Source organism: Aquila chrysaetos, chromosome 5 (genome assembly GCF_900496995.4).
Source record: "Aquila chrysaetos chrysaetos chromosome 5, bAquChr1.4, whole genome shotgun sequence".
Classification (NCBI taxonomy): Eukaryota; Metazoa; Chordata; class Aves; order Accipitriformes; family Accipitridae; genus Aquila; species Aquila chrysaetos.
Window position 1 is genome coordinate 74,264,474 of NC_044008.1, and position 72,089 is coordinate 74,336,562.

Here is a 72,089-nt window from a genome sequence, read left to right on the forward strand (position 1 = left end):
TTATTTGGAATTTTTTGTAAATTTTAAAGTAGAGAAGAAAAAGTACCCACAAAATACAGGCAAAGGAGTGGTTGATTTAGTAAATTCACCTCCTGCAAGCTAGCTGATCTCTCCATATTTTACATGATTGCTGTAGCGTATAGAAGGACTGCATCGCTCATCGTTTTGGCCACAGACAGGGAGAGGGAGGACCTTGCAGCCCCTCAATCCTATGCATGGTTGGTTCAAGCGGTCTTGCCTGAATGCAGCAGCCAGGCTAGGAAGGGCTGACAGCACGGCCAAGCCTTGTGCTTGGTGTGACACCATTGCTATGAGATCCAGGAGGTTACCAGGAGCTGGCGAAGAGGTGCATGAGAGAAGTGATGGCCAAGTGCCATCCCAACAAGCCAGGAGGGTGTATCGTAACAGCTGGTAATGCAGAACGCCCAAAGTAGAACCGTAAAAGAGAGAACAAGGATAGCAGAGATGAGACAAACTTAAAAAATTTTTTTTTTTTAAAAAAAAGGAGGAATATTTGTATGTGCAGCCCAGCTTCTGGGGCTTGTTCAGGCAGAACCTCCCAGCGCTCAGGTGGGCACCTTCTCCCCAGTGCCATGGCCATGTCTGGCAGCGTGCCGGAGAGCTGCCAGGAGGCATGGCAGAAAGAGCCCGAAGGAAATCTGAAATACTTTTAGCTGGAATAAGCTCAGTTGTAGGATTAATTTCATTTCCATGGTGTGTTTGCTGTAAAAACTAGAGCCATTTGAGCAAAAAGCGATTCCGCTGACAAAAATGGTTATAATTTCATGTGTTTTTATGAGTGTAGTGGTTGTCATCCTAAAACACAGGGCATGGTAAGAAAGGTTGACTTTGGGCAAAAGTGAATAGCAGAAAATTTGTTAAGAAAAATATTGGCATTTTTATAGTATGTTTGAAATAATAATATAAATGAATGTTCTTCAGGAGGTCTCTTTTCACTCACAAATTGAATGTGAGACCAAAATAATCATGAAGGCGAATTCAGACACTTCCCTGTCTTTTTCCAAAGTGTTAATATTTTTTTTCATGAGCATTTAATTAGATACTGAAAAAAAAAAAGGCAAACAAACGAGACCCCAGCAACTCAATACTGAGCTTTGTGTATAAAGGAAACTTCATGAAATGCGAATCAGGTTAAATAGTTCAATTATTGTCCATTGCTTACATGTTTGAGAAGGAGTGCAACTGTTTGAAATTGTTTAAGTAGTTAGTAAGGTGATCGTAACATTTACCAGCAAATGACATAAATCCAAAATTAATTATAATGGCTTAAACGGTTAAAAAGAAAGGGGATCATTGGTCCCATGGTTTATTGTGAATTGTCAGGATAATGGAATTTTAATCAGTCCGTTTATTTTAGGAAGGATTAATTGCATAGCGTGATGCAGAAAATACAGTGACTAACTTTGGAAACTGAGCCGGCTGCATAATTTTATTAAAGCAGATCAGTTGTAGCATCTTAATTTCCTTAGACATGTTTATGGGGAGCCATTTGTTTTCTCAGGATTCTTTCCTGACTGTTAGAGTTGCTGAAAATGAATGTGTTTTCTGAGACCATCGCCTGGGCGTCAGTCCCCATCCCACCTGCCCTGGCCCTGGACGTGGGATTCAGGGGATTCATACGGAAAAATACATCAGGGAGCTCCTCAGGGCTGGGGTATGGACACGGATAAAGATTATCTGGAAGCTTTCACTGGAAGAAAGGGGCATACCCCAAAAGTCCCCTGATTTCCCAGGATTTTCCAGAGATTTCAGATGGTCTCTTCCTATCAGCACGTTGTGATTTGGCCTGAAGTTGCACAAGTTGCAACCTCCCTGACTGACTCATATGTAGATAAATAGTTCAAATATTGTCGAAGGAAAAGAAACAATTTGGGAGTAGGAAAACAACTTTTTTTTCTCTGTAAAAGATGGAGATTAAGACACCCAAGCAGATCCTTGAAACATCTTGTAGCTCCACTTTGGGTTTTGGCAAAATATTTTGGTCAGGGGAAAAAAAGCCAAAAAGAAAATTATTTCCCTCAAAAGTGAAAACATTTCATGTTGACATTTCAAGATGAAACCCTAACAATTTGTGCTATGGGAGAAGCTTCACTGGAAATTTCCTGCATTTTTAATGCAAATACCTTTGAACACTAAAAAGTTCCAAACCAAAGAAGAAGTTGCATTTCACCTGAACGTATTTTTCGCTGAGTAATTATTTGCCAGTCAGGTCCACTCTCTCTCTCCATCTTAATGCTGGGTTTGCAAGAGAATTGGAAAATCAAGTTCTAGCTACAGCATGTATAATTTCTGATATTTCACTGCGAGAAGGTACAATACCAGTTGTGCCCATTGGCCCCATTTAACACCCAGGTACCCTTATATTCCATAAAGACAGGGAAAATGAGCTCCAGAAGTGACCCAGCCCACCCTTTATCCATCAGCCTTTCTTCAGCACCAACTTAGAATAAATGCATATTTTTTTAGCTGTTTTTTAGGTGGCTGCAGGTGACCTTCCCCATGTATGTCCAGGCCTCCTCTTTGGCATTCAAACTCAGAAGAGCTGTGCGATGGTTTTGGTTTCATAAAATGTTGGTTAGCTTATTTGCCTTATAAAACAAAAGCTCGGGCACTTTGTATTTTACTTGTACTCTAGCCGAATCCTGGGAGGCTGCATGTGGAAATTTCGGCTAGTTGCTAATGGCTGTGCCACACCTTCACTTTGTTTTCAGTTGCTTTTCTTTTTATAATTAGAGGGAAATGAGATATTTTAAATTGTTTAATATCGAGACAGGCTGTCCTTTCTGAAGTTGTTTGTTGTGAAGCTATTATTAGGCTGTACTCGGCAGCTGGTCTAAATGAAAAGTTGGTTATGTGGTGGAGTTTTACTGGTGTGCTAAAATGAAGTGACACAAAACAAGAAAGATGGAAACAAGGTTTACAAGTAGCATCGCTTCTCCTTCCTTCTTCCTTTGAAGAGAACGGAAAGTGTGATGGTGTACCTGGCAAGTGTGACTACACGAGTATCATAAAACAAAAAATAGAGAAAAGGAAATGTTGCTGTAGTGTCCGAGCTACAGAGGAAAAATATTTCTCCTAAGAGTGCAGCAGCAGTGAGCTCAGACGAGGAGAGAGCCCTCGGCGGGCGCCCGTACAGCCCCCAGCCTCCTGCGCGGTGCTCGGGGATGGTCCTCGCGCAGCCTCAGCCTGTACGGGTGGGATTTCATCCCTTACAAACCTGTCTGGATGGATGGGGCAGTTGCTTTAGATCCTGCCCTAGACCTGCACAGCCTTCCAAATTACTAGGAATACTTCCTAATTCTACTTACAGAAGTTGAAAGGAAGTTTTGCTTGATTCTACTATTAAGAATGTATTTATTTATTTTTCGTTTGGTGCCCGTGCCACTTCATTTACAGCTTAAATTACTCACAGCAGGCACATTGTCAAATCAAAGACTTTTACTGGAAAGATTTATATTCTCTGAAATGCATTTATAGAGAGTCAAAACCCCTATGCATTTCCATCTATAAATACTATATTCAGATATGCGGTGAAAAGTAATGCAGTTCCTGATCATTTACTGGAGCTTCAGAACTTGGAACTGCTCTGTTTGAAATGAGGACAATTATTTTTCTAGAAATTGTATGTCATTTTCTGGTATCAATTATAGAAATAATCTGATTAGTTAAAACATTCACTGTGCGAACAAGAACACGCAACTGAAAATTTCTGGACAATCTGAAAAAGCGCAACTCTGTTTTTAAGAATGTTTTTAAGAATGTCAGTTGTATTATCCATGCTTTATAGTGGGATAAACTGAGAAACAGAGGGGATGAGATTTGGCTAAAGAAGCAAAGAAGGATGCAGGATTAAAACTCCACAACTTGTAGTTCTTCAATAAATCCCCCAGTCCCTGCTGCATCGCGTTGTACAGTGGTCTGTGACAGTGCTGCCTGCTATTAATATGAATAGAGCTTTGTCCCATACATTTGGAGTTTCCTTCTCACCACAAATGTTTTGAAAAGCAATTAAGTTATTTAAAAAGCAGCCAACATGCCTACCAGTTAACAGTAGTTAACATTTAAAGTGAATAACTATAACGTGTTATTTTTTGAAAGATCAGACCTTAATCAATGGATACTGATACTTGCATAACATGAAACTATGTTTTTATTTTAATATTGCTTTGGCATTCAAAAGATCTCTATCCTGGCTCAAATTAGTTATTTGCAGTTTTTAAAAGTGAGAGAGAAAGAGTCAAAATTGAAATCCGATCTGAAATTGAAGATTAGCTTTATATACTTGGAATTTCACTGCAAACAAGTATGAAGTGGTAAAACCAGAATCAATAATCAACTACCAGTATCATTTTTGTTTTTGTGAGCAATGATTTCTTTACACATTCACATATATTCTCATATGCATATGCATATACACATATATTTGCATTTGAGGACTTAAACTCTCATAATCTGCAGTATCTGTTTCTGACTTAGAAGGATCTGGATGATCTTGCCGTGGTCTCCATACTTGCTTTCTCTCTGGCATCCTGTGCTTTCTCACGGACTGCTGGCCTCTGCCGAGACGTGACCCTGGGAAGGTGGACATTGTTCTGATCCAGTCTGGGAATTTCTGTCATCTTCGTCTTCATCAGAATTACTTCCAATTAAGTCACCTTTGCAATATATTTAGTAGAAGCCTGTTTATCGTGGTTCCGCAGAAATAAGGCAGATTGAAATTAATATTCATGAGTTGGTATTTAAAAAAAATCACTTTATTTTTCAAAAATGTAGCTTTTTAGCAAGACATCATCCATTGTTTTTGCCAGAGAACAAACTCAGGCAGTTGCTTGTACAGAACACGTAACCGCTGCCACGTTTGTCACAAAAGCCAGAGAAAACAGAGCTACGGGGAGTTAGGGCAGTGGGCTGACATTTTCTTCTTCTCTCTCTCTCTCTTTTTAAAATAAAATTATTTGTTCAGTTTGAAAGACAATACCCGGCCGGGCTACAGGGAGTGCGCTCAGTGAGCTAATGCAGGCAGCTGGCATAACCACAATGAGTGGAGCTGCACCCTTCCAAGAGGAAAAAAGGCTCAGATGACAATATAAGTTACTCAAAACAAATAGCGATGAAATGGAGTGGAAGAGAGTTCTCCACTTGAATTACTATAATGTTCCATTTATAGTTTCAGGCTTCTCATAGACTGAGATTACAAAATGTTGGCTGGCATCTACAAAAAGGAAAGAAAATATTCTCCTGGAGGTAAAGAAATAGATTATCAAGTGGATTTTTATTTGTTATCAATAATAAATCACTACTGGGCTAATTTTATTGCAGCCAGAATGTAAAATACACCCATTAGCGGGGTTGTAGGATTTGCTAAACTTAGACTGCAAACTCAGTTTTCTGTACAGCACCTTACAGCACCAGGTCCATGCTTGTCACGATCTTTTGGGGGCCCTTCAATGATAGTGTTTAACATTGGTTCAGATTCAACTCAAAATGCTCCTTTAGACCAGAAAATAGGACCATTTTTTTATAGTAAGATGATGAAATGGGGCATTTTGACACTTCTGAAATACTGCTTCACCTCAGATGTATTTTGAATGAGGAACCTCACCGCAAACAAAACTCCTGCAAATAGGTTGGACTTCAGTAAAATGGTATTTTCCCATTGAGAAACACTTTCTTCTGACTCTCCTCATTAGTTTTGATCTATTCTGCCTTGGAAGGAGCCTCAGCGAGCCCCCCGCGCTGCCAAGCCCTGTCCTCTGGGCCACTGTACGGGACGGTGCAAGGAGGCACAGAGCTCCTGGAGTGATTATTTTTTCAACAAAAGAAAACACTTGTAAGGTAAATGTTTGAAAGCAGTAGTCGTCTGAAGAGAAATGACAAAGTGGTTGCTTTGGTTAAAAACAAAACAAAACACAACTGCCACATTTTTTATTTTTGTCAGAAAAGCTGTCCAAGGGGGAGAAGTGAATTGTGTGGAAGCAAAAGAAAATAGAAATCAAAGACAAGGAGAAAAAGAAGGATAAGCAATCATCTGAGGATAGATGATAATAAATGAGTAGGAAGGCTACTCTGTCATGAAGAGCTGCTTTAATGTGCTCTCTTCCTGCCTCTGTAGATAAAAGCTTTTTTGTCAGACATGCTTGACTAAAATCACATGGAAATATCCTTAGCAGCAATTCACGGGACTAGCACTGATTTCCATCATGCAAGAGCCCAACCCAAACGCCGTGTGCCGGCTTATGGCACGACAGCCCCATCCCCACGTGCCTGGGTGCATCGGTGCAGCTCTGGCTCCTCTGCTCCACCTGCAGCTCCCAGTCCCTAACTGGGCTCCTGTGGGCCCTGGAAATGTTCGATGAAGCCTCTAAAACTCCACGATTGTGTCTCAGGAACTGGAAAAAAGGAAAAAAAAAAGGGCGGCAGGGGGTGATGGAGGATGGAGGTGTGCAGAGAGTCCAGCATGAGCCCTGCTGGGCTCCCAGTTCTCTGGGACAGTGGATCCAGGCTGTGCTGGGAACAGGGGTGAGGAATTGGGAGCTGGTGCATCTGCTGCTGAATGCCATATTTTATTCTTCCCCATGTCCATAGAGGGCCACCTCAGACCATAAACTGGACCACCTCAGCCTGCATCCTGGCTGCTGAGGGCCACATTATTCTCCCTCACCATGGCCCAAGAGGTGGTGAAAGCAGCCTTCCCTTCGCCTTTCACCCTACGGGAAGGGCTGACAGTTTGTTATTGCCCATATCTACCATGTGTTTTACTATTCCTTCCCCAAAGAAGTTCCAGCTCACCAGCATACATTCATCCATATGAATGTACACGAGCCTGGTGCGATGTTCACTGAGACTCAACAAAAATCTCTCCGTTCATCTTGACACATTTCAGATCTGACCCTTTGGGTGGGGAACAGGGAGCGCAGGGGCGCACACGGTGCAGCTTCTCCCTTCCCTTGGATGGAGTGGGGAGCAAGACAGGAGAGAAGAGAGAAAAAAGCAACTTTGCCACCAGCTTTTTTATAATGTTTCCTCAAAGTCCTCAAACCAGTCAGATGGAGAGGACAACTTAAAGTGACAGACATATCCCTAACTGCTTGCTTGGGATGCTCTGAGGGTTGTCCCCCAGGCTCAGTAGCACTTGGAAATGATGCATCCCCTTCCTGCAACATGACCAGCAGTTAATCTCTGCCGGATAAATAGCATGGCTTCTCAGCTGGAAAATCCAAAATTAAAGGAAGAGAAATACACAGATTATATATATGAAAGCTACGTTCAGTGGCCGATGGCTGATGGGAGCCGTCCCTTTCCCCACTCCGAGGACGGGGTCGTTGGCAGCGCTGCCAGCCCCAAGGACCCCAGCAGTGCCCGGGAGGGGCTGAGTTTTCCTCCCCATGTGCAATCTGTGGTTTTTCTCTCCTTGGCCGTGTTCCCCACAGCGCTTGCAGTTACCTGCGGAAACCGAAAAGCACCGGTCTACGCAGGCGGCTGTCTCCATAGTCCCTGTGTAGACAAGTGGAGCCAGAGGGCTGATCCCCCGGCCCCAGCACACAGCCTTCCTTTCAGCACCTTCCCCTTACACAAAGACTAACTTATCCCACCTTTTTTTTCCCCTCTCTCTCCCTCTGTCTCTGCTCCCCATAGCCCTTGCAATGAAAAGCCCTCCACGCGCAGGCTAATAAAAAGTCCTGTGCCACCTCCTCTCCCCCCTCCCTTCCCATCCAGAACAGTGCTGCCAAAAAGGAAAAAAAAAAAAAAAAAAAAGAAAGAAAGAAAAAAGGAGAGTGAAGGCTGGGGCTGGGGGGGAGTTAAACCTGGAACTCATTTAGCAAAAGGGACTTTAGTTAACAAGAAAGTTACCCATCATGAACTGCCGGTAACACCTCGAGTGATCCTAAATCCATTACCCAGAGACTTAGCCCTGGCTGAGTTTGATTTTATGAACTGTGAGGCTGCTATGTTGAAAGTCTGCAAATTGGACATAAATTGGGCTGCAGAAGGCTGGGGAACTGAAAGGGTTGGGTTTTTTCTTGTTCTGGTGACGTAACAGGCTTTGGCCACAGACTCACACGCTCCGGCGAAGAAGCTGTCGATGAGACTCTCTCAAAGACAGCGGCTGGACCATGAGGGAAAATTCGGGAGACCGTGAGCCGGTCATTTTTGGCTCTGCTGCTGCATCACCTGTATGGGGATGGGCAAGTTGCTGCACTTGTTGTGTCTCAAATCCTCCCCTTGTATATCTTGTGAGCTTTCACTCTCCTTATTTGTGTGCTGTCTTCATCACCTGGCTTAGTTCTGTTTTCGTTGTAGTTTAGGCTCCAAAATACCGTGATACAGATTAAACTCTAATAAAAGAAACTAGATCTGGTGAAATACTGAAAGCTGCTCCGTGTGTTCCCAGAACTGAGTATAAAGATGCCGTTCCATTGGAACAACAGAATGGCAGGGTCGGTGCCTCGACGGGATGCTGCAGGTTTTGCTGCTCTATTCAAAATTAAGGGCTGCTTTGCACAAGACGTTGCTGCAAATGCAGGCTCAGCGTATCGTATTTTCTCATGTATCATCTGAGTCTCAGATAACTCATGCAACTTTCAAAATACAGAAGCTTCAAACTAAGTCTCAGGTAATCTTACATCCTCGGATAATTTACGCAAAACCAGCAGATGAGGTGGGGTGTAACAAGGCACATCAGAGGCAGGTGAATTTTGCTGGGACAGAGAGCAGGCTTCGGGCGATTGGAGGCACAGGCAAGAGACGGGGCTCTCCTGATGTTACCACACTTTGCATCACCTGTGTTATTCCTGAAATTTAGAGTTTTGATACTTTTTCAGTTTGTTATTCTGGATTTGTTATTGCAAAAAACTTCTCGGGTTATATGCCTGAATTGTATTTGCTGGTGATGGTGCTTTGTAATTTTGGTAGCCTAAGGAAAATGAAGATGTCATGGCCTTAGAAGCAAAATTTGGGTTTGACTTTGAGAGGCCTGTTCCCAAGCTGAATTTCTGTTGCCATCACATTCCAAAGGATGATGCAGCAGGAGGCAAATTGGGTTTGGTGCTTGCCCTGATAACTCAGGAAGCCCGTGGACAGCAAACATCCTCCTCTACCATTGCCACCAGCCAGACTGCTGCTGGCTTCTCATTTGCCTTCCACTGGTTTTAGGTTGAAAAGAATTCACCCCTCGGTAATAGATGCAACAATCATCAGCTTTCATTAACTGTGGCAGAAGAAATATTTTTTACACATAAAGTTGTATGAAAATTTGAATTTTCAGCTCAATGGTTGAACTAATTTTTTTGTTGTTATTATTATGACTTGGATCGAACTGAGTGCCTTTGGATTCCTTAGTGAGATAGAAAATAGAAGCAGGAGTCAGAAAAAAAATCCTTTCTTTTTCTCTGATTTAACCTTTCTTTTTACTGTTGGTGTTTTAAAATGTAAGAAAATTTGGAACAGAGCTTTTTAACAATGAAAAATCAAGATGCTTTCTTTTAAAACCCCATTCTATTAAAGAAAGATCTCTGCAAAACTGCATTTTTCAATCAAGTCAACTATTTCTTGAACCTGTTTCAGCATTAAAGCTTCAGGACAATTGAGTAAAGACCTGAGTTTGCAAAGCCATAAAATCATTGGGCTTCTTTCTAACTTAGAACTACTTTTTATCTTTAAATTAAGCACATATTCAGATGCCTTTCTGTATGGGGAAAGCATACCCACCACATCTCAGCACAGACCTCTGAAAATTTGATTTAAAAGATTAGTTAATAAAATTCTGCAAGATACCTTTCCCTCTCTTAAGTCATCAAGTGCTGGTCGGTACCAATTTTGGGTAGTCTTTTGACCTGACATAGCATAGCACAGCACCTTCTCTGTTATTTGATAAGTAAAGGTAACGCTGTGAAACATGTGGCTAATTTTACCAGCAAGGTGGCAACAATTCAGTATGTGATATGTGAGGGCAAAGCACAGGCAGTTCATTTGGGTAATTTCTTAGCCTTCTGGCTTCTGCAATGTTTCTTTAGGGGGCACTGAATATGAGTGATTGAGTGAGAGAGAGTACGACAGAATTAGCACACACTGGATCTTTTGACCAAGGGGAAAAAAAAAACCCAAAACAAAACAGTCTAATGTTGGTCTAGGGGCACATTCCCTTAGGATTTGGGAAAGAAAAACACCAAACCACGTTAGTTTGGTGCACCTCGAGCAGAGCAGCGCATTCAATTAAAATCCATTTCAACAAAATAAAGAGACACTTAATCTTGGATCAAAAATAACTACAAAATAGCAGGCAGCACCACCCAGCCCGAGCTGCGGTGGCATTTCCAAGGCAAATTCAACTTGCTGATACTGTACTGCAAAATGCGCTTCTAAGAAATTGCTGGCAATTCCTTCTTTGAGTTTCCAGTGCTGCCTGCGAAAGGCATTTCTCAATGAAAGCACACAGGTACCTCCTCAGAGTCACCCCATGTGCCACGGAGACCTTTCCAGTCAGTTTGGGCAAAGGGCATGTTCATCTTTGCCATATAACCTAAATACAGGTAAAATTGCTTTGCTTTTTTGCTATTTTTCCCTTTTCTTTCATTTTCCTTTTTCTCTTCTTTTTCATTAATTCTTGTTTATGAATCAACGTGTTCTGCTGTCTCTATGGAAAAGTCCTCTTTTTTTCTCTTACTTACAATAAGCGTAAGAAGAAATGCTACCTAATTTTAGCACCAATGTCTTGCAGAATGTCCATCTTACAAACCTTCATGTGCCTTAACACGATCTGGTTGCTGTGCTGGGAAAGCCCTGATTTTCAGCTCGTCAATTCCCTTTGCACCTGCCCTTCTGTGAGCTCATGGAGCATTGTCCAAGATATCCAGTGATATCTAATTACTAAGCTGTCCTTCAAGGAGTCACATTTCCAAGGCTATGGTTTCTCTGCAGCAATAGTGGGCACATTCTCATCACCCTTGGAGTGGCTGGCTTGGGTCTCAGCAGTGGGAAGAGAAGTAGTGCACGGAGTGCAGCCTCCCTTCTTCACCACCTTGCTGGACAACACGCTCTCCGTACCCTTGACTTGAGGTTTTCACGTTGCCCTGGTGTCCTTCATCCCCAGCAGGCCTGCGTGGACCCCTGAGGTACCTGGCGGTTGGAGGAGCCTCTGGGATTGTCAGATGTTAGGGTTAGTCGGACCCAAACACAGTGCTACTTGGGTTGCAGCTCTGGAAGGAGTCCACAGAGGTCCTCCCTGAGCTGCTAAACTCTTCACTGAAGCCATCCCCAAATGTTTTCATTATTATGTGCAATACAGCCTGTGGGCTTTTAGGGTTTAACTTCCAGAAAGGTTGAGCATCCATGGTTCCTACTTACCTTAGATTGAAGCCACACAAATCATCTGTAAATATGGTCCTAGCACCAGCCCCGCTGATCTCTGGAGCATGCAATGGAGCTCAGAGGAGCAGAGTCACCGCCATTCAGCTTCACTGCTCAAAGCTGTGTACTCTATTTTATCAAGGGTGAACCGTGCTTCTCTCCAGCTCCACAGCCAGGGTCCTCCTCACATGCAAGCTCGAGTTCCTGACTCACTACCAGGAGGGCATAAAAAAGTATTTAAAGATAATTTATTCTTGCCGAGGAACAATAGCAATAGTTAATCTCTTATATTAAAACCTTTAATGACTTAGGGGACTTATGAAACCATCGGAGCCTGTTTAATGAGTGCCTGCTCTGGCCCACACTTTTCAAAGTTTAAATCTTTAATAGAGCAGAAAAGAAATTCACAACAATTTGGGGGGGGACTGTACTAAAATTTATGGAGCTGTTTGGTTTCCAGGACTCCTGTTCCTGCTGGGCAATGCTCTGATGATGTATTACGGTAACATGTCATCAGGGCAATGGAGCTTCATGATGCATTACATCAATAAGTCATTTGTAATACATCATTGGAGCAGCTGCTGCCCCAGATTGGGAGTCTCAAACAAAAATCAGGCAAGCAATTCAATGTTCACCAAAGACGCTTTCTTCCTTTCTCTCTTTCATTGCCTTTCTCCAGGTCCTTCCCTCCTTCTTGCTCCTGATCTCGCCCTGCCAATAGCAATTTGCTGGTAATTTATTCATTCTGGCTCTCCCATGAAAATTCCTTTCTGGTGGAACCAATCGAGCACAATGCTCTGCGCCCCAGGAACGCACCATGAGGAAGATGAGGATGACTGTAATGAATTAGATTTGTAATCCCTTCAGACTGGTAGCCCATGTCTGACAGTGACCGGCACCAGATGTTTAAGGGGAGGCGGTTCACAACGGTGAGTTGCAGGATGTAGGGCAATGAAGGTCCTATTTCACTGTTACTGATTAAGAGTTAATAGTTAAGCCTCCCTTTAGTTGCACCCTGGTTTTAGTTCTCATATTTTTCTTCTGTTAATGATATTAACAATTCTCACTAATCCATGGAAATATCCAAAATAACTTAATAAACTGGGGTAAGCTCTCAGCTAATGTAATGACTGATCTCAGGATTCTTTAGCAAAAGGCTCCATTAACTTTGTCACCTTTACTCAAAAGCCGAATAGGTTCTGGTGCCAGAGCACAGGTTAGGAAATGAGTTACTGGAAGCTTCCAGGTAGCAGTGGGAGCCTGGTGGCATCCCGAGCCCCATAGTCTTGCAGTTGCCTTTCCAAGCTTTTCCCGTCTATTGTGCTTGACTTGGCCTTTTACACATGTGGCAAACAGACCTCTGGAAACTCATCAAATACACTGAACTCCCTTTTTTTTCAGCCTTGAAAACTCATTTTGCTCTGTTCCTCTTCTGCTGTTTTCTTTAGAGAGGGGGCCCAGGTGAAATGTTTCAGACCGACTCTCACGGTTTCCCAAGCTTGAAGGTACTCCGGCTTGGCAGCGCAGCCAGGGCGATGTTTCAGTACATGACAGAGAGAAAGAACAATTGGGACCAGATGTAGCCCCTGGTAGGGTGCCTGGGTATTGGAGCTAGGATTAGGACTTCGCTCTAGAGCTATCTGCTGTTCTCTTCAGTGGAGGTTGGCGCAGGAGATAATATAATGTTCAGTGGGGAACCACTGGATATACTGCCCATATGCACACACTGCAGTTTGTTGCGTTTCAAGGGATTGTTTTGATTTTTTTTTTTTTTTTTTTTTTTTTTTTTAGTACTACTGTAGCGTCTAATGCCCTGCACTTATTAAATCACGCAGCACAGCGGAAAGAAAGAGAGGAAAATTACATCCATGGGTTGTTACAATGCATGAGGCATAACCAAGTGCTTCAAATCCCTGAGAGGATTACTTCGAAATCACCAGGCCACCTGGAGTTTCATTATGGCTCTTACAAACAGGCTTTTAGCAAGAAGGATGAGGTGGGGGGAGAAGGGGTCTTCTATTTAAGCACTGAAAAGAGATAAAGTTCAGAGAGCCGAACAATGGCTTCCAATGGGCTCAGCAGAGTCAGCTGAGACCAGGGACTGGAAAGGATTAATCAGAGCGAAAAATGTCAGCTTACAACAAAATCTTTAGCAAAGTGTCCAAGCCACAGATCTCAGCGGAGACCAGAGTTAGTCATTCTCTAATCACGTACTACTTTTTCCCTTGCTCAGTCTGTGAGTCAAGAGTTTGTGTTTGAGTCCAAGTCGTCTTTGCTATATCTGTGTCACAAGCTGTTCCTCAGCCCTTAAGTCCCATCTGTAGGAGAGCCCCTCTTTTGCTCCCATGTATTTCCTGGCCCATTGGTTACCCCACGCATCCTCCTCTACCACATCTCGTGCTTTTGGTTAATTACATAGTACATACGTCTACAGAAGCATATTGCATCTTTGGAGCAGTCTTAACTAGGATGGAGGAGTATGTTGCTTTAGTCTTTATGAATAAATTCAAAAGCTCCACTGCAAGCTCTAGGCGGTAAATTATAACCAAGGTGCAGCGTTGGGAAGCTTATCCTGTTCACTTGAAGGAAAGCTACCGTTCAGCACAGAGCGTTGAGGGACACGAGCGCTCCAGATTTTTTGGAGTGATGCAAAGCAAAGGTTCCATCACTCGAGTCGATCATGAACAGAATTTGCTTTAACATACTGTCCTGCTGCAATTTATTCTGTTCCAGAAAAGACTACAATCCATGGGATGAACAAGAACCTGGTTCTGCTTTACGCTCTAAAAATAGAGAAAGAAAACACAACAGTCTTTGTTCCCCCCCACATTTCATTCTGAATGCAAGACACAAGTTGAGGACAGTGTAGCGAGATGCAGACAGAAGCGAGGCAAATTGCCAGCCGTGGTCATGCAGGTAACAGCAGGTTCACTGCTTCTTTCCCTGTGGTCTTAATACTTCATATTTGTGTTATGGTTTATACCATTTGTAAGATATCACTGCAGTAATGCTCACAATATCCTTAATTCCAAGCCTATACTTTATGTCCTGAAATTTGCTGTGAGTCTTCTCCAAGTTTGATAAAATACTTTTGTTTGAAAGCAGCTTTTTGCGCAGATCAAAATCCATCCTCGTTCTAGGTCAAATATTTCTTTTCATTAACAATGGAATGATCCTACCGATATCCAAGTGCTTTGTTCTGCTTTTATCTAGAGAAGAACTAAATACCCCGCTTTTTCCTTAAAAGCTCAGTTACAAATGGGGCACAAAAAGCCTGCAAAACAAACAGCAACGTGGCCCTTTCACTGGAGGCCGTCGCAGCAAGGAGCTGAAGAACTTTCTGCCCACAGCTCCTGGGGACCTGTTTTCAAAATAGTGTACGTAACGTCTGTTCACAAGGACCTTTTATAGCTCTGCTGTCCTGGGCAGTAGGGAGCCAAGGTCCCTGTAGCTGGTTAACGAGAAGCTTAGTCACTATAGAATGCTTTCTGCAAGATTGGTTTCTGTGATATACTGAGCTATGAAAGGGGACGTTTGGAGTCCTTAATTCATTTTTACTCCATTAAATGTGTAGAGGATTCCATAAAATGTGTAGGGGACTCCATTAAATATGTAGGAGTTTGGATGATCAAATATTGTCAGGTTTTGATTTTATACCTCAAGGCAACTATCACTGTGATTGCAGTCTGGTAGATTTGTGCAACATCTACAATTAGGTATGAAAACGTAGCTGGTCACCCGCACACAATTGCCATGATTGCACGTGAAATTCTGGTCATTAAGGAAGATATCTTAGCTTCTCTGAAGCTGCCACGATGTCTGTGCCCCACTTACAGGGACCCAGGATTTCAAGAATGCCATGGTGAAAGTTGTACTTTTTGTCTGTAGGAGGACTTCCCAAAATCAAATTCCCTGAATTCACAACAGGATATCAGTTCTTTTAGTCTGAGACTACAAAAGTGCATCAGTTGCTCAAGTGATGTAAATCTATGCAAAATACATTTTTTAAGACACATCCTCTGTATTTCTCCAGATAGATGCATGTGGAGGGTTTTTTTATTTTTTAAAGTGTGTGGAGGTATTTCTTAGAGTGAGGGTAGTGAGTAAAGCTGAGGCTGTTAAGAGTACTGAGGGTGAACAGAGCTGTTAGAAGTACTGGCACCCAAGTGCAGAGATGACAAAAGCTGAGGGTTGATTAGATCTGAATAACAACCAGCAGTTCTGACTGGATCTTCTTCCCCTTCGAAATAGTTTTGCCACCCTTCTAGATTTATTTTATTTGTGCTCCACAAATTTCTAACATAGATCTTTAGAGGAAAAATTGAATATATCAAACCTCTTCACCCTTGAACTCCTCCAATACCTCTCCACTCATTACTCTTTCACATAAACACAAAATGCTAGGACTCTTGGAAGAACATAAGGTACTTTTTTGTAATATTTTGCAAAATTGCAATAAGGAATCAGCAGGTAAAATCTTCTGGCCTATATTAAGAAAACAAATAACTGGCTACGAGGATTGTCTTGAACGTCACTTTCGATTAGAGTTAATCCTAGGTGGTGAAAGAATGGATGACGCATCTGCAAGATATGCTGGCACTCTCAGGCTTTGCAAGAATAATTCAGGGTTTCCAGCTTAGGAGTTTCACTGTAGGAATCTATTACATATTAGACTACTTATAAATACATCCAGTACCTCTTATGTACTCTTTTAAATAACCTGTCACTTTTACAAAATGTTTGCTTGCAGAGCTAGACGAGAAATCCTAAAAGGATACAAGGGATTGCCTGTGACATCTTCAGCTAGCATATGACAGCAAGATTATGCGGGTGAAAAAATGTACAGAAGCTGAGGATCTAGAGCTGGAGAGTGCATTTCTTTTCTCTCTGGATTGTTCCTTCATAACCATTGAGGATTTTTATTCCCCTGTACTTTTAGTAGCTTTGGTTGAAGTGGGGATTCCTGAACACCGCTCTGGGAATGCTGGAGTCCTGTTATGCCTCTAATCTGCAACATTTCACCTCCTTGGAAATGAGTGTCAGAAGTGTGAAACAGCACATACTAGTCCGTGCTGACTAATTCCTATTCCACAGATGGAGGACTGAGGCCAGGCAGGGGTTTAGGAATTCAAATTCAGGGAACCTTAAGGTGACTAGAGTATCCTTTTTTCTCCATCTCAACCTTTTTCATGTTATTGAGGATAAAAAGTATGCCACCAAATGCCTTTACTATGGGTACTGGAATTAAAATCCCTCATCACAAGCTTTCAACTGGATGCCAATTTGAAACTGTTAGAAAAAACCCAGCCTAAAAATCTACTTACGCATTTGTTCTGTGACTGTTAAAAAAGAACAGCTGAACAAATTATCAACGTTTTGTGAGGATTAGGAAAATTGATACAGGCTGACTCACTGCATGCCTATATAACCCGAAGTAATGTTAAAACCCAGGAAATGAGACCGGGACTGGAAAGGCTGAGAGAATTATTGTATTATTGTAGCATCCTATAATGCCAGGTTATTGGACTCGGTTTTCCACTGCCCATTTACACCCTTGTAAATGTTGGAACGTTCTTGCTCCAACTTGATCACCATTTATTCTTGTGATGCATTGATGTTTCCCTCCAAGAGGTTCGTTACTCTACGAAAGCACAACTTTCATGAAATAATTAATTCAATTTAACCTGCATATGCTAAATACCAGAAATGGATTAAAATTAAGCCATCATTACAGACTGAGTGTTATTAAACTATATTTAATACAAAGCAACAGATAATAAGATCTTTAAGCCCTGTCAGGAAATGTAGGAGCTAGTAAACGTGACCTTTACACTGAACAACTTCAAGGACAGAGAAAAAAATTCCAAAATATGTGCAAAAAAATTTATTTAATGCTAAGGAGGGAGCAGGTATTTTCTGTATATTTAGATCTGAAGGAAAGAAAAGGCGTGCATTCCTAATTCTCAGTGTTAACTTGCAGTGTTTGAAGGGATGGTATTTGTATTTGTGTCTTGTTCAAAGTAGGGAATTCTGGCCCAGAATTTTCTTCTGTCTTTTTTTCTACGACTCTGTATACATGCCTATACTAGAAGAGATACAGCAGCCTTCAGCAAGCTTCTTCCTGGTAATAGGGTTATATTCAGTACAACCCTAGCTGCTGGAAAAGTCTCGCCTCAATGCCAGTTTTCAATATTAGAGACATTATTATAATTACAGAGGAATCTGACCTGCAGAGGTCACTTTGGAGGCTGTGAATTCTGCCAGCTGTTTTTACATCTGGGATTTTTGACCCAGCTCGCTAAAATCTCAGCCTGCCTTTGCCTCATCAGTGGAAGGACCAGACTCCGCATCCCTCCTGCCCTATTCCCTGAGGCCAGGACTTTCATTTTAGCCCCAGTGCTGGGTGAATAATCGATAAAACCGTGCTACATCTTGCTGGGACAGAGGAAGTCTGCAATCAGCTGTTTCCCTGGCTTTGATCCTCGGCTGGGAGCCCCCGGGTCCACCAGCCCTTTGTGGGCATTGTGCATGGCGAAGGGATCACCTGTCAAAGTGAATGGCTGCAACCTTTCCCTGACCATGGGAGGCCTTTTGATGCATCGGGTGTTGATAATTAGGGCCTAATTGAGTGATTAACAGCCCCAGCAGCTCAAGTCTTTAAGGGTATGTGAGGAGCATGGGCAGAGTTTCCCCTGCAGATCCCAGCCTCTGAAGATGCATTTTTCCAGCTCCATCAGCCCCAGCAGGATCATCGGCCGTGGCTCCAGGTTGGGCTCTTTCTCAGATCAGGCTGTACGTGATGCTCATCAGAAATGTGCAGAGCCAGCAAAATCATAGAAGGTGATTACATTTTCTCACGAGTGCTATAATCGCTTTCTCTAAACCTCTATTGATAATAACTGTTGTAGGAATAGGCTCCCATTTGCCAAGACACATGGTCTCTGCAGGCAATGAAAATCTGTCTAGATATACTGAACTTAATTAACTGAGTTTGAAGAGCCTATTAAGGCAATATTAAAAGAAGCCTATCTCAGCAGGCCCTCACAGTGGGGAGACGCAGCAGAGCTTTCAATTTAAGACTTATTGCAAAGATACCCTGCTGCCCAGCTCCGTGGTCTGCCTGGGAGCCGTTTAATAGACGGCTTGGGAGCAGGGTAAAAGGGCTGACAAAGAGAGCTGGGTAAGTGGTGGGTATATCAAAGGAAATCAACCTGTAACACATTATATGCTCACTTCGTGAAAAGGGGAAAAAGGTATATAAATGGGGGAGGTTATTCAGCACTGAATGAAACAAATGACAGCGTGGACGTGTTTAAAAATTTTCAATTAGGACTTGGGGAATCCAAAGATAAGCTTTTCCTGAATAATTTTGGCATACTGCAGTGCTGTAGTAGTAAGTAGCGTCTTGCTAAAAAGTGCAAGCTTCTCACATAAAAGCGAAGAAATGCTTCCTGCACCTTCTCCTTTCCTCTCCTCTTCCTCCCTCATACAGAAGTTAATGACTAGTTTGGGATCCCTCTTTACTTCTCAAGAACAGTAAGTGTTGTCACCAGTTTGAACATCATTAGTGGATTATGTTCCTGGCTATAGGAGAATAAAACAAAGGTAAAAAGTTGTCTATTGCCTGACTGATGAATAAGGAACTCTGTCCTGCAAACAGAGGTTCCCTCAAGCCACTATTTATTATAAGCTGCTGAATTGCGAAACTACAGTAAAAATAACAAAAAAAATAACAAAATGTGTTGATTTTGCCTTACTCGGTACAACCTGCAAATGGCATGGTATGAAAGTTTAAATGTAATAACATCGCTAACAATAATCCCTATTTTTTATAGAGCATTTTCTCTAATTTAGAGGGCTGCCTAATGAGTACGTGCAACTTTGTGAAACCAGTATTTGCATTAAATTGAATGGTATGGAGTTGAAGTCAATGGGAGTTAAAACCTTTAGACCCAGGGGAATGCTGCTGGCCAGCCCAAGGCCCAGCTCTTGACATCAATGGACTATATTCAAGTGTTTATTGAGATGGGAAGCTCAGTTTTCTTTCTGATGGTAGAAAGAAGCTTGAAAATATGACCTGAGTTGACTCAATTAAAAGGGGGTGGGGGAGAGGGGAAACTTTATATTGTTATGATATAAACCCCCAGGTGTTTTAACTGAAACAAATGGCCTGGTCAGGGGGGTTGGTGTGGTAATGGAAGATTTCTATCCCCACCTGGGGCTGAATAGTCCTACCCATCCACTGGTAGGTAGGTGGATGCTTAAGGTTTGAACTGATATTCACTAGAGCATCTGCATTGAGACTGCTCAGGACGTGTACTGAGCCCAAAAGATGTGGCTCATCTCATGCTTGCATGACTGTGGGGACCCTGTAAGAAAAGTCTAAGTGCTATTCTCTTTAGAAACTTGTAAAACTAGTTCTTCTGATTTGTTGAAGCCATCTTTGGGTGGGGGTGATATTTGGTAACTTCTCCTTCAGCCCCATCGGCCACTACAGCTCCTCAGTTTTTTTGTGGGAGCAGCAGCTGCCTGGGCAGAAGGGAATAACTGCCCCCATTTGCCCTGCAAATAAGAGGGAAGAAATTCAGCTTCCCAGATGAGATTTCTTAGGCTGACAAATTATTTTTTTACTCTGCATGAGAGGGAAATAAAAAGGCAGTCTTCTCCATGTGCCAAACTCTACCACCTTTGCTTACGATGCATTTAAGAACCCCAAGTGAACGGGGCTTCCTCGGGGGAAGCTGTGGTGTGAGCAACACCAGCAAAAGCTGCACAGGCTGGATCAATGGAGAGCAAACACTTCCTAACTCTTATATTCCCAATAGAACAAAACCAAAATTATTATTTGCATGAATAATGTACCATGCATGTGTTTACACTGCAGTTGTTACTAATGTTTTATTTTTATACAAAATAACAAGGGGCTGTAAAGCCCAGAATCCTTAGCCAGTTTACTGCAGTAGCTGAATTAAAAATAGAAGATCCTACTGAAGAATGTCTATTCAGTGCAGCTGAAGTATAATTGTGTGTGGCTTCAGTTTGTTTGGCATAGGAAAACCCAATGTAACTTGAGAATTCATTACGAGAAAAGTACAGGACTCCTGCCATCTTCTAATGGCCGTCTTACAGCTTTAAATGCAGAATTTACAAGGAAAGCCTTAAACAAATGACAGGAAAATCTGAGAAGATAACAAAAGTGGACAGGGAAATTAATAGAAGCCTTGGGTTCTCTAATCCATAGTGATTAATATCTTTTAGTTCCATGATCCTTGGTTTCCACTGGAATTGATAAACTACCGAATGTGGCTTCTCTGCTTTAAATCAATACAAAAAAATCTTAGTTGGCCTTGCTGGCCTATCTGTCATCTCGTTTCTAGCTGAACGTTAGACATGATACTTCTTAGCTGCAACAGTAAGATAGACTATTTTTTCCAGTTGCATTTGAATTTCTTTTTTATTTTAATTCTGTTATGCCCTGAAGAAGATGGTGTGACCAGCATTTGAGATGCTAATCATTTTCAGCACGTTGTCAAAGCCAAGAGGTTTAATGATGTCTTGCCAAATTTTTAAGAATATCCACCCCTTAAGTATCCGTTGTCTTTAAGGTATCTTGGGTCTGGCTCCAAAGACTAGTTACTGCTTTAGAAACTTGGCTGTCTGCTGGAGTTCATGCAGTTTGTATAAACCACGCAGGCGTATGGAGAGGGATGCACGTTGCCAGGTTCATTTCTTGCAGATGTGGAAACTGAGCCACGGAGAAGGGGAGTCCTCTTCGGCTGGGGACTGACCCCTTCCAGGCACAAGTGTGCTGACAAAGACGCTCCTGGGCACTGCCTCCGGGCTGGCCCTCATCATCCCCAGCACAACTGCTTGTGTGAGCATTCCCCAGCCTCTTCCAGCAAAAATGCCCCTGCAAATATCAGTGGAAGAAGGGGGTATTTCTATGAGCAGCTCTTGTGATGGAAAATGCTAACTGTTGGCAGGGGAAGGAGGCGGCAGCTGGGAAAAGTAATCTGTTCCCCTGGCACATGGGGATGCAGAAGAGGATGTCTGTCTGCAGCCGTCGTCTGCTGGGGCCGACCACAGGACCACAAGGCAAACCTTCCCCCTCGTTCGTCATCTGCAGCACACGCTGCGGGGAAGAGGTTCAGAAATGAAATTATTATTTGCATAAAATATTTCTGCATGTTGCCGAAATGAAATGGTTTTTGCATAGAGGCAAGGCTTGCTCTCTTAGTCCCAATGGATCCCAACCCTGTGTATTTAAAATGAAGTGCATAAAAAAAAATTTCTCACATTTTTGATATTCAATGCCAACTCTGGCATTTAGGGCTAGAGGATGCGTAAGGAGATGTGGTAGGAAGCCTAAGGGTGGGTGGCCCCTGGAAGGGAAGGGGTTAAGGGCTGTAGGGAGCCAAAGTCAAAATCACTTCCAGGTGTAAACAACTGACTCCTGAACTGGGATGCATACATAGAAACAGGGCAGGTAGATCAAGGTGGAATGGTGATGCTGTGCATGGGCGAGGCCGAGATGATCCCTCTCTAGCAGGGTGATGGATTTTGTTTCTGCCAGACAATATTACCAGGGCTTCTGCTAATTCTGAGCTAGGAATGTTAAATTAAAATGAGAGCAAGCATATAAAGCGGTAAAACTTCTGTTGTCTGTAGCCATGGACATCTCTTGGTAAAAGAAAGGGAGAGGTTTAGAGGAAGCAGGAGCTAGAGGGTGTTTGATTGCAATACCATGCTGCATTTTGGCAGGGTCTAAATTGTACTTTATCAGCACGGCCTTCTCTAGGAAGAAAAATAACTGTTCTGCTGGCTGATTTAGAAGTTGAGGCAGGGCTTACTCGAGCTGTGTAGCCATTTAGAATAGAATAGAATCCTTTAGGTTAGAAAAGACCTTTAAGATCATCAAGTCCAACCGCTAACTTACCGCTGCCAAGTCCACCACTAAACTGTGTCCCTAAACACGTAAAAGGGGGCACCTGGCAGGGACCTGATAAAGCTGGAAAATGTTGGGAAGAGGACAGCCCTACCCCTTCGGTGGGTGTATTGAGTCAGGACGCAGCTCCATCCCGAAATCGGGTCGGGGTGTCTGCTGCACAGTCCTTGGGGCAAAGCCTTTCACTGCTTACGTTCATACAAAACCCCAGGGCTGACCCTTTTAGTACGTATGGGTTCTTGGTGTCTTATTTTTTGGTTTCTTTGCAGTGACCAGATGACCTAGTCTGAGACTAGCAGGGCCCATAAGGTTCCCAGGATTAGATTATTTGGGAAGCCCTCCCCTTTTAGAGGTGATGGTTTGTTTATATTCTCAGAGCACAGAATCAGTTGGGGTTTTTTTCCAGTGTTAACCTTTTCGTTTGATTCTGACATCTGCAGCGCTGGATTATAAACATTATTGCTTCACTAATGCTAAATAGCAATGTATATGCTCTGAACTTTCCTAGAAGTCCATCCCTTTTGCAGTTTTAAAAAATAAAAATTAGAAAACTTGAGGGAAAATCAAATAGGGAAAATGGAAATGATGTCACATTGCTGTTTAATTGTAAAATAATAAAAAAAATACAGGCATGAAACAATTTAAATGTGTGCTGCATTGCAAGCATAATTCTCTGATCTTTCAGACTTCTAATTTGCTACAGAATTATTATTGATAAGTTGTCTTTAAATACAGCTTGTAGGATGGAGGTATTTCCAGACCTGAAATACAAATACCCTGACATTTCTTTTGCTGTGAATATTATTTACCATAAATGCACCCTTACCTTGCTTTAACCTTCAGTGCTGGATTCATGCAATTATAACATAGTCTAAAATGTGGTGGGCTTGCAGAGCTGCCCTTAAGTAGAATCTCTGAACAGTCGTCATTGCGAGTTGTTTCTGTTTCAATTCTTACTTTTAAATGTGCCGCCTCCTTCTTTGGAGGGGGAAAAAAAAAAACCCAAACCTGACTGCCTTCCTGTATTTTTGCTCCATGCTCCCATCTTCCATTTAGCTGTAGTCTATTTTCCTTCACACTTACTTGACATCATGGAAATGCAATTGATGCCAATAATTTATTATGGTATATGTGGGAGACGTAGGTGTTTCTGTCATTAGAGCATTAGATCGCTTTCCCAGTTCAGCTCTCAGAAGCAGCACTGCAGCAAACGCGGCATGTCTGCCAGCTCCTTTGCCTTCCAAGCTCACTGCAGAGCAAGAGTTACAAAGCCATCCTCAAACTCTCATCTCACATAGCTGGCATGGCTTAACACTGTTCTTGCTTCTTGAAGGGCTGTCACTCATTAATATTTAGATCTCTGTTCCGTAGTAATAATTCCTCTCGGATCCCCTCACAGGAGGAGAACTTGCTAGTTTGGAAAACGAACATGTCATGATGAGCTACCCTTGTGTAAATATATCTTTTTTTTTTTTTTGTAATGAAATAAGCCCATAATTCAGACATATGTTGTGTTTATTTTTGAACATGGGTTTTTGTCAGGGAATGTGCAGCTCGACCTTACACTCAACAGGAAAATGTTTATCCAAAGAGTTAATGCAGATGAGTAATCCGGGACGCTCCTGCCAGTTCTCGGGTGGTGGGATTCCCGTAAACAGCTAGACACTTTGAACTTACGGGTTTTACTTTATGTCATGCTCCAACCACTAAAACAACATGCCACCATGGAGTTCTTCCCTGTTAAACCAAAACACAGATTAAGCCATGGAAACTTAGGCTGAGAGTATCATTTTGGGGGCCCTTCTGTTCATCATCACGTCCTCTTTAATTCACTCTCTTGAGATAAGCGGTGAAGTGTCATTTGCGTAGCATGGTGCTTTATAACAACACTAGTAAAGCTGTCCTGGGTCTATGTAATACCTACAGACACGGAGATGTAGAAGGCATAATTGAAGATGTGAAAAATGAGGGAGAATTGATCTTGGGGCTAACATTGTTGTGCGTAAATTTCCTCCTCGTTCCTTTTGCTGGAAACTTAATCTTGGACTGGTTATTCCTTATCTCCCTGCTTCCAGTTTCCCCCCCCTCCCTCTGAAATGCCTGCTCTGAGGGACCAGGTACTGGGCTGGTGGGATCACTGCTCTGACCCTGCGCAGTAATTTCAATGTCCGTACAGATCAGCATTCACCCTCTTTTATCTGTTCGTATCAATACTGCCAGAAAATCACTTTTAAAGCTTGATTTAATGAAACCATGTGCATCTGTTGCAGGATATACTTATATGTGCAATAAATACTTTCTTATATCTAATTTTCAAGTTGGTCCTAAAAGCTCAGTTCTGCCCAGTTGTTAGTGCTAATCATGGACAGGGACTTCATATGGGAACTGTATCCATAAGACTCTTGCAGATTTTCTGTGGATGTTATGCAGCTCAAATATTCTTGGATAATTGCTCAATATTAATACCATGCGGAGTTATTAGACTGAAGTATCCAAGAAATAATAAGAATAATATGCATCACATGTTAAGGGCATTACATAATCATTCTATTACTCTGGCATGAGTCACTGTTAAAGTGCCCTGTATATCTTTCAGGGTGGATTAAGGATACAAGCCACTGGGTATCATGAAGGCTGCTACAATGCTCCATAATGTCTCTAAAATGCGCAATGACTCTTGAAAACAGCTATGAAAAATAGCCATTTGTCATATGCAGTAAATAACTTGGTCACTGGGGAGGTCACCAGCTAAAGGCTCACATCCAGGTTGTGGATTAATGACCTGCAAAATACCAGTTTAAAAATAGGCTCTTCTTCCACTTAAGACATGCAATAATGAAGCATCTCCTACCATTCCTTAGCCAAGTTTCGGACAGAAAAATGGGGTTTACACTGGATGCACAGAGCTGACTAAAGCAGTGATATAACGAACACTATGTAAATCAAGGGCTAGTGGCACTACACCCCATTTCTTATGTTGTCAGGATGTGGCACGCAGGACCAGAAACATCCAGGAGTCATTATTTATGTCAGAAACAATTGTGAGTGAAAAGGTTGAGATGCGTGTGCTTGCTCGTGATGTGTTTACGTTGGTCCAACATCCGATGACAAGTCATAAATGTCCCTACAGTGGACAAATTTCCATTGCAGAAGGGGAATATTTATTATGAGAATAAATGGTATAGAATGGTGAAAGGGAAGGCAGAAAACCAACCTGTCCTGCACTGGGAGGATCGATGAGGTGACTTAGTCCTTCATGCTTTGTGTTGTAATGTCCTTGTATGTATGCCCACGACTAATGGACTGGGCTGGGCTGCTTAGAGTTTGCCAAGATGGTTTTGCAATATGTTAGGAGGCTCTGAATTAAAAAAAAAAAAATAAAAATCCTGTTCTAGCTCTGCTTCTTTTGCATGTCTTTTTAATGAGTCTAGAAACCATGATTAAAGGGACTATTTCATGCCTCATAGGAAAAAGTGGAGGCAAACTGAGCAGAGCTCTGAAGAGATATCCTTTAATATAAAGTGACTAAAGGACAAAGCATATTCTGCCTTACACAGCCTTGCAGATAAGTCTCTATAACCTAACTGGGCTGATAGCTCTGGGAATCTTAATATAATGAAAAATGGCTCAAGACCATTAAGGAGCTGTGAGCTGGTACCAGATAATTTGAACTCGTGATCATCTGTAGAAATAAGAGTTCCTGTATGTTGACTGTCCAGAATCACAGCATTTTCTTCAAATGGAGCAACTGAGCCTGTCCTTCTACAACTTAGGTTTTTTCTGTCTTTTTGTCTTACGTTCCTGTTTCCTTCAAACCAACCAAAAAAAAAAAAATTAAGGTGTGGAACTGTCTAGCAGACCAAGCTCTGCTACTTTCTTATCCTGCATAGTACAGGACAGATGCTCTGTTTTTCAGTCTGCAAAGAACAAAGCTTCCTCCTGGCTTCTTTATTTTAAACAGGAGAGGCCACCCACAGCTCCAAACATGCCTACCGAGAGGAAAAATAAATGGCTAAGCTCCTCGCCAGACACATATGCACAGAGCATATCTGTGAGGAGGAACTGTTTGGAAAGAAACATTCCCATCCCACCCAGGTGCTGCCATCGGATGGGTCTGGGGGCATCAGCACCTACTTGCAGCGGGGAATGGCATGGAGAGTGCGCTGGGATGGCAGGTAACCATAAATCACCCCTGCATAAGCAGGAGCAAGGGAGCATTCAGCAAGCCAGAGCTATACAGATGTCGAAGAAGGTAATTTGGGAAGCTTTCAACACGGGGATGCCAGCTCTCTTGCTTCACAGGGAGGCAAAAGTAAGCAGCGCTTTACTGGCTTGTGGCCATAATATCCAGTAAAGATCCCACCACCGTCCTGAACCAGCAGGAGATTTTTCTTCTAAAGAGCAGCAGAAAAGGGTAGTTGGACCTTCCGCAGGGATCAGAGAGTCTGGCTTGTAGTGGTTACCTTCTTCAGGGTGCGTTTGGGTGGTTATGGGGTTGGCACAGGCGCCACGGAGAGGTGTAAGCAAGTGCTGCCCCAGCACCGCTCGGTGACGCTGCCGGCATGGGATGTGTCTCCTCTCCCAGGCCCGTGGAAACCACTCGTCCATGAAACAGAAGAAGGAATGAAAATGAAGTGAGGAGCCAAATGTTTATTATTTCCACCCAGTTAGCTCTTTTTTGAATGTCCCCTTCTCAGCGAGAGCAGAGGTAATCGGCGAGCTCTGCGTGCCTGTAATGCAGCTTGTCATTTTGAGGCTAATTGCCACTATGAGCAGTTTGGGTGTTTTATTTTACATAATCGTTTTAAAACATGTAGAATACATGAGGTGGATGTTGGATTTGGAGGTTTCCCATGCCTGTTCGCGGAAAGTGCCTTCCTAATACAGCAAGGAACAAGAATCGGAGCAGGCTCCCTCAGAGGATGGCGTTGGCTTCCCAAGTCAGCTGAAATTTGAGAATCGTGTTCAAAATTGTGAAACGCTCGCATTTTTTTTAAGACTGTTTTCATGCCTTGCTTCTCTATACAAACTAAAAAATTGCTTTTCCTTTTAATGGAAATTTGAGACCCACCTACAAAATGTCATTAAACTTGGGATGAAGTCAATAGAACTGGCAGCACAGACATCCCATTGCTGCCTCTACCATCACATTTTTTTCTTTCAGTAAATGTTCAACCATGGGTAGAGTTTGTATCTGAGATTTGAGAGCAAAATTGCAACACGTATATTAGCCTAACTGCAGGAAGGTATTACTCAAAAACCTCAGTGTTTTTATTTATTAGATGTGTGTATCGCTCTGTGGGATATTTGTAGCGATTTTAATCTACTTGTTGTTTAAGGCTTCCTTTAAACGTAGGCCAGATCCTGCGCTAGGTTAAACCAGTGTAGATCTGAAGAGGGCAGTGGAGCAATGTCAAAGCAGGTCAGCTGCAGATAGACCTAGAAACACTGAAGATGTGCACTTTTTACATTGAACCAGGGTACATTTTGCATTGAAACCGGTTAATAGCAATGCGCAAAGGAAGAAAATGAGCGTGTGTTCTGCTTAATTAATCTGGCAAATAATGTGCATGAAACTAAGCCTTGGAGTAGGGGTTGAGCAAGTTCCCAGAGGAGCGAGCAGGTCTGGGGAGCGGGTGCATGGGCTGAGACAACCGGCAGCTCATCGCGTTCAGCTCTGCCGCTGCTGCCAACACCCCCGTTCCCAGACTGTTTGTTTTTCCTTTCCTTCCTCTCTCTCTATATCCCGGGAGAAGCAAGTGCTGTATTTCAGCGTTTCATCCCTATCGTGAGCTACCGTGTAGTTAACTGGCAGCCTGATAGCAGCGTGATGCCAGAGATCCATAGGTTGTTTCCTGTTTTCAAAAAGCTCCTTTTATTTTCCCCTTACTGGTAATAACTCATATGAACACAGCTAATGTTGTGCATTATAGTTTAGAAAAAAAAAAAAAAAAGCTTGATTAAGGATCATGTCTTGATTGGTTTAGTAAGTTACAATTAAAGGCATGTGAAAGTGTGGGAGAGTGAAGCTAAATGACATGTGGCACTCGGAGGTCTGTGAACGAGGTCTGTATTATTCATACTCACGTAAGGCTGTAAGCCAGTGTTCAACTTTGCATTTCAGGTTCGAACTAATGAAAACCTTAATGCAAACCTTGAGCTGAAGTGGCTTAGTTTCATCAAAACCATATTTTGTGTGCACGTTTTCCACCGTAAGTTAGACAATATTCACATGAAGCCTTGTCCAGCCTGGTTTGAATGTGAACCCCAGCGAGTCTTTCTAAGTCAAGCTAGGGATGTTGCGTCTTAGGGGGGAAAAAACAACTCATAGTTGCAATACAAATAGGAAAAAAAAAAAAGTTAATGTGCATGGTAGCTGTTAGATGCATTTCTGTATCAGCATTTCACCGAGCCCGTAGTGGAGAAGAAAAAAATCCATTTGGATTTTGGGTATGTTTCTGCAGGTTCCTGTTTACAGAATGTTTTCTAAAATCCCGCTCCCTTTAGCATGGAAAGTATTCATATAAGAACTAATTTTATTTGTTTTCACTTTATTTATTTGTTTATGTTCCACTAACCACATATGTTTAAACTCTTTGAGATACTTGAAAAAACAGGATGTTTCGTTCTCCAGAGTTGCTCCTATTAATACATTTTCTTTCTCAGATGATGTCGGAATCATCTGTTTATGGCGTAATGGAGATTGCTACAGCCAACTGGTAAACATTAAAATGTAGGTCTAAATCATGTCCAAATTTTTCTCAGCTAATATTACTTCAAAGGAATTGGATGTGAGTCTTCTCAGAAATACTTTTTTCTTTCTTTTTTTTTTTTTTTGTCTTGGAGGAGGTAGTGATAGCCCTGTTTGAGGCTATCCCAGGGAGAGACTCCCTCATGGAGTTATGCTTAAATCTTTCTTTTTTTTTAATGGAAAGTGAATACGTGAGAAGGTTTGCAGAACCAGGCTACTGGGTTTCCGGAGGTAAAAGGACTAAGGAAAAAAGTTTATTTTTTAAAAAATGTTGCAAGATATATAGGTTACAAAGAAAAAACAAGAAAGAGATTGATAAACTTAGCAAAAATCAGCATATGGAAATGCCGTTTTATTTTTGGAACCTACATACAGCTTCACTTCATTTGAGAGTTATTCGCAGCTCCTGTTCCTGAAACCACTCTGGCTTTGAAAAATGCAAAGCCGAGGCGGCATTGGAGTGACCTCTCTTTCGGGGCACGTTGGACACATCTCGCTCTGTTGGTGAGCGTGCCAGGGCAGGCACGGGCCCTGCGCTGCAGAAAGGCTGTGCCTCTCTCTGTCTGCGCCGGGAGAGGAGCAAAGGGAGACCACCGGCCTCGCGTAAACCCCAGATAAAAATACGTCCATTTACACTTCAATGCGCTTATTACGGCTTTTCAAGTAATGTAATTTTAGAAGCGCCTTGGGTCCAAAAATATGACAATGCATTAAGCGCAAAATCAAACTGTGGAGGTTCATTTTATTTCCATAAATTCCACCGTGAATATTGCAGAAGCTTTGGTTTTATTATTGCTAATTCCAAGCATAATAAATACGCTTCAGGATCTAGGCTGATTTATTATCATTTTAAACAGTATGATATTTTCAGCTTTTCATAAATTTACGAAACAAAGTCTATTTCCAATTTCAGCCTTTCTTTTCACTTAACTTGAGAGACACCATCAATATTAAAATCAGGTACTTAAAATACAATAATTACTTTCCCTGCATCGTTAGATATAACTTAACTTACTCAGACTGGGGGAATATGGGAAAGATTTGTTTTTTCTTGTCATCTTGTCAATCTGAAGATTTTTTTCAAAGGCAGTTAAAAAAATCATTGAGCTGAACCACTGAGTTTTATTCAGGTTTCAGAACTCTTCCCTTCTTATTGTCTGTACTTTTTTGTAAGTTCAGATAATGAAACTAGGTGGTCTTTTCGTAATCACTTGTACATTCTGTTTGTAGTTTGTACAAATCTAATACCTTTTGTTCCTGTTAATAATAATCAATACATTACCAAATTAGAAATGGTATCAACATCTAACCAAACCAAACGCAAACTTTTTTTAATCTGTCTTTATGTTATCAATCATACCAAAAGTAAATGGCCATTTTAGATTTTATACCAACTTTTGACTGATGTGAGGCCATTTTCTATGAAAAATAACAAATCCCTGTCGTAAACGCTGCATAAAGGACGACTCCTTTTTTGTTCTGGGGTTAGAAAACCATACATAGATATTTACCAATGGCATGTTCACCCAAAGGCTACTAAAGAAGAGAAATTCCCACAAGTCCATTTAGAAAATGTGTTGGCTTTTCTTTTAATCAGGCTACTCATAATGAAGTGAAACCTGAACTTAATGGCTTGGCCCAGAAAATCCCCAACATGGCCCACAAAATTCAAGCTAACACCCAGACAAGTTTTGCTAGCAGATTGCGGAAAGACTGTTTGCTATTTTACACTAATCGGTTCAGTCTGAAAATAAACAAAGGGCTGATCAGTCAGAGCGGTCCCCAAACCTCTGACCTTCGGGTCCGGAGAAACGCACCAATAAAGTGATGCTCAAACGCTTTGCCCAGCTCCCTTGAGGTTGATGTTGCTGCACTTGCAGAAGGGGATCAGCTACACGAGCTCTCGCGTGCTGACCTGAGCATCTGCGGCACTCATTTTTGTTGTTGTTGTTGTTAGTATGAATATTTTAGTCACGTAGCTTGTATATGACCTGATCCTGACACCGTTCATCTGTTCTGAAATGCGGTGAGGACAGCTAACTTACCCGAGTCTCAGCATTTCAGGAGGAGCCTGACAGTCCGAAGAATTAATGGGGCAAAACGAGATAATACAGTAACCTGCGGCTTTTAGTCCCTAAGTAATACAAGGGGCCAGTCGGAGTTTAAGTAAAGGATAAAACATTAAATCTTTGGGAGCTATTAACTATGTCATTTACTGAGAGACTCCTCTGATTGCAGCTTGCACTGGTTTCTATTCCTGCGTATTTGTCTTCGACTTGATTTCATGGGGTTTGGGATGTGCCTGTTGCGTGGAAGTTGTTTATGGAGATACAGAGGGGGGCATTGCTGCATCAGGCTGGGACGGGCTCATGGAGAGTGACGTGGCTGGATTTCTCCAGAATTATGGGACTGTCTCCTATATACTCCAAACTTTCAGCATACACTGAATTTTATCAGTCATAGAGGGCTGGGATGAGCTGGGGCAGGAGTTAAATCTTCCTCTCAGTAACAACTATTAAAAACTGAGTATAAATCCCTCAGAGGCCAGCGACAGGAGAGCGATTTGGGCATTTCCCTTCAGCGTTAAAAGCACTTAGCACTAGATTAGAGTCTTGCCCTAAATAATTTCTGCCCCTGATTTATTCCTGGTAGTGATTATGGGCTATGGGAAAACAATCCTCCTGCAAATTCCCATGTCCATCTCTCTTCAGCTTACTTTGGAAATGCAGATCTGGATAGGTTTCTCTCTTCCAGTTCAACAACTCATGGAGATTTTACTTAACTCTGTGTATTGACTTCAAACCCTTTCTTTATCACAGCTTATTTGTCCAGAATGGTTGTATAGATGATTTACTTTGGTGCTAGGCCAACAGGAATTTTTGAATGTTGCTATGTCAATATATAAAATGAAATTATTCTTCTGTTACTGAGAGTACAGACGTAGGTTTCTCTTCCTCATTGTCTCACTGGAGGACATCATGCCTTTTATATTTTATTTTCTTTGGAGAGCTGCAGCAGTTCATAAGATGAGTCTTTATGATGTTGGCTGCTTAGCTTTTTTTTTTTTATGAGAGTCTTTCAAGATTTTACTATTAGCAGTTAAAGCTTCCTAGAGAGCCATTTGCCTCTTGAAAATTTAGCAACATACCACACTGGGATAAGTGGCAGTGCCTCAGTCAAAGGAGGTATCAGATCTTTGCAGAAACACGAGGAGAGTCACGCACCTACAGTTAAACGCACAGGAATGTGTATAGGGATGTCAGTTTTTCACACCAGATGTAAGGGTAAGGTATTCTTCAAGACATAAATGTGACTGATTACGTATGCACGAGACTGGTTTGTCTCCTATGCGCTTGTTTGCAGAAAACCTTCCTGCTCGCATGTACAACATTACCCGGTGGTTTGAAATCCTTCTTTGCAACATGTTTTGTTGAACATCCTTTCTGTTGAGAATGCTGGTATAATACTTTTAGATAGTAATTTTACTCTTTATTTGCTAACTTTTATTCTGACCCTTTAATTTCTTTTATTTTAGTGTTTAAATTAAATTGTCTCCTACTGGATTGAATACTGGTGCTGTGCTTTGCATCCCAAGGACTACCTGAAGGCACGCAGTACAAACCGGTGTACAGACACTTCAGAAGTTTGTCCTACATCTCTTTGGCCAAGAAGTCATTGATCACGATGTCTATTTGAATCGGAGCAAGGAGGGATGATCAAACTTAAGGGTAATGCTCCAACTTGGCACCAAAATCTGACCGAACTAACAAAGAGTAAAACAGGAGAAGGTGAAGTAAATAGCTTTTCAGAAATCTGTCCTCTATACTGGCATCATAATACTGGTTATTGATTAGCATCTCTGGAGGGCTGAGAGTTTTAAACTTCTATTTCTGTCTCTTAATGTATTTTGAATCTTTGCAGACTTGCTTGGGTTCTGAGTTCCCTCTCTGTGTGTGATGTTTTTACCGTTCAGTTACCAGTATGGGTTCTCCCGTTTATCGCAGTGTTCCGTGGGGAGCCCTGTGGACGTGCTCAGCTGCCGTGCCTGCCCATCAGCACCAACACCACCCAGGCTTCCCCTTCCCAGCGCCCTGTACGCCCGTGCCTGCACAGATGCCCGTGTGTTCATGCACACGCGCGCGGAGGTGGGAGGTAAGGTAGGATTTGGCTTTTAGAGGGTCTGAGCTGTCGTTTGCATTTGTGAAACACAATTTCTGCAGGACTCCACCCCTTCTCCCTCCAAACCAGATGAAATATTTATTGGGTTGGAGTGTAAGGGCTCAGTGTTTCGTCTGCAGAGGAACAGGGGAGTCCTGGTTCTGACCAGAAATTTCTAAGACTTCTTTGTGGCTACTAAACGTTGGAGGAAAAACCACAAATTACCATTGCAGTGGGGCTGGGCCCTGTGTCCTGGCTCCAGTGCTTCCCCATTCCCTTCCCCCTCCCCTCCCGTTTTAAAGTGCACTGCATCTGTGTCAATAAGTACCCCATGTATATGGCAAGGTAATATTTAATGTGCACACAGTGTGTGCAAAATTAACCACTGACAGGGTGGGGGACCGAGGGAAGAGCACAGTTGTAATTACACACAAAATTAAGCTATTACTGTGATTAAGATATTTCTTTAATACGTAGCTGAGGAACCTTCTTTCCCCCTAAACTAGTCACAATTCATCCCCTGTATGTCATTTTCTGGCTACTCCTAATTTTTTTTTTTTTTTTTTTTTTTTTCCCTTGCCACACCTAATCCCTGTAGTACCTGGGGTAGTCCCACCTCGCTCTGCCCATGGGAGAGGTGCTTCTGCCCCAGGATGGCTGTGGCCCAGCTGGAGAGCCACCTCCCTGCATCGCCTTGGGGGACACCCGTTCGTTCCTCATCACTTGGACCAGGTTTCTGGGGTCTTGAAGGCACTGAGCTCTTCCCAGTCTATCCATCGCCATGTGTCTCAGTGTCAGTATGTCTCATGTTATCTTCTTAACCTTGCCAGGAGATTAATTTGGAGATAGTTTTATGGATTTAATTAGTCCATAGGTGGAGTTGAGCATCCATAATATAATAGCACGATAGAAAAAGTATGAAAACAGGGAACTTTTGGCATAGTTGATGCCAATCTTTGTTGGAAAGGGGAAAGTGAGGAAAACAGATGCGATTCGTCATTTTGGTGGTATGGGAAAGAAGAGTCCATCCACCCAATGTCTCCAAGAAGGAAGGTAGCACAGATGGCAGAACAGGAGCTCAAAGATGCCCATTCGAAATAAAGGTCTGCTGAGCAACCTTCCCCTCCTTGTCAGCACGTACTTGAGTTGCAGTACTGTAACTAGCGTGAATTTTGGGGATGATTATTAGAACCACGCAAAACTTTAAAACATGAACTATTGTGCTCCCGCAAGCAACATTGCTTGCATTTCATCGTATTACAGATGGCCCTATTTTACACTTCCTTCCAACATATTTTGTAAAGTAAAAATGCTACATACGTGATTAATTGACAAAGATTTGGTAATATTTCCAGTAAAATTTTCAACAAACATTGCTTAAAAAAAAGTCAATTGTTTATAGAAAAAGGAGTATTTCAACAATATATCATCACATTCAGAAGAATTATTTTCAGGAAAATGTCTTTTTTTAATGAAAATATTTTTCTTAGAAATAACATTGGTCAGCTGTATTAATGATATTGGGAGAGTTCGAAGTGACAATGAGCAAACCATGAAAAATGGACAGAAAACAAACACAGAATCACTCCAGTCCTGGACTGCTTTTTAGTTATATTGGAGACTTTCCAGGGCTTCCATTTTTCCACCAGTGTTTAATGGGCTCTCTGTTTGCATTTATGTTTTCCTGATCTTTCAATCTGCAGAAATGGCTGCTTCTGGCAGGATTCTGTTAGCATCACTCCCTTCATCCCCTGTTTTGAGCATGTGTGTACCTCTTTTTCCTGAGGTGGTAGGAAGGAAATACCCTGATATGAATGCGTAAAGGGTAAATATGAAAAAAGTTTGGAAATCGGGGGTTTCAGAGACTGTGTGACTCCATCAGCGGATTTAGCTTGTACACGCACTCCCTGGAAAAAGTCCCTGCCCCAGAGGGTTTATGCCAATTAAAATTTTAAAATGACATCAGTGAAATTAACCTAAATTTTGCTTGACCTGGAATTTAGGTCAGTTTAGATCATCGTCTTACCAAGGCTGTCTAAGATTCAAAACCACGCGGAGAGCTATAGAAACAGAAATGTACTTCAGAACAGAGGTAGTTTCTGCAAAGCCAGCATAGAGGCAGCTGTAGAACTGTACGTGAGATGATCGCCAGGACTCCTCTTGCTACCCATGCACACGGTGACATGAGAAACTGCCCAAAGCTGGGCTAAAAAGAACACAGTCAGTACCTGAGGGCACCAGCAGCTGAATGGTGGCTCAGCAGATGGACGTGGTGCACAAGGCAGTGCTATCTTCTTTTGGGAAAGCTGGATCCCAGACTGTCAGTGTTGGTCTGAGTGTGCCTGGGGGGAAGGCAAAGCCCCATGGGGTCTGTTAGCACAAACACGACTCCTTGGCGTGGTTACCCCAGTGCTTGGCTGGGACTTTAGGTGGCTCCTAAGCCTGCTGAAGTTTGCTGTCTGTGACCTATAACGCTGCAGTATCTGAAAAGGTACAGGGTGATACGCATGTTCGCTGCGTGCCAATCTGATTTGAATTCAGCGACAAAGTTCCCACAGCTTCACGCTCTTGGTACTCTTGTACCACTTTTTACAGGCTCTAAGTGCCAAAAGGGCTTTTTCAAACTCCCAGATATGTATGCACGTGTGTGCCTACCTCTAGGCACACATTACTGGAAATGCAATGACCTCCTCTTGCTCAGTTGCACTGCTTTATTTCCCGAGATGATGATATTTCCATAGCTTGCTTATTGGATGGTTCCAGCGTTGAAAACACTAAAAAGATAAAAGAAAAGAAACCATCAGTTGTCCACTCCTTCCAATGCTTTCCACCTCATAGTACAGTCTCTGTGGTATTCTGTTTGCAATATTTCTTGTAGCAATTTGTACTATAGTCGTCCTTGTGCATAACTCTTGGCAATCATCGGAATAGGAAAAAAGCTCATTAAAATAATGGAGACGGCTGGTCAGCATGTGCATGTTAGGTGTCGTGTACCTGGGATATTTTAGGGACCGCATTTACAGTCTGGCTGTATTTGCTTATTCTTCCTTCCTTAAGCCCCCAGGATGGACACAGCTCCAAATTTATATTCACAGTGCATTTAACCAGTAGCATAATGCTTCTTTCTTTGCAGAGTACTGCAGGCTTGCATACAATTAAGTATTTTCCACTTCTCCGATTAAGACAAATGGCCCTTGCAAGCAAGCGCAGTACTTTGTCCTGCAAAGCTTGTTCTGATCAAATGGTGGCAGTAGGTTGCTTTGTTAGAATAATTCCTCCATGGATTTACATGCCCCACCCTCATGTAAATAGAGTTGGGATTTAGAAGGTGTGAGCTGGCATGGCAATGAAGTCTGCAAAATGTAAGCTGCAGTAGCCCTTTTTCCGAAGTCTTGACAGTAAGCAGAGTTAAATAAGAGACTGGGATCTCATTCAGTATCTGTGAGTGGGAGAAGTGTTGGGGAAAATAGAGTCATGCGTTGCTCTAATCCATTCCTCCCTTAAAGCTCGCTGTGGTTTTTGTTGTTTTTGTTTGTTTTAATGTGAGGGGTTTTTTTGTGCCGTTGGATGCGTTCCACAGGAGTAGCTGTGAATTATCACGATATCAGCGTAGGGGTGTGGGTGGCAGAGACTGAAAGCTATCTCGGCGTGCATTTCCTAAAGTTGGAGCGACGTGAGGTAACCTTTTCAGAGCATCTGTGTGCTGTCCGGGGAGATGAGGGCTTCCAAGGACTTCAGTCATTAATGGTCCAGAGCGCGTAGCACCAACACTTGGAAATGTTACAGACTAATTTAGCTCTATGTTCTTGTTCTTCAGGACTCAGTCCAAATTCCGACTCGCCGACTATAGAAAGAAATCTCTCTTAGTGTTATGTTATCCCATATCTGGCTGCTGTAAGGTGTCTGCTAGAGCAGCTGGTACCAGTCGTTGCTGGGGTACCTGGAGCACTGCAGGCAATTTTGTAGTTCCTGCTGTCTGCTGAAAGCACTCAGCCCTGCAGCCCTCACGGTGAGCTCTGCGAGCATGTAGCTTGGCAAAGAAGCAAGGAGAGGTCTGATTGCCTATTTGTATAATAGAGTGGGTGATGGAGCTTTTTGTCTCTCAATGTCTGTCTTCCCTTTGTGAAGCAGAAATCTTGGGTGCTCCTTTCCCCCAGGAAATGCCTAGCACAAGATACCTGCCATTGGCACCTTACAGACAGCTATAACACCATGAATAATACAAATTAAATTTGTTCAGTAACTTTAGATGGTGATAAGGACGCTGCCCCACCCTTCTGTTTTAATAGTGGGACAAATCTGCCTGGATTATGCCACTCCTTGGCAGGCACTGGAGATCTGTATGTGCAGCTGCCTGGTATTAAGAAATTAATTATCAATTTCTATAGACCCTCACATTGGGTGATTTTTCTTACTGTGTTTGACAGCTAGCCCTGTCAAATTCTCTTTCCCAAGCAGCATCTTTTTTTGTGGCACTTTAAAGTGATGTCCTGACATCTTTCCAAGAGATAAAAGCCCATGTGACTTGTTCTCGGACTTTCCATATTTCCTGAGCTTGGTTCAAAGCATTGATTGCCCCAGGGCAAAGAGAGGAAAAGGAGCATGAGCACTGCAACATTGGCACTGCGTTCAAAAGGGGACTTCTTTGCATCTGAGTGGGGTTTGGAGCAAACTCTTGCAAAAGAAAAACGACAGCACAAATGCAGTCAGTCTGGGCTGGTTTCCTACCTGCACTGCAGGATATTACACAACGGTGGGCAAATGGGTGAGATGGGATTCGTCTAACCTAACCCTAGTCATCCAAGTTATGTAGACTCCCTCGATAATCAACGGGCGGATGAATCATCCCTCTGTTAGATAGCTGTCCAAGACGAGTGGGCTGAATTGTTTTCTGGATATGTCTGTCTCCTCCATTAATTACAGAGAGTTTAGGTAACTGGTTTGGACTAGATGCCTAATTTTTAGATGGCCAAAGTGCAGGAAAAACAAATCCACCCTAAATCTCTCTCTGCCTCAGCTGTCTACCTGTAAAATGCAGACCATTTGTGTGCTTGAGTTTTGATAGTAAACTCTTTATGGTATGGTCTGCCTGGAGCTAATGCTAGGTGCACTGTTCACTAAAAAAGGGGATTTTGGTTGGTTCCTATATGCATCCCAGTGATGGATATGAGTAAAAAGCTTGGGAGCTGGAGGTGATAGTTCTACTGAACCTCAGGTTGTGCATGTGTGGTGGTTTATTGTTTTCATGGGGAATAAGGAGAGAAGCAGTATTTTTGTGAGGAAATAACATTACAGCTGAGATCATTGTATGTCACATACTATGTTGTCCTTGAAAGATTGTTCCTCAGCCTGTGGTAGTTCTGGAGGGCAGGGGCTGTAGTTGCCATGATATATTGTGTTAAAGTATCAGCAAAATTTATCTAAAGTGGTTCTAGCTTTCTGATCAAAAATCATGACTGGAGAAGCAGGCTTCCAAATTCATTATTTGGTTTAGGTCAAAAACTTGTTTTCAAGTACTAAGGCAACATGGAAACCCACAGTCGTTTAAGACTTTGCCCATTTTTTTTTTTTCTTTCAAATGTGAGCAATAATTATCAAGAGTTACAAGAAAAAAACTTATTTACTTGCTTTGGTTTCCACATGCGGTCATCTTAAATTTGTTACACAAACCAGTAGTTTATTTTTATTGTGAGTAATCTCTCAAAAAATTTACAAATATGCACAATGTTATTCAGACATCAGTAGAAGGCGTGGGGAAGTCACCAATCCAGTTTGGCTTCCAAACACAAAGACAACTAACATGGAAACCCTCTTGCCCCACAGCTTTTTAGCAAGAAGAGCAAAGCTTTGGTTCAGGACAGTCGAAGTCTTCCTTTGGAAAGAGATGCTGTCTAGGTGTTGTCACCTAGATCTGAACCCTGTACCATTCACGCTAGGAATTTCCATTTCCACTTTCCATTTCCTCTCCTGCGGATACTCACAGGAGTCCCGATAATCTCCACAACAGCAATGCCATGCTTTTTTCTTCAGAAAAAACCCAAATGCTGTCACTGGTGGGTTGAACCACCTAGACGTTCTGGTCCTCAAAGAAAACCTGGCGATGACCTCGCACTCCATCTAACCTCACCTCCGTTCGGCGGGCAGAGGCTCCCCTCGGCTCCATGTAAGATACAATCACGTTTTGTTTGTTCCTTTGCCAGGTGCTTGCTGGTTTAAAGTCATGACTCCATTAGGGCACTCTGGGTCTAGCACGGCGTCTCCTAGCTTGGGCGGCTGCCTGGGCTCGGGTGATTGATTGGAGCTTTGATCATGAGAGTCAAGACAAGTCTGCAAAGGGTAGCCGTGCTCTGTAGTCTCTCCACATCGAGCCTGACTGTATGATATTTATGAGTATATGTTGCCATTCTAGATTAATGTGCTGCACTCCCATATGAAATAACCCCACTTCCTGCTGAATCAGAAGACTTGCAGGTATCTTTACACAGTTACATAGCATGTTTAATGAGGACTAAAACAAGCAGTTACCCAAATACCTTGAGAGAAGGATAGCAAATAAAATCATGTATTTTTCTCTTTTAACTCGTAAGACAAGATGGAAAACACAGTTCATACATCAAACTGGCAACTCTCAGGAACTCCTCGTTCTTCAGCTAGCTTCACCTATGGTTGGAAGCAAAAAAACACGGTTTCTAAATATCTCTGTTCCTGAAAAAAAGGCCCTGTTATTCCCACCTCTTTTTACCCAGAACAAGTATGAACAACAGAAAATGAAGGCATCAGTGCCACAAGAATGTCCTTATTGTTTTGTACACATCACTGTGTTTCCATAAATACCAGCCCAGCTGCTGTTGAAATAATCTTCAAGTTTCTTAGTCTATTCTATTCTGCTCATGTGTCCATATTAAATGGGCTGTTTTCATAAGGCCAAAATACCTCTTTCCAATGAACTGAATTTAGCATTCAGCAAATGCTGCTCAACCATCCCTCAGACCATTACGTTTGTAAGTTATTTTGGGGGTTTGGCAAAGCCATTAGCATCAGCCTCAGAACAGCCCTTCAAAATGTGTGCTCAGCTAAATTCACTTAATATAAAAAAATATTTAAAAGTCCAACCAAGTCGCCCACCTTCCTTTTTGCTTCCCATTCTATGGGATTGTTTTCAACTAAAATACCACGTGGGCGTGTATATTCTACTGCCCCATCCAAATGGATGTGGATATGGATTATTATGATTAATTTGCATGCATTTACATTCTCCTGAAGAACATTTTGGGAAGGGGAACGCGTACCTTACATTTCACATAGAAACTTCAATATATTTTAAAAATTGAAAGTATCCTCTGATTTTTAGGAATCTAGGGTCATTGGATTGGAGGGCATCAGCTGAGTCAGCAAGTTTCTAATCCCCTGCAGTCCGAAATGGTCACGTAATCCATAGTTAGTAAGATCCAAGGAAACATCCAGTCCAGAAACAACCACATACCACAAGTTTTAAAACACCTATTAAAAAACCCAAGTAACTGCTTACTGTCCTGTATGAAGTTGAAAGACAGTTGAAATCAGTAGAAATGCCTAAAGTGGCTGGTGTTTTTAAAGTACCTGAAGGAGTGTTGCCCTTCTGTCTTTAGAAACCCCAGATAGTTGCCCAAATTGCCCCAAGCTATGGCATTTTAAAAATCTTCTGTGATTTGACGCTCATGTGGTGACCTCTCCGGACGTATGGACTTGCAGTAAGAAGTATGATGTTTCTACAGCTTGATACTACAATTTTATTGTAATTTTTAATGTTTTGTCCTGAAGTAAAAAATGCCTAGTTGATTGATAAGAATAGGCTTTAAGGCTGATTTTAGGTTTATTTTCCCTATCCGTTTCCTGTTTGCAGTTCAAGAAGGGATACAAAATATCCTTAAAGATGATAGCAGAAAAGCTCTGAATGGGGTATCAACAAAAAGATTTCACTGGATTGTAAAAAACTTGAATCTGGGCATAAGATTTGATTCAGATTCAAAGCAGCACTTCTGGAAACTGAAATGAAGTTGAGCGAGCTTTATTTGGTTTTTTACTACCCTTCCCCTCCTCCCTTTGTCTTTTCAGTTCCATCATTGTTTGTCTCAGCTGTTTTCCTGGTATATCCTTCTCAAATGAAATATTTCCCATGTTTCCTATGGCTGTTAGTCTACTTGTATGCTACCTAAAGTTTTTGCCTATAACTTTATCAGCCCCCCTACAGGATTGGGGATGGGATTGAGGGACTTTGCTGGAGTTGGGGCTGGATGTCTTGGATCAGCTGGGATGAGCATCCAGCAGCCTGGATGCTCACCTTGCAAGCGTTCTCATCCCGAGGAATCTGGTGCCTCCTGCTTTGAAGAAGAGAGGAGTGGGATCTGAGATAGTGAGCAGACTCCAAGCGTCTACTTAATTTCATAAATGAAGTTTCTCTCTGCTTCTGTGTTATGTGGAATCACTATTTAACGTCTACGTTCCCATCTTGGAGATGATGCTGATGTTTCTGCCACCAGCGGCTGTTGATCAGCTCATTCACGTTTGCCGGCGTATCCTCTGTGTGATGTCCAATGCTAATCGTGTCACTGCGAAATGTTGCTGCTGTGTTGGAATTGTTGGCACCTGCCAACAACAGCAAAATCAGATTTTCAAATCTATGTTCCCAGCTCTGTGCACAAGACTGACATTTCTTCAGCCGATGCTTTCTTCCCAGTCTCCACATGTACCTTAGGTGCCTGTGGAAGAGGCCCAATATTTAAGCCATAAAATCCAGGGGTTGTTATCTTATTCTACAGAGACTGGCTTCTTTGTGTCACTGCTGTGTTTCTGGCCAGGAAAGCCATGTGCTGAAACTGCCCTTATGATACCCAAATAGTGGATAAACAGAAACTTTTAATTTTCACTGCTAGTATCGTTCTCCAGGCTCTCTAAACAAGAACTGCTCACCAAATATCATGAGCTCTTGACGGATGGATGAACACTGCCTAATCAAAAGTGCAGAAAGAGGGTTTTGTTGGGATTTTTTTTCCTCTCTTTCAGTTATTAAGTAGATTAAATAAATAAAAATAATTCCCTTTAACTTGTGGTCCAGTGTAAGCAACTTTATGACGTTTGTTGCCTTGGGATTTATCCATTAGAATAACCTTTGGTTCCAAAATTTTCTAAAGACTTGCCAGCAAACATTTCTCTTTAATTTGGCTTAATCTGTGCATCATGGAGGATGGGAATAAAAAAGACCAGGAATGCTTCTGCATTGCTTATACTAGTCTACCTTACTCATTTAAAATCAAGCTGGAACTAATGTAAGCAAGGACTGAGTTTGCATTTAAAAACAGTGTATATTCATCTAACATCATCTGATAGTTTCCTTGGTAGATGAACTTCTGGCAAATTCCTCCCGTTTCTCTGTTTGCTTCTTAGCTGTGGTGACGTACAAAGAAATCGAGCTACCAGGTTTGGCTGATGGTGTAAGACTTCTCCAGATATCTGGCAGATTCAGTGTTGGATCAAGCTGTTTTTAAGAAACTTTTCAAGTAGATATGATCTGAGCCACAAGATGCAGAACATCAGACTAACTTTGGGGGTGTTCAGGATCTGTGGTTTTGGTTTGGACCCATCTTATTTTTTATTGTTATGATTGACAAGTCGTCCTTGTTCCAACGTGCAGATTGGCTCTGAAAAATGAACAGTAGAAAAAAAACTTTTCATATGGACAAAATATAAAACCATTCCCATGTTCTGTCTGAAATTTTCCAGGGAAATTGGAACCTTCTGAATAGCCCCATGGAAGACCCCAGAAAAGTTTGAAGTTTGACCAATTACCCCAAATTTTCAGGAGAGATTCACTGCTGGGGTAAGCAGGTGTGATTCTCCTGTCTGCAACAGCTGTCTTGAAGGTAAGCTTGCAAATTTATTGGTTCTATTTTCAGTAAAGCATTTTTTTTTTTCACACTGTCCAGAAAAATCTGTTATGTGTAGCTGGCAGAAACAAGAGCATAATCTTGTCACTCACTGCCTTTGTTCTTTTCCCTTCCTGCTTTTAGTTTATTGCTCTTGCCTATTGGGAACGTCTTTTTTTGGATTCTAAGTTCATCAAGACAAGAGTAATGTGTCATCAATCTGTTTCTTCCAACAGTTGCATTATATGCTTTTCTGCTTGGCGTGTGGGTGGAAGAACAAGCTGGAGTTTTTTCACGGATAATCTCTATGCCAACAAGCAAACACTGCATTATGTATAATAACAAATAATGATTCACTGAGATGGTGTTAGCGAGGTCCGGAAGTGCTAATGAACCGCATGCAAGTCCACGTCTCATACAATTGCTGCTGAATCTCCAGTCTCCAGTGCTTTGGAGGGGACAAAATAACACAAAACACAGAGCCAAATCATGTGTTGAGGAGGAAGGGGAAATATTTCTCTTCCATGGAGATGATCAGCAAAAAGTATGATGCCTGAGCTCAATATAATGTAAGCATGGTATAGACAGATAAGATAAAGAACAATAAAACTCCTTTTTAACTTAAAACAGGTATAAACATTTCTATTGATTTTTCATCAGCAATGTCACCTTGTTAGAGGTCTTGTTATATATTCAGATGCATATCACAATTTTAGAGCATCTAGGCTTTCTGTCTGGTAAATGGAGAACTCTGGATACCTTCAGATGGTGATTTAACCCATCTGTCTTAGCTTAGGTTGGGATAATTTATCGTCTGTTAGAACAGTCTCTTTGACTCCAGCTGGATAGGACTACTACCTTTGATTACAAATTTAACTATCTGATTGATTACAAATTTAACTATCTGATTGATATATTTGGATGAAATAAATCTGGATTTATTTCCAGAAAATTGAAAGTAGCGTTCTCTTGTTTGGTTTACGTGTCTCTCTTTTTTTTTTTTTTTTTTTTTTTTTTTAGTTTATAGCAACTTTGTTCCATATCTAGCAAGAAAAATCCATCATTTCACTTGGGGAAAAAAAACTTTCCTAAAGCCACAATCCTCATCTGGATCTGTGTCTTCCAGCACATTTATCAGTCCTGATGAAGGTGGTGTTTTCCTGAAGACTTTGAGCAGGTAAGTTAGCATGAATCCCACAGTGACAAACAAAACCCAACACAATCAAAATTGAAGGATTAATTTTACATTATTAGAAACTTTCTGGGCATTCTACTAAATCCTCCACAAGGTATTCAGGTAGTTTCATGCTGGTGGAAATAAAGTGAAATTCTGTAGTTGATTTGCTTTGCGGTGAATTTATACTTAATAATGATGATAGACTAATGTTGATTTCCACACAGTTGGTTTCAACATAAGCCAACAGAGCTGACTTACAAATCGCTGCCTTTTTGATGACAGGACAGCGAGATGGCAAGGCAATAGGTATAAATTACACTTAGTTTACTTAAGAAATAAGCCTGCATCATCAACATAGGAAAGACATCCAGCATCACTTCTACCATGAGTATGCAGTCCAAGGAAAGCAAATAACTAGCAACAAAAATCTCAGAAGGAGCCTTCCTAGGGCATTCACAGGTCCTCTTGGAAGGATAAAAATGGTCCATGATCCATCATTCATAAGTTCACTGATCATATCAGGCTGCTTATAAGCAAAATGGGTTTCATGTGGTGCCAGACAAAGATGTAAACACTGGCTGGTGCCAGCAAGGAACGTCACAACCCATATTGCACTGCGCTGTGCTCAGACAGAATACATGGGAATGAGAAAGTTTTTTATTTGGGGCATAAATAACAGTTTAAATCACTGAAAATCATTGTTTCAATACAATATTGGGAGAGGCACATTATGCAGGCTGGGCTGATTTTTCAGTAATTGCTTCTGCAAGTATGTAGCTGACTAAAACTGTCAGCAAGGAAAAAGGATGTGTTTGGAAACGGGCCTGCAATTTCCAAGGATTTCAAGCTCCTGGGATTGCTTCCCTAGGTGAGGGGAAACAACTGCTGTCTCAAAGGCAGGAAAAACATAGCCAACGGTCAGGAAGTTGTTTATAGTAGAAACTATTGATACCCTCATACTGTGCACAAGTTACTGAAAAGTAACTTGGAATGGGATAAAAGGGACAAATTTGTAATAACATTAATAAATGCTTCCACCAACAATAGCGTGTAGGCACCAGGGATTAATAAAGGTATTAACCTTACCCATGTTTTCTTAAACTTAATATTTGTTAAAACTGATAGTGGCCTATATTTCCAAATCATTTAATATCTAAAAGGTATGTCCAGCACTGTATAATAAGATTGCAGGGTTTTAAAAGCTTTCGCATGTAGAGATGGAGCATGTATAGCCTCTGAGCCCAATGTAATATGGCAGTTGTTTCTGGCTCTAGTATTCACACCAAATTGTTATATTCATAGAGCCATGTCTTCTACTGAAATAAGTTGTGACTCGCCTGCAGTGACTATAGCCTGAGCTGAACTAGGAGTTAACCTTCCCTGAGCATTGGTTTGTCAGCATTTGCTTTGCTCAGTAGTGACACTTGAAAATACTAAAATGAAACGACTAAGGCAACTGCCTGCTCGATTCCCCGGGAGGCAAACCCAGCTTTGCCTCCTCCCTACCCAGGTAACGAAGCTCAAAGTCAAGTCACTCTGCAGTGTTTCAAAGAAAATGCTTCATACAGCTGACCGTAACAAGAAATTAAGATAGCTGAATTCTAGTCAATAAATCATGGTGTGGGAGAACATTAAGTTTTTTCCCTACTATCTGAGAAAGCCATGACAGCGCCTGATGGGTTAAACGTCTATGGGTTTCTCTCTCTCTGCCTGTGTGTGTCTGGAATCAAGGAAATTAGTAAGAAAAATGTAATCCTGTATTTTAGTTAGGTGAAAGCTCACTGCTCCCTTTTAATAGCATACATTTTTTAATCAGCAGGATTTTTTCAGTAAGCACGTCGCCATTTATTTACCCTAAGAGAGAGTTTACGGCAAGGTTGGTTGTTTTCTTTTTTCCTAAGCAACACTAATGTTTTTTATATGTACTTTAATCTCAGTTCCAGCTTTGTCAATATTTGGTCTTATCTTAAAGAACTCCAAAGCAGGGTCAAAAGAAAGCAAACTCTCCCTCCAGAAAGCAAATATCAATTACTTAACTACCTCAGTCAGAAAGCACTCTTTGGACAAGTTCGGAATAGAAATGGCAAGAAAGCCTGGTTCTCCAGACAGACCTGTGTTGTGGTTTAAACCCACCCCCAATGGCTGTTGATATGGAACAAATGGGACTTTCTGGCACTTGGCTGCTACACGAGCTCACCAGGCAGAGCGGCCGGTGGCAGAGCATCGCCCGCTGTGCAGTCCCTGGAGGTAAAGTCTTGGCCATATTAAACCTGTGTTTCTTTTACTATTGGCTGCAAGAACAAATTGTTACCTCTACCTTTTCGAGTCTGAAAGCACAATTCAAACAGTCCTTATTTATGACTGATTGCTGGAAATACGTTAGGACTAAATTGCAGAGTGGGAGGCGAGCTGTTAGAATTAAGGATGATTTTAGAACAAGAACTACTGGGTGTAAATTGACAGTGAATGCATTTTGGCTGGGAACTGAAATGAGGATTCTGACCATCAAAGCAAAGAGGTTCTGGAACAATGTTTGAGCATGAGCAGTGGCTGACAATCTACCTTTTTTTAAAATTAAAAAAAAAATAAAAATTTGAATGGGTTGCATTTTAAGATAACTTCTCATTTATTGTGATAGTTTCATGGTGACGGAGCACCTATTAAAGGTGCAATATCCATTTATTTCCATTGCACACTTCTGCTGTGTATCACATGGATGTTATTATGCATGTGCATATTAGCCGTTAGTCTGTTAAACTCTCCCATAAATTTGAACAGGCAGTATAGTGGCAAGGGGAGATACACAACTAACCAGCACAGGCAAGACACATCAAATATGCATATATACTTACCTCACAAAAATACCTGTATGGAAATATCCCATTACAGATGAAAAATCAGAAGGTTCATCAGTACGTCATGTCATTGGGGATTTCTCATACAACGCGGTTTGCCTCTTGTTAACCCACTCTATAAAGCAAATTACTGGGCTGTGCAGGGAATAACAGAATGCTGTGTATGTGAAAGCACACATTATTCACATCCCTCTTTCTAGATCATTTTAAAAAAATTAATTGAAAATTCACCGACTTTAATTTGCTGTACCAGTGGTAATTTTAGTTCTTGCAAAATACTTCCAACTGCATTTTAGAAGTGCAGGCTCAGAGCATCAGTGTCAGCCTGGTTTTCCAGAATGCATCCTTAGAAGCAAATTTACCAAGCGGTGGCAGATAAATTCTCTGTAGTTTCTGTAATTTCCTTACAATACAATGATGGTCATCGCTAGAGCCAGGTTCTCCCAGACGACAACCACAAAAGGAAGAATAGGAATGGGAAATGAGAGTAAATGATACACTAATGTGACTGTAGGAACCGTGCAGGGCTGAACCCTAAATTTCAATCATGTCGATATGAATGAATCTAGTGGAGACTAGTGGCTAATTCCTGCATACAAATACCACGATAAATTTGATAATAGGTCCCTGAAGCAGAAGGCTATAAAGGATTTATATACTCCTTTGTGTAGTCATAGCACTAGAGAATCAGACTGGGTTAAAGGAGCCTATGTGTTAATACCTCACACTTTTATAATCCTCCTTCCCACCTTTTTTATATCAATAGTATGCATAATGTTCATTTTGTGACTATCCCCTGTCTGAGCTTTCTGGTTTAGCATTATATTGCTTACCACGTGGTACTCTTTAAATGCTCTGGTTAGAAGACACATGCAGTTACCTGCCAGTAAGGCTCTACAGATATTAGGACACTATGAAATTACTCTAAGTTTATAGAATTTAAGAGAGCAGATCATTTAATATACCCTCTCAGCAATACTGTATAGCAGAATTAGTCTTTTGAGAATGGTTTCACTAAATTAAATAAAATATACATTTTTGAAGAATAATCTCTTTAGTATCTGATAAAGTTTCCAAAGAGCACTTATGGATTCGTCAGTATTAAACCGTGAAGGTCTCAGCTCCTGTTGACTGTCATGGAAGAGCTGCGCTACAAAGCTTATGCATTGCAGAGCTGCAAGATGCTGGTTTTGCACTGGTGGCCAAGGAGCAGCGCTCTGCAATGTGTTTGCTTGTTCGGGGCATCTCTTTCTGGTGAAGTCTGAGGCGAGGTGAGAAGATGAAGACTGAAGGGTCAGAAGGGATGAGTCAGGAAATGTTTTGCTTTTACTATAGTCCCCCCAGAGTGGAAACTTTGGAGAAATCCCTTCTCTAAGATAATATTGATTTGTAATTTATTACGTACTATGTTTCAACTAGCTAAAGAGAAAAGAAAATAATAAGTCCAGTGTTCGGCCATGGAGATCTGCCTGGTTAAAAAAAAAAAAAAAAAAAAAAAAAAAAGCATTAGCTTACACAGACGAAGTGTGTAAAAAGTAGGGAGTGAATCACCGGCAATGGGAACTCTGTCAGAGTTAGGAAATTAAGTTCATTAAAGGTGTGGTAACTTAATTTTCTATGCAAGCATGTAATGATGAGGGTTGGGCAGAAAAAAACGTTCAGACATCCAATTTAATGCAAACCCACCCAAACTTGGCAAGGTGGAGCGTCCCCAGCTCAGCCCAGCCTGCTGGCTCCCTATTTAGATTACATTTGCTCTAAATAGTCCAAATTAGCTCTGGACTGTGTACCCTCCTTGTCCCCTTCATCAGCGTCCCATTGTGTCAGCAGTGTGAGGGCAGACGGGCTCTGTGGGCTGCTGCGAGTGTTTTGGGGGGGAGGGGGGCTGCAGCTCCCCAAAGCCCCCCCAAACAAAAAGGACTCCTCTTTCCACGTCTTTTACCCATTCGTGTTTCTGAGTATCCATGTTTGGGGCATCAGTTGTTCTCTGAGCCTTCTCCAGCGCCCATGGGACTATGGCGATTGCTTTTCCCCAGCTTGCTAACTTCTTTAAACTTCTCTTGTAAACGGATAACACGAAAGTGCTAGAATCATATAATCCTCCTATTAAGCATCGGCATTCCTCGTTCTTGTAGATTCGCTAAGGCATATTTATGCATAAGTGTGTGGTAGATGAACAAGTCTTCCCTCTGATTATTGAGAGAAAACCCAGAGATGAAACATCCTTTTTCCTCAGATTGACTCTTTATGTTCACTACTTCTTGATTCAAAACAAAGGCATAAAACCAAAGCAACATCTGCCTTGACCTCATCATATGGTCCTTTTTACAACTAAAACTTTACAACTGGCTTCAAAATCACTCATCGCCTCACTTATCCTTAAAATGCTTAAACTAAAATTAAACAAATTTTGTTTCCCAAACAAATCCTGAGATTTTTCTCCTTTCTGGTCTTATTGAGGGTCATGTGGTTGTCTAGCCCAAACAAGGTCTTAGATTAGTTTACCAAAGCCCATGAAATCACTCTGGTTCATATCTATATACCTAAAATGAGAATCCTGTCCACCTTCTTTAATTCTTTATGTAGGGTTATTACTATAGCCAAAATTTCTGGTGGCCTATTAGCATTATATGAAACTATAAAGATTTCCTGTTTCAGCAAGCAGCAGGTTTTACAGAAAATCTGAACTGGATTATTTCAGGGAAAGTCAGTCAAAAGTCACAGTGAGAGACACTGAGATGCCACCAAAGGTTTCTGCTGCCTGTGTGGAGGGTCTTCTCCCTCCACTCCCACCCCAGCAGTCCCCGGCACGGTCCTACCTTCCTTCTTGTACTTGGGAATAAAAGGCTTTATTATTATATCTCCTGGGGTGTACAGTTATTTCATAGACAGTATAGCAACATGTCAACCGAGAGCCTGGGGGATATATAACAGCAGTCTCATGGCTTCGGTGGAGCTGCGTTGCTCTTCTTTGATAAGAACAGTGAACAGGGACTGAAATTTGGCATTTCTTTCCGACCGCTGATTGCGCATCTCCTTTTGGATTCATAAAGGGCTCTTACTAACGCTGGCCTTATTGCCTGTGCCCAAAGGCAGTGATTAATCTAGTTCCAATTAACGTTCGTTTCCACACCACCTAAATCAAATTCTGAGCTGTGGCCTCCTAAGTAGGAGACGAGCCCCAAGTGACCCACCAGAAACGACGGCTCCATCCTCGTCATCATCAGCCGATGGAGCTGCCGGGGAGGGGGGGGCACAAGGGGAGCTCCCACCGCCGAAGCAGGCAGTGAGGCAGGTGACTTGTTATAACATGGATTTTCGACACCGCACATTTCACTGCGGATTTGCTGTGTTTTTATTCCGCCTTCTGAAAGCTGTGAGAGTGAACATTATTAAAATTTAAAAAAAAAAAAAAAAAAAAAAGAGGCAAAAAGAAAACAGTGAAAAGCAACAAGGAAGGTTTCTGTCCAAAAAAAAGTCCGAAACTGGCTCCAATTGGACCTCAGTACGGAAATGCTGGAACTTGTACCCTCCAGTGGCAAAATAAAACAGGCTACCATTATTAGAAATTTTCTACAGCTAAAGATGTAACATCATAGCTAAATTCAGTCAGAGACAGGTCGAGCAACAAAAACCAGGAGCCAAGGCAGTCTAGTCTGGTCTGAAACTTGATTCAGGCACCAGATTATGAATAGATTTAACTAGTTTGCCAAATGAAAATGTAGATTTTGGCAGTGTTTGGACTTTTTTTATTTTTTTATTTTTTTGGTGTGCTATATGTGGAGTCCTATTGCGCGCTGTGGGGATATGAGAAAAGAGCCTTTTTATATTATATAACTACTTGACGCGCATGTGTGTGTATATATAATATAAAAAACACAATTAACCCCATAAATGCTAAAAAAACCTGAAGGTACCTCTGCCTGATGTCCCTCAGTAAGGAACATACTCGAAACCAGCGATCACAGCCAAACTGGTTCCGCTTTTGCCTTTTCTTACGAACCCAGCCAGAGCCACCGCTGCTGTTGCGTTTTGCCTGGGGCACGGCTGCTGTTTGGGGACGGACCTCGGACCTCCCGGGACTGCAGAGAACCTGGGCAGATCGGGCATCACCTGCAAATCTGGCTCAGCTGTGCAGTCTGTCCACTTTTTGGAGGGTACCAAGGCACGTTGCGGGCCTCTTTCTGCCTTGGTTGTTAATAATCTTGATTAATTATGGTGAAAAACCCACATTCGTCTACCGATTTACTATGGAAGTCCTATGCAGTATCGTCCAAAACACCCCTGAAAGAGATAGGTGGGTATTTCAAAGTAAAAAAAGAGGTTTCAAATACCCACAATGCTGCAGCCCACATATGTACAGCAAGAAAAACAAACAGGCGATCTCTGGAGGTATATTTTGATGACAGATGCCAGTTCTCTGTGGTCAGATTTCGCTCTGATTCCGTTCAGGTATGTGATCTAGGAAGTAGTAAAAAAGGTAGAAGTTTAAAAAAGAAAATACAGTCAAGGTGGGGAGGGGATTGTCAGAGGAGAAAGGAGCAGATGCCTGCTTTCTGTGACTGCTCCTTGGCTGTGGGCTTTTTTGGAGTATTTCATTAACAAGGAAAATACACATCAGTCTGTGCATGTGTGTATCTGCCAGATGCCACAGTTGAGTCTTAGCATAAATATCTCTACTACCCTTTGAGCTCCAGAACTACTGTCACCAAGACAAAGGACACCAATTCTCCTTTGTACAGCACAAGGTTTCAGCATCTCATTGTAACACAGAGCACTTAAGTCAACAGTTTGAACCGAAGTGTCTGTGCATTAATTAACTGTAGTGGAGATGTCATGAAGCAGAGAATGGGGGTTTGAGAGTTGTATAAATAAGTATACATGAGAGAGAACATAACTCTCAAGCTGAGACTCTTAGAAGAACCCAAATTTTGTCCCTGCTTATATCTAGTGTATTGCATGGACAGTTACTTTGGAAGTTGTAATGCTAAGGATTTAATATGAAATTGTTTTCTACATTTGGAATAACTTGGAATTAATCTCTTCAACCACTGCACGCATCCATAAACTTACTTACTGATTGTAATCTTTTATTTTACTAAGTCATTCTGCACACACTAGATCACTGGAAATAGCACCAGCACATCAGTACACCACGGTTTACCCTTCTTTATTATGGAAGCGTTGATTAACTAGGTCCTATACGAATTGCAATGTCTGCTGGTGTCTGCACCAGCTCTAGGATCAGAAGAAATGCAGCTTTATCACCATGGTGTTGTGTCTCTATCAATCAGAACAGGTTTTGCCACCCAGGCTGCTAACATTGCACAGTATTGGTTTTTTCTTGGGGAAGTGCCGGATCAGGTCAACACAAGGTTACGTGTCATCGTACCTTTGGTGCTATCGGCATATTCAGACTATTCCAGCTGCTTAGAATAGTTTCATTTGTGGTGAACCCAAGTCATCCCTCCAAAAGTCCATCCAGAACATAAGGAGTTACTACATGCCCCAAAGTACCCAGGTGATCCTCAGTACTTATCGTCATCTCTCCTGACTCAAGTGCTGGTCTGACTGCTTGTTGGAGGGTTTGCAGTAGGGCTTCTCTCTGTAAAGCTGTCCTCGGGGATGCTGATCTAGTAGATGTCAGACGAAACTTAAAGAAGACATTTCTCACCTCAACACCTATTTCTGGACTCTCGTTTTTCTCTTATATATTGTTATTTTTTTAAAAAAGCCTGAAAAGATACTGTGGTTAGAAACCACCTTCCTCAGCGATACGCACATCTGCAAAGGAGACACTCTGCAATGCAAACAGCAGAGACAGCTCGCGCGGCAGCAGATTTCACACTGGGCCGAAGCATCACAGAGGAGAATCCACATGCTGGTTTTGATATTCATTAATCATCCAGCTAATTTGTTTTTACACAGGAGCGCTGACAGCAAATGAATGTTATTATAGCAACAGCGCACTGCATAATCCAGACTATTATGGTATTAGCATCGATGAAAACGACTGCTCTGTGTTCACTTATACTCAATTCTGTATCCAACTGCAATTGTAAATATATCTATTTTTATTCACATCTGCTGAAAGAAATAGACCTACCATATGTGGCCAGAAGGATAAAAGGATTGCTGCTGTCTTTTTCTTTCTCCTCCCTCTGGTCCTTATCTCAGGAACATGAGTTGAAATCTGGCCCAGAATTTACTGACTGTTCAGAGACTTTTTATGAGGCAATGCTTTCTCAGGCTGATATTGAGAATATATATATTTATATATATGTACACACATGCACACATGTATTATTGTGCCTGAGGTTATTTCTCCAGTAAATCTCTTTCATATTTGTATACAGTATGCATAGGCAGTATTCACACAAGAGAGAAAAAATAATCCAGTGGTTAAGGTTAACTTGGGATTTGAGAGACCTGTTTTTAATTCTTCCCTCTGCCACAGGCTTCCTTTTTAATACACACACATATATACATATATATATATACATATATATATATATATATATATATATACACGCACCATGGAAAAGGCACATAGGGCATTGTCTACACTGCCCTTCAAACGCAGACCTGAACCCACACTAGACTCTAAACCTGCATTGCTTTTGCACTTTATGGATGATAGACCGCATTCAGCAAAGGGTTTTGGTGAGCTTTGACCCACACGGGACAGGGACAGATTGGGCCACATCCTTCAGGACAAGAAGGAACCCACTCAGCAATTCCTTTCTGTCCATACACGTGGAAGATATCATAGATGTTGATACTGCCCTCCTCTCTATCCCACAGGGAGATCGCATGGGTAGACAGTGCAAAGGAAAAAGGTGAACCCATACGATGATCAACCCCGTCAGAGGACCCTTAGGAAAAGCTAATTAATTCATTTTTCCCCTCTCACTCCACCGTTCTCCTGGATCCTTTATAGCGCTGATGCTCAGGTCACCTTTTGTGTCAAACTGCTTTGCCATCACAGCAAAGTGGAGGTCAGGGACCAAAATCAGGTATACACCTATAAAAAGCCCAGTGTGTTATGGAGGCTTTCACACTCCCTTGGGCGTCCTCTTTGGGTTCGATGGTGGAGGAGGAACCTCTAATGGCTGCAGACAAGGAGGCACAGGAATTGTGTGGATTATCCAGGAGGGCTGTGTTAGCGCTCTGTCAGCGCGGTTGCTCATGTGTTGTTCCACGGAATAATGGATTTACTTATATTCAACTCCACATGATTTTAAAGTATTTAAAGCTTAACTACAGCTATAAGAATTATTTTGAAACAGATGGGCACCTGGTCTTTCACAACATGGCAACTCCCTTCACTCTCTTATTTTAAGCAATGCACTCATAAAAATCAAGGGCAACAATAAAGAGAGGAGAAGAGGGTTTTCAGGTGTTTAGTGGCTGCAAAATTATTAATACCAGTTTCAAATATGTGACTGTGTTGTGTTATTACTGATAGTACGGTATAAAAAAAATCATAACAATAAAATGTAAAACAATCGAAAGCCATTTGTTGCAATAGTTTCAGGAGTCATGGTGCACATGGCCTTTATTATACTGAGATTTTAACCATTTGGGTTGCTACAAATTTATAATGGAGTCCTGCTTTTACATGGCTGCAGAATGATTTACAAGAGTTCATTTTAGCCCCTCATCAACCACAGGCTAAGCACACTACAAAATGGACCAAAACCCCAAATCCAGCTTCAGTCTGCTTGAAGGAAGACCTGAAGAGATATAAGAGACCAAATCATAAATACATTGACACCCAGTTCTACCTGGAAAACTTAATGGGCATGGAAAATGAATTGCTCCTTCTCGTATCTGTTTGTCTTCCATTATTTGTGGTCTCTCACACAGTAGGAAAGTTGTGGTTCCCCTGATTTGCTCACTCATTCTGTTATTAGAGGAGATCTTGCCCTGCACCATGGGGACTCATTTTTCTGTCCTCACTCTTTAGCCAGTGCGGGGATCCCCGTTCATCAAAACCGTTTGTCAGAAAGTTAAAACATGTCTATGCTTCTTCCTTCCCATTTTCTGTTGTTCAAATACTGACAGCCAAAAATGTGTTCATATGCTTTATGCATGAGGAAAGGTGACTATTGATGCTAGCAAATGTGTGGTCATTTTTTTTCTTGTCAAAAATCAGCCTCTGGAATCACTGATGCCTTGTGAAATTACAGTCTAATGTAACCAACTGGAGTATAATGTAACCAATTTCTTTACTTTTTAAGAAAATTGTTCTCCTGGAGGTTGAAACACAAAACCAAGAAATATATGAAGTTATTTTTGTCCCTAGTCAGGGGAAATTAATGAAATAGCACCTCCCATTCTGTTGACATTGGCCAAGATTGCCAAAGTCCTTAGTAATATTGGGGTTCCCATTATGGGGAATACTGTAATCACAGGAGGGATTCGGAATATTATACTGGTGGGAATGTCCGTGTAAGCGCCAATGCAGCTGAGTACTTAAGCTCATGCCTAACTTTAAGCAAATAATCAGCTGGAGTCAATAGTTACAGACCTGTGATAAAATATATGCTTACATGCTGGATCAAATGCTTTAATGAAAAATACGTGCACTGAAAGTCTGACTTGAAACATCAGAAACCATCAGTAGACATTGTCTGAAAAAAGACTGACTATATATATTCAGGAGTATGTATCCATATTTAAAATGTAATATTTTGCTAAGTTTTCTATAATTGGCTTAATTATTTTTAATAATCGTGACATTTTCAACACAGTTTTTCATTTGCAGAAGCCATTTTTCCCTTTCAGCTCCAGTGTGAAAATGTTGCTCAGTATCTTTGAACAATTTATCTGTGCTTTCAACTTCTTGACTCTAGAGTCATTGCTATACCAAATATTGTATTGCCACCTCTATGTGATGAATTTATGAGGGAAATGACATGGGGAGGCCAAATATACACAGTGAAATAAGGAACCCCAGCAAGAAGAAAACATATTGTTCTTGGCTAAACAAGCCACTATTCAGCATCTATTTTGATAACAATCCTCAAAAATACAGATTTTTCTTTGCATGGATATGTTAGTTTACTGCAGTTCTCCCTGGAATTTGGCATTCTTCAGTACTTTTAAACTGCTGGTTTTGCACTACATCAAAAACTCTATCCCAAATAATTTGTACATTAAACAATAATAGTTATAGATATTAATAAAACTTGCTTGAAAAGTTAAATATGTGAACTGGAAATTCTTTTTAGCTAGATGTGTTTTTGGAAGTTGTAGTTGACATTCAATCTCATTTGTGCTAAAAAAATTTATTTAATATACTGTGTAAGTGTGTAATTATAGGCCTTGATAGAATTGGTTTGAAGATGTTATTCTCTTCTCATAGAAAGAAGAGCTATTATATGAAGTTTCATTTGGCCTCCAAAGATACCGTTTCCTCAGAGGAAGTCCAGTATCATTTTTTTTTCTTTTAATCTCTGTTTATAGAAAGCATACCTAATCAAGAGCTAGTTAAACAGTCATCAGATGAGGACTAATTCCAGTCCAGTTTCCACTAGTGTTACCATGGAATAAATCCCATCCATTACAGTGGAGTGGCTCCTGATGGATGCTACTGCATGCGTGAGGACGGGGATGGGAAGACGAGGTAGCTGGCTTCCCAGCCCAGCCGCTTCCCCCAGCCCAGCACTCGCAGTGCTGCCGAGCTGGTGGAGGTCCTGTGCAGGGGAAGGATGGGGTCTCGCAGCAATCCCCCTCTCCCCCTCTGTGTTTGCATCTTGTCTGGTTTTCCTTCTCTCTTTGGATCCTGTTTGCAAGGAGAGCAGCAGTACCCAAACAGTGATGCTGCACCTCAGCCTCATCTTGCTCCGCAAGTCCCAAAACCAACTCCTGGGGCTTAATGGGGTGTAGAAAACTCCAAAAGCATGGCAGGATCGGGCCCAGTGACACGGGGAAGCTGTACTCAAAACTAAAAGAGAAAGAAAACCAAGAAAGTTATTACAGCGTCGTGTAGCTCCTTCTCCTCTTCGGAGAAAGACCCCCATCAACATTTCCCTTCTAATCGTCCTGATACCAAGGGTAGCAAATTGTCAGCAGAGATAGGAAACCCGAAACCTGGTGCATGAGCATTCAGTTAGGAGCAGACCTTGGCCAAGGACCCCTTCCCTTTCACATCCCGTCCTGGTGTGCTCTCCCCCTCTCCCCCCATCCCTTCCCTTCCACCCATTGTACGGCTTCCAAGATTTCTCATGGAAATAACCCCATGGCTTGTTTTCCGTTGCAGGTTAATACCGGATTTAAGGCTGTTATTTTCTTTTTCCTGACATGTCGCCCATCACATTATGATTATTAAAGTTTTCTTTTGAAGAGTTACCTGAGGTGAAGTCTAATTGGACTGGAGGCTGCTGAGGAAGGATGCCAGGGCTCGGGAGCGCTGCCAGCCGCTGATGTGGCTCACGCACAGACAGCAATCACGGCAACGGGCTCGATTTCATGCCGTGATTTAAGATACAGTCTGTAAGGGTATACCGATGACAAAGCTTCAGTGCCTGTTAGAGAGCTGGAAGCAGGAACGGTGCCACTTCAATGCAGAGAGACCGATCGGCATTTAGTGTAATATTTAATGGCAAAAGAGCAATATATCAAATGACAGAATGCAACAAAGGAGAGGTTTAATGGCTCCTAACTCTAACCCTGTAAGAGTTTCCAGGCTCTCTGGCTGGTTTGGGGAATCCAGTAGTGGCTAACAGATACTGCAAAGCTTATTACTGGTTTAAAAAAAATTATCATCTTGTGCATTCTGCCTTACTCTGTAAGCTGCAGGCTGGATCCTGCCACCCCAAATTGCACAAAGTCCTTCTCAGGGGTTGTGGTACTAATGTCACCTTTGCATTACTGCTTGCAACAACTTCAGGGGCATTGCTCACGCAAGCGAGTGCTGCGCAGTGAATACATCGGCGAGAACTGCTTGGAAGGGCTTGAAAGTCTGGGTTGTCATTTTCTGTCAATGTATTCAATAATAACTAAATGAAAAGTAGCAGCAGGACACTCAGCATCTCTGGTGACACTCTTTTGGTTTCACTCCATCAATTTATGTATGTTTTCCCTTCAGTTTGTACCAGTTTACATCATCTATTTCTAGCTAAGACCTGGCTGATAATGAATAAAATGTCAGGCCCAGAGATGTGGCTCTTCCCAGTAGACTCAGTTAACTTTAAACGCTGCTGGAGAAACCACCTGATCTTCTTTCTTGCCTACCAGTGTACCTACTATGGTTTTTTAACTAATATTATAAAAACGTAAGGCAGGGAAAAGGTCTCAAATGCCATCACAACTCACTTTCTGGACCTCAAGGGCTCCACTAAGCAGGCATTAGCAGGGGTATTGGCAATATGCATTTTGTCTGTCTTGGCATTTCAGAGCACAACCACCAGCTAAACATCTGAGTCAGTTCATTTTCACAAAGTGTTTTAAATAGAACCATTTTATCAACAGCTGAATGGGATGACAGCGGGGCAAGGAGATGGTGGGTGAAAAAAAATTGAAAAAAAGAAATTGAAACATAGCAGAAAAGGGAAAGAGAGGAGAAGTAAAACGTTGAAACAAGTTTGATTTTCTCTCTCATGACTTCTTTTTGCTTTAAACAAGCTCTGGAGAACATTTTGATGTGGTCTGTGGGATTGTTCCCTCAGAGATGATTAAAAACAAATCCCATCATCCATTAGGCCCTTTTGATATGATCATGGTTTTCCATCTAATTTTATCAGCCCAAATGATGACTTAAATGGGAATAAACGCCAGTTGGTCAACTCTCTCCCAAAGCATTTTCCTAACCAAAGGTGGCAAAGGCTCCCTTAATGTATTCTCAGTTTCCATTTATAAAAATGTCCAGCAAATACACGCACGCATATATGCACACAAGCATACATAGAAACGAGAGATTTCGAAACCCTTTATTTACCTTTTCTGCACAATCAGATGTTTTAGAGATTAAGAGAAAAGGAGAAGGGGGGAGAGGAGGAGGGGAAAGTCACATGGGAGGGAAGGAAAAAAGAAAGCCACGTTTTCTATCTCTTCCTACTTTTTTTTGTTGAGTTTTTTGGTTTGGGTTTTTTTTTCAGTTTCCAGCCCCGTGTTGTGACTTTGACAAATGATGATGCGTAGAGAAGATTTATACCAGGTCTCGGAGCATTAGCACATTATCACGAGCAAAACAGAGCCCTTGGCCGACATCATTGGGGACCCATTGAAAAATTTTTCAAAAGTGATATATGGGCCAAAGCCCATCTCAGAAAAAGCTGTGGTGCAGTCCTGCTGGATGAAGTCTGGGTAAATGCCCAGAGAGAGCCAGGTGAAGACACTGAGCATTAGATGAGAAATGGTTAGTAAAAACCCATTCTGGGAAGGAAAGAGGAACCTCTCTGTTCTCAAGGGACCAGTGTGTTGAATGATTTAATGGCTACCTTTAGGAAATGCCTTTTGCTTTATTGCTCTCTTTCTGCCTTTTTCTTTTTTTTTCTTTCTTTTTTTTTTTTTTTAAGGGAAAGAAATACAATGTAGGCTCTTCCCCTTGTTTTCACCTTAGTATCCCAACTCAGCACTCCTGCAAAGCCACAGCTTGAAACCTGTCATTTTTGCAAAAGACTCCCAAACTGCCTACACATGGTCTTATTGATCAGGACATTCTGGCTTGACTAGCTGTTGAAACAAACCAAAAAACCCCAAATTAAAGGTATATGTATTTGCTACAAATGCAAAAGGATTTCTGAGTCCACTACAGAGGGTTTCCACTTCTGTTAACCTCATTCTGAAGTAATTTCCAACACCACTCAAGAGCAGGGCTGTAGCTCCCAGGATTAAGCTGTGCAGACTTTCCACAGAGGTGTCAGGAATTGCATGGAAAACTGGTGGGATTTTCAGAGCTACTTGAGGCATCGGCCCAATAGTCTTTATCCCACTTCACTGCCAAAGCTTCTTTAAAATGCTTCTCATTCCCCTGCTCAAGAAACTGTGCAAAACTTAATTTGCATGGAAGTTGAGTTGCTGATGACGTTCATTGTGCTTCTGGAAACAAATGTTGGGTTTTTAGTATGTCTCTAGAATTCCAATTTTCTTAAATTTTGGGAATGAATATTAGCATTTCAGTTACAAGGTCTTATTCTCCAATTTGCTTTGAGATTCAAGAAAATCAGACAGAATTTGGAAGTCTGTATTTTACTACTGGTTAATCTGTGACTGAAATCTCAAAATGTTATTTCATTTTCCAGATTTTTATTATCTTGGGCCTGAAATTTTAAGGAAGGATTAAGATTTCAGAACTATTTAGCTTCAAACAACCAACGTAGAGAGAGTTTACAATTTCAGAGGAATTTTAGACCGGGAATTTTAGACTGTTCTTTTAGAAACTTGTGCATCTTTGCTAGAGCTACATAAGCTTTAGAAGCCACAATGGTCTCACAGAAATTATTGAGAAACTTTTGGGTACAGTATGCCTACGAGATTAATGCACATAAAAATTTTGTACAGGGACAAGAAACTATAGAAATTGTATATGTGGTCCCTAAAAATGGGATTGATTAAATTTGTCTCATTGGAATCTCTATTTTAGATGGCTAAATATTGGTAATATATGTGTCATAGTTGAATTCAGTTATTTATTTCTTATCTACAGTACTCTGAATGACCTGTGCCTCTTGGAATGCCACAGTTTAGCTATAAATAAATAAATAAAGGAACAAAAGACTGGAATTAACGGAAAATATTTAAAGTTTAAATGGGTAAAGTTAACACAAGTGCGTTCTTTAACAACAGAAATACGCTGCCCATCCATGTTTTGAATAAAAGTGCCACTGAATGAAGAAAGACTGAGTCATTCTCGTTTCATATACAAACTACAGAAGTTAAACACATCTTGTAAACAATGAATAGGGAGCACAAAGATTTCAGTGCTGTTATGGAAGTTTTTAAGGGTGCACAGAGATAACGAAAACATTTTTGAGTAAATGACTTGTATCTTTTCAGCACCGTTTCAAGTACAGTGTGTCAAGATGATTGATGATATAAGCCTGTAGCAGCTTCATGACAAATTAGTGATTTTGACATATGTTTGATGCTCTAAGCATTTTTCACTTGAAAGTAAGACAACTTGCTTTTCAGGTGCTGCCTTTGCTCAGAAGTTTGCAATTGAGTCTGGGAATTCAGTTATCTGGAGGACAGCAGTATTTCTGGAAATATCATCAGAGCACCCAACAATCAGTGTTTTCCCAGCGCTAGTCTTATTATGTCTAAAGACAAACAACCTAAATGCAGGAGTAATGTCAGTGCAAAAATAAGGGAATTGGATATTAGGTTCAGAAGGGATGATGGGATGACTATAACAATATAGTCTCACTTCTCCAAGCAAATGTCTGTCTGTCTTTCAGGAGGCAGGGCCTTTTATTTACTTTTATTATTTATTTTTGCAAATTGTTCGGTCCTGCCATTTTACAGCTTTGTGGATTTGTATGTTAGTAGCATTCTACAAGTGATCAGTTGCATCATCATGCCAGGTCAGTTGTCTTCAAACACAAGACCAACAGAAAATATGGATCTTTGGTTAAAAAACAAAACAAAAGAAAACCATGTTGCAAACCTAATCCACAGGAAACACTAATAATCCTAATTTCACCGGCTGCCTTGGTTTAGGTGCGACCTCACCATCACAAAGCAGGCCAGAGAACTGAACAAGACTTGCAAAGTCTTGATCCCCTCCTTTCTTTAGCTTGGTATTGAGATAACCTTTGCTGATGAGTTACTGGCTTTCCATAAGCACATGTGGCAGAATCAGATCCAATATTTTATCATGGATAGGAAAAAAGAGGGAAGAAAAGGGCATTTTCCACAAATAATGCTGCTCAGTGTTGCCGCCAGCTCTACACCGAGATATCAGACTGTGCTTGCGCTCTTTCCTCCTTGGACAAAAACAAACCAGTGTTTTGAGAGAGTACCGTTGTAATTGTGGGCAGTTATATGGAGGGGAAAAATAATGTGGTTTGTCATCAATCTCTCGGTGTGGCACACAAGGGCTGACTTGTTGAAATTTTGTAGGCTGTATTTACAGAGAAAACATAGACCTGGTGCTGTGCAGGGCCCTATCAGTCCCAAGGTCTGGAAGAATCATAGCGGAGAAAAAGGGAAGGCTTGAATCGTAACCTTTCAGGATAATCTAATCCATAAGGGAATGAAAATTACTCTGCTCCTGTGAGCAAGATCAAAACCTGAAGAATTTAATTATTAGGGACTTATTTGTAAGTATATACATAGACTGGTTGGAGGCAAGAGCTAATAAATAGCAACAATTACTCATATTCCTGTTTTACACAGCCACAGACAATGGGGAAAATTAAGGATGGATGCTTCCAGCCTTGAAAAATGCTGCACTGGAGTAAAATGAGGTGGTGTGCTGCTGCAGAGAAGCAATGTTAGCGAAAGGTGTAACATAGCCCTAACCTAAGAGACACCATTCAGAGAATGTGCTGGAATCCGGACTAAGGCACATTCTGCTTAAGTTCTCTTGTGTATAGCTTTCATCAGGGTGGTGTCCTTTATTTTCACTTCCCTGTTAAAATTACCTGCTAGGCCTGGTGAAATGATGCATTTTTTTATTCAGTGCATGAAAGGAATAAGTGGAGGGCCAGGCTGGTAGATTTTGGAGGGGTTTTTTTGCTAGAAACTATTCATTGTATTTGGCCCACATTTGTGAATACTATTGGTGGCATTCCTTCTTCTCCTCCCTCGCTACTTTTTTTTGGTTTAGTATTATTTTTTAGAATGGTGTTATTATGTGGAAGAAAATGGGCCCAGCATGTAGAAGACCTTATAGCATTCCATAGACCTTTATAGCATAAAGGCTTTGTAAAAATCCTACAGCAAGCCAGAGCCCCTGCTCTAGCTGTTCAAGACAGAACTATCACGTCTACCACTATGCTGATAGAGACCAAAAGCAGAAGCACGAGAGATGTGCTGCTTCTGACTCCATTTTTGCCCTGTAAAAGTTAGGCAGCTCCTCTACAACTGCAGGATCCGTTTACAGTCAATGGAGAGAGGAGCTAGGCAGCTCAAGAGGAAGAGTCATGCCATAGAGCATGGTAAGGTATTATCACCCTGAGACAAAACGTGTCTTAGAATGAAGAGTTCGTAGTCCTTCCAAGTATGAACTGCACCTACACCTCTCTAACAAGAATGTCCCCAGCCTGGCTTTCCCTTGGACAAGTTCTGTTTGCAACTCATACTGTGTATTTTCTTTTTTTTTTTTTAACCTTGTTATTCTGCAAAATTAGAAACACTGTATGAAAGGTAAAACCCTCCCGATGTAGTAAACGGCCTCATTCTGCAATTTGACTGTTTTTCTCTTTCACTTAAATAATTTCGGTGGAGATTTCAAAATAAAACTGAATCTACTACTTATTAATATTGCCAAATGAGTCACCCACATGCATAGCTCTAATACATAAAAGAAGCATTTTCTTTTACTTCCATAAAAATATCCAGAGGGCAGCGGCAGTGAGAGTAAACTGAGAAGACCAACGTTAAACAAAACCAGTCTCGTATACTTTCTGCAACTTCATTGTCTGCTTTGTGTCTTGCAGGAAAAAAATGTGTAAGTTTGGACTGTACGAGTTCTATAGTTAAAGAAATTATCATAAAAACCCAATGGCTATTTTAACTAGCTCGCTACTTACGCATGCATATATACATTTAACTTTCACATTCTGTCTTGTGAAGACCATGGTAGGTAGCTGGTGGGTAATTGCTTGTAATGTCACCCCAAATGATTTCAAATTTGCCAACTTTCAGGTTTTGCTCTAAGTCCAAATCTAGGACAGTTTTATGGGGTTTTATTACTGAAATCGATAGGTTCATATATCTTGAGCTGACTTGCCTGGAGTCCACAAAATTCCAGAGAATATTTGACTGACCAATCAGTCTAGTGTCTATAAATGTGTAAGTTGAATATAGGTGCTCTCCAAGTCTGAACCTTCCTTCAATATGCTTCCTTCAGTGCTAATTCTTGGAGCACTCTCTGCGTTAAATAAGTGGCAAAACTTCTACAGAGCCCCAGGAGTTTAGGATCTGGCCTGCAGAGCCTTGTTCACAAGAAGGGAAACGGTGAAATTTCTTGCATGCTTTATTTGCCAACTATTGTAGTTTTCAGCCAACACGAACTGTTTGCAGATCTTGCATTCCACTGTAGTTCTAACCATTACAAATGAGAAAAAAAATCAAGACTATCAACAGGGGTCATTGCAATGTTTCTGACACAGAAATGCTTCAATAGTCATGATTCTTTCTTTCCAAAGAGTCCTATATTCAACTGGGGGGAAAAAAAAAAAAGATTAAAAAGCATTTTCAAAATGAAATTGGGATTATTGTTGCCATTTTAAAGTTAACTGGAGGCAAACATTTTGCTCAACGTGTTCTTTGGGTCAGCCAGCTAAACAGAAAAACTCTTGCTTACACAGATCAAGTAAATGATAACTTTTTGGCTCCTTGCATTATGTACATTTATGTGCATAACGTACGTAAAAAATCCTAATTCTTCTTACACAGCCTTGTGTACAGGAACAGCATTAGGATAACTCAGTAATGATGATGTTACTGTTTCACAATTGCATGGTGCCTTTAGTCCCACATGAAAGATTTCCAAAGCTTTTACATCTATAATATCCAGTGGAATATAACTATTCCTTGGCCGGGTCAGGAACCCAGATTCTGCATATCAGCTGTTAGCTGAAGGGAGGTGGGAATGCTGACCACATTCTGGGGTAAAACCCTAGTCTTCCTTAAAAACGTGTCCCAAAATCACAGACTGCAATGCCAAGTTCACATAATGCTTTGTGTGGCTTCTTTGGAGGAAACCTCTAATATCGAATGTTGGTTTGCTCTACTCTGAGTTTTAGTTTGTTCTGCTCTAGCACCTGTAGCTTGTGTGCACACACACACACAGAGAAAAAAACAATTTAAAAGGCGTTTCTTTGGTCTCTGTAAGGGGAAAATACCTGCATCCCTCAAATCTTTGCTGAACCTGACTCCGGAGCAGCACAAAGCACATTATTTGTCCGTTGCCTCTGTCCCAGAGATGGTGGCATCTCAGTGGCACAGATCTGTTTAATGAATAAAGCTTCTGTGACCATGAATCGTGCATGAAGATTTTAGCAATTAGAAAAAATACCAATGGCGCAGAGAATTAGGGCAATAATTGTACATATATACAGAATGGGACAGGATTCAGATTTGGGGGATTATAAAGTTCATGATGTTCTTCAGTTATAGTGAATGTGTGAGTTTTCCAGAAGGGCAGAGCAAACAAAAGGGAGAAAAGAGGGAGGAAGGCAGAAAAATGGTACAAGCAAAAGTAAAAAGACTTCTACAATACCCAGTATGCCACAGTAATTGATAAAAATATTTTAATGGCATTGTAAAATATTCACTATAAATAACAGTTCTTCTTAAGAGGACTATGAATGGCTGGAGGTACCCAATATTAATTATAATCCTGTTCAGTCAGCCCATTTTCCTATGGACATAATTTTGAAATGCGTTTGAATATAGGCAGAGACAGTAATTAGCTTTTGCCTGCCTTTTTATCTGAATCAAAATGAATAGACATGTAGGAATCTGCATGCACAAGACAACTGAAGGTACTGGGGTTTGTTCCACAGACTTTAACAGAGAACAATATCTGCTATATAGGCTTTTAAAATTAACCTCTGGGATTTCATAATGAATTGTTTCCCATTTTTAGTCTCACGGAAAGTTTCTTAACTGTTTAATCCAAAGGCCATCAGAATCAATGGAAATCTTTTCATTTACAACACGGGATTTTGAATAAAACCCCAAGTAGCCATGAAATAAATGTAGCTCTATAAAAAAGAAACATAAATATGCCCAGAAATCATTTTAAAACTGTTCAAAATTTCATGGAGAATAAGATTTTTTTTTTCTACAGCTTTTTTAAATCATTTTACGACTTCATAGGCAGAAATGTGATTTCCCATCAGATGTCAGGAGCTGGCTTGAAATGTCCGTACTAAAGACCTCATTTTCTATTATTCCCTGTGAGACAGAATACCCATCTTCCTAGAGAGAAGATAATAATTCTGCAGGAATTCATTCTGAATTCGTTCCTTACTAGGAAACCACCCCAAGTGATCATGGTTGTCTTTCAAAAACGCAGTAAATATATACGACAAATAGCAGTTTGAAACACAGCTCCAGAAGTTCCTGACTCTGTTTTGAAGAGGCTTTGGGGGGATTTTACAGCCCTTTGTTTCAAATGCAGGATGCATACTGGTGCCACTGCAAAGCTTCCTCATTTTAGAAGGCTCAACTATTTTTCACCTGATTTAGCATGTTGCCACTCATCTTCTGTCTTCCTCTCTCTGTTCTTCACATATGTGTATATATATATGTCCCGATACGTTTATGTAGGCATGTTCTCCTTTTCTAATGCTGAGAGACATTGCCGTTTATTTTCAGCTTAGTGGAAAAGCAGCCCTTCTTCATTAATGCCAGCAACAGTGTCTTTTGGGACAGATTTCGGTATCAATCCCCAAAAGACTTGTTCCTTCACTGAAGTAAATTATTGTATTATTATTTCTTCTTCTGTATTTGAGAAGGTGATGAGATCATTTATTGTTTTTAAGGGTTAATACAGCCTGTCAGGGTCTTTTTCCCTCGGCTGGCTTCACTGCTGCTATAGGATCAGTAACAGCTCCAAGCTACATGATGCTAAATCAGACCACACTTTCCTGAAGAAAAGAAAAGAAAAAAAGAAAACTTACCACCAAGCGAAGAAGCAGTTCAGTCTGGTTTAAAGGAAAGGGAAGGAGGGAGGCAGGGGGAACAGGGACTAACTTTGGAGAGAAAATAACAAACTTTAAGTCCTGAGGTCTTTCCTCTATATTGAAAAGGCAGTTTGGAAAGGAAATTAGTAAAAACAAACAGAAGGTGCCAAGGTTTCTTTATCATACCTGGAGTAGGATATGCTAAATTCCACAAGCCCTCGCACTGGCGCCTGGTGCTGTGCTGGAAAAAATGGTACCCATGGCTCTATAAAATGATCTATTGGGACTTCAAAGTCGTGGCAGCCCCGTGTGGCACAGGATGTGCTCAATTAATTATGTGATTTTTAAATGACAGGGGTTGGGAAAAGTAAAAATAATAAAAAGGGAAGAAAAAAAAAAAGGAACACGATGAAGAAGAAAAAGGTTTTTAAAGAAAATAATATTAAAAAAAAAATGGAGAAGTAAACTGAAAGGCCTTGTTGTCTGTCTGCCAAACAGCAGCAGCAGATAAGGTCCATAGTTGCCGTGGAAACTCAGGCCCGTAGGAGACAGAATCCAATTTCAGAAACCACAAAATCAACATAAACGTGTGCAAAAATAAAAAGGTTTGTTTGGCAAGTAATAAGTAGAAGGCTACCAATGTATAAAACAGATGAACCGGGGTGACCTTAGCCAACTTTAAGCCATAATAATGACGATGTCCCATGTAGCTTTGGCACCTCCAAAATGAGCAGTAACAAGACGCCGTCCGTGCTGCTGACTGTTATCATCTAATTGCCACCCTTTTTCTGTAATACTCAATCCCTCCACCTCCCTCCCCCTTCACCCCTTTCCCTTAAAAAAAAAAAAGGAGTGAGGAAGGAGAAATATTCATTAAAGCAATGTTAGTAATCTCATCTTAAACCTCAGAAGGCTGAGGGATTCAGAACTGATGCCTTTAATTCAGTTTTCGCCTATATATTATCTACTAATATTGTCCAAAGTCATTATATATAAAAGAGTAATTTTCCTTTCTTGCTTTCTATCATACATAGCCAGAGAAAGCCAGATCTTAAACCATTTTCAAGTCTTTGAAGACTATGAGATTACAACCTTTGCAGTTTTCCTGGAAAAAAGTGTTATAGTGCACAGGTGAGTATCACTACAGTAAAATAGACATCACTGAAAAGACACCAGAGTGCTCCTTCTTCTAATACCAGCTCCAGGGATTTCTTTAGCAAAGATAGCTTTGGGATACATAGACAACTTTTAAACCAAACTATATCCATCCTGGGTTAAGTGGGAGGGCCAATACTTTCCCCTGCTTATATTTTTGGGGAAATTTGTAGCATGTTCTGCTATTCTATGAGACACGCCTAAAAAAAAAAAAGAAAAAAGCAACCTCAAAAGCCTTAAGCCAGACAGGATTTCACCCAGCCTGGTCTTGGTGCCTGCAAGTGGCAGGGAGGTTTTAAGGGTCTGCCATGCTTAGAAACCCCCTGAATATCGCTCTGCTCCCCTGAAGAGCATTTCTTAACTTAATCCAACCAAACAGCAGAACTATCTCAGAAGCAATTTTAAAGAGTATCGCCAGCAAGCTGGCAAAGCAGTAGGGGGAGACAAACAATTGTACTTGTGGGGTAAAAACTCAATTTTACATTTTATTAGAACTCATCTGCTGGGAGCCCCTGACAGTAAGAAGGGATGCATTCACTTTATTTTAAGGGTCCATTTCCAACAGAAACAACAGAATGGATCATGCCTTCATTCAGTGCTGAATGCCTATTTCTGGTTTAGAAAATAAGACTTTATCTTCTCTAGGTGATGATTACTCTGTGTTTCTTTTTCCCATGTGTCATGAACAAGGAGCTGTGTGTTAGCCCTACACTTCTGCTGCCCTACCCAGAGCGTTGCAGTCTGCTGGGGAACAAAAACCAAAACAGAGTCCCGAGCAGGACTCCCATAACACTGCTCCTCAGCTTTCGGATAAAGATCTCTTGCTCAACTAGTGCTCGTAGTGGCATAATATAAGCGTTGCTTTAGCATTCCCCAAGAATATCCAATGTAAAATACTGTACTGGTGCTGACTAGGACACTTCTTGGCAATGAACTGGGGCTATTCACTAGGGACAGCAAAGCTTAAAGGCCATTAATCTTAATAGCGCCCTTATTTCTGTATCACTACGTCCTATAATTTCTTCTTTCAGCACGTCTTGCTTCAGTGTTAATCGTCCTTATTCAGGCAAAATGCAATTGGCTTCAACGTTGGTCAGCTAACTTGACTGGAGTTTTTGTCCTGATGAGCATGGAGGGAGGCATTCCTCTGCACAATGCATTGAAAACAGTATTTATGGGCAGGAGAATTTTTATGAGGCTTTGCAAGGTAAAGGCGTGGTAATCCTCTGCACTTCATACAGACCACTGCATTTTTGCTTTATGCTAACATTTTCTTGCTTCCAACAGTGGCATGTGGGCGAAACAGCCAACAGCTTCTTCAAACACTGTCGTTCGTCACTTTTTAAGAGCACAGTTATACAACCACATGGAGTTTAAGTTACTCTAACAAGAAAAGGGCAGAAGATTGAGGTGGAAGGTGTGGGACTAATGTTTCCACAATTTGCACATCTCCAATACTTTTGCTGTATTAGTGCTTTCATCCAACAGCGTAGCAAGCTTGTCCTTCTCTAGCCCTTACTTTGGGAGCTTCAGTTCATGTTTTACCCCCAAATGGATTGATTTTCTGCTATTTTGCAAACTCCTGGGCAGCATGATTGAGAGCTTGGGCATTACAGACATCTAGGGACTCTCTACTACCCTCTCTATGGTTGTTTTGGTAGGAAAAAAAAACCTCACAATGGAAGCAGAGAAGAGATGGGAGGAAAACCTAAGCTGAGAAATATAAGAACATCCCTCATTGTTACAAAAGTAATTTGCACTTTCAGCTAAATTCACTACGGCTTCTCAGCGAGTTTAAGAGAAAAGCATTTCTGTGTCACTGAGCAAGCTTAATAAGAAGTAGTGACAGCATGGGGTTTTCATGTCTCACTGCATGGGGACTCCCTGTGCACAATGTGCTTTGACCCTGCGAGCTGCGGGGCCAGAGCCGGGCTTGGCAGGTTTTTCTCTCCTTTGCTTTCACAAGACTTGCTCTGTCAGCGAAATCCAGCGCTAAGGTGGCTCACTTGCCATCCAAAGGCCAGATTTGTCACCTCGCCTCTAATGTCCCCAGCAAATGGAGCGATGCCAAGTTCCCACACTCTGGTCATGCACAGCCCTCCAGAGCAAATATCGGGAGGGTTTGTTTTTCCTTGTCACCTGGGCGCTGCAGGGTTTTCCAAGAGCTGTTCCTCTTTCAGGGATTTTGCTTCTGACTGCGCGAGCCCAAGTGGTCTGCAGAACGGGACAAAAGAAAGAGGTGCACCCTCGCAGACACCGGTCAGCTTATACGAGCCGAGGGATGATGGTGTAGCAGGCGCGAGGGGCTGGGAATAAAGAGGTCTGTGTTCCCGTCCCGAGGCTGCCAGCAGCTTGCTGCGTGACAGCGAGTGAGTTATTTTGGCCTCTACTTTCCAAAGTGCCCACAAGCTTGGATGCATCGGTTTTTGCATGGTCAATTCGGCTTACTTGCGTTCTCAAGGACCTGGTTCTCAGAAGCAATTACGGCCTGAAGATGTAACTCACTTCCCTACGGGCTGCAAAAAGTAGACGCTCGTTACCCACAGGCAGACACCAAAAATTAGCGACAAGTCCTCTGCCTAGGTACATAGCTTGGGAAAAGATAATTACTCCTTCTCTCCTGCACATCTGCACCAGGCCAAATATAATGAAGCCCTATATTTTAATGGGCAGTAATGTTTAATATTTGACATTAGGTAAATATACTTTCCTTGCCGCTAGAATAATTTCATACAGATTTAGGGTGGAGCTTTGAAAAGCTGCTGGGTAATGGAGTACAAATTCGACTGCGCTCAAGGCTTACACTGTTTTGAAAGTCCCACCCTTAATCTCTGATCATTATAAACTCTTACCAGCCAGTAAATCTCGACCGCTGTGTTTTCAATAATGGTTATACCAAAAAACCCAACACCTGAGGTCAAATCTTCTGAGGCTCGGCGGTGGTGTTTCTGAGGACAAGCGGTGATGTCACACGCAGCCCCGTGGGCTCCCCGGCAGGGCTCGGGCAGGGGAGCCGACAGGGAAAATTTCTATTTATGCAAAAGCCTTGGCAATGCGGAGCAATGGAAAAGGACATAAAGAGCGAAAGTATATAGCTGAAATGTAAATAGCAGTTTTTATGAAATATGTCTCCAAGTTACTCCATGCCCGACAAAAGTTCTTGAAACATATCTGGATATATTGTAATGTCTTTTTTTTTTTTTTTAAGTACTTTACCAGTCTATCTATGGCAGTTCAGTGGATGTCAGCAGCAGTGCTGCGTTTAAAATGATAGATATTTTAGAATGAAACTATAAATCTTTACAGACTTACAATCTACTTCCTTTTAAAAAATGTGGGTAATGGCAAATGGAAATTTACAATCGTAAGGAATGGAGTGGTGGTGGTGGTTGGTCCTGATGCAGCAAATATGCATCTGCTTTCTTTAAGGGGCTGATTCTCCTCATTAGTCCAGCAAAGGCATCAGTCGGGAAAGACCCATGAAAAGTGCTTATTGAAAGGATATACTACTTACCTACTGAGCTCATCAAGGAAAAAGCACCTTAAAAATACTGCTTAGTGTATAGGAATACTTATAATTTATTTAAGTGAAAAAATAAAGAATTTATTAAATACGGTAGACTTTAAAAAAACAGAGAAGATGGGGGAATTTTGAGCATCAAATTGACTTTTCTGAAGTGGCGCTTGGACTGCGGCAGCTTAAAGGTGTGGGTTGGGTGGGGATCACAGCGAAAACAAACCACCTCTGCTGTCAGTCCAGATGCAGCCAGCTGCACAGAGGTGCTGATGTTCCCCCTCTCCTGGTGATGCACACCCAGATTCCCTGTGGTCCCTTCTGCCCCCGACTGCTACCGAGTGCTGGAGCAGGAAGGCAAGGCTAAGTCAACTCAGGGCTTAACTCTGCCAGCCTGTATTTGGGATGGCACAGGGGAGGAAGGGAAAACTGTCTAGAAGCCACTACACTAGTCCCG